The sequence below is a fragment of the Euprymna scolopes genome, chromosome 9 (genome assembly GCF_053919585.1).
Source record: "Euprymna scolopes isolate OS-2025 chromosome 9, ASM5391958v1, whole genome shotgun sequence".
NCBI classification, from domain to species: domain Eukaryota; kingdom Metazoa; phylum Mollusca; class Cephalopoda; order Sepiida; family Sepiolidae; genus Euprymna; species Euprymna scolopes.
Genome location: NC_136490.1, coordinates 20,902,821 through 20,963,768, shown reverse-complemented (window position 1 = coordinate 20,963,768; position 60,948 = coordinate 20,902,821). Strand labels below are relative to the sequence as shown.

The 60,948-nt window shown below is 32.9% G+C and overlaps 1 protein-coding gene across 1 annotated transcript; it reads left to right on the top strand.

The window, feature by feature from the left end:
• Positions 1 to 980: 980 nt before the first annotated feature.
• On the top strand, positions 981 to 47,984 carry LOC145284461 (proteasome assembly chaperone 2-like). The gene is made up of 7 exons (XM_080133288.1): positions 981 to 1,137; positions 18,894 to 19,065; positions 22,716 to 22,774; positions 30,414 to 30,532; positions 36,958 to 37,158; positions 40,043 to 40,166; positions 47,835 to 47,984. Exons 1-7 carry the CDS (start codon positions 1,063 to 1,065, stop codon positions 47,928 to 47,930), a joined length of 846 nt encoding a protein of 281 aa, XP_079989414.1. The 5' UTR covers positions 981 to 1,062; the 3' UTR covers positions 47,931 to 47,984.
• Positions 47,985 to 60,948: the final 12,964 nt, after the last annotated feature.

The window sequence follows — 60,948 nt, the reverse complement described above, 5'->3', positions numbered from 1 at the left end:
AGTCAAAGGATCCTTACATTGCTTTACTTAATTACCGTACTACTCCACTACAGCATGGCCAAAGTCCCGCAGAATTGTTGATGAATAGGAAACTCAGGACTCGAATTCCAGCACTTCCTCACCAAAATGAAGATTATCAACAAAGTGTCGAAAAATTCAAAGAAGCAGACGCTCGGGTCAAAATGAAACAAAAGTTGTATTTTGATAAACGTCATAGAACTAGAGAACAAACCCCTGTTACCCAAGGACAGGCAGTTTGGGTGAAAACACCCAAAATGAGCCCAGCCAAAGTGGTAGATACTGTTACTCCAAGATCAGTCCTGGTTGAAACGGACTCAGGATTGTTTCGTAGAAACAGAAACCATCGTCGAAAAAGAAATGAGCACATCGATTTTCCTCAAATAGCTGCACCGACAGAATTGTCTGCCTTCCCAAATGCATCCAGAGACATTCCTGAGTGCAGCTACAATAATTTAACGGAACAAACTAACCAGACAGATGTGCAATCAACTGTACACGAGGATATCCAATCCTTTAACTCCGAAAGTCCCAAAGTAAAATATACAAAGAGTGGTAGAAAAGTTCAATCACCAGAGAAACTTTCACTATGAATTTGGGACTTGAAAGGGGGATGTGGAATAATCGGAATTACCTCCCCTGGACTGTTAACCCTCTTTCCTCTTATTGAACTCTTTTGGAACGAGAGACAAAAAAAAAATGTAATGTAATCGAGCCCCACGCGGGCTGTAAGAGTGAGTCAATAAATCCTATCGTATTTCATATTTCTCTTTTTGTTCTGTTCTTATACTAAACCCTTCAAAACCTAACAATAAGAACAATAATACAAATAATACAAAAAAAAAATAAATAAAATACGTTTTCAAATTTTTATAAAATACAAAATCGTATTTATATTAAAAAGAAGAAGAAAAGATAGAAGTAAACTGGTTGTTGTTCAAATAAAGCCCTTTCCTGTGCGTGGTCTCCTAATATTCAGCAGTTAAATTATATAAAATGGAAACCCTCTGAAAAAGAAAACTTTGAGTCTCATAAAACACCGAAATGTTTTATATTCCATGTAACAAAACCAAAGTAAAAGACCATTCCAAAGAATGGAATGGCTATTCTTTGGTAGTGGTAAGTGTAATGAATTAAATTGTAAATTATGATTATTTTATCCTTCGTCTTTTTTGTATTTTTTAATGTTTCTTGTTTTTATTTTTGCAAAGTCACGTACGAAAAATAGTGTTTTTCATTTGTTGTTCAAAACTGAAAAAAAAATGCAATGAATGAAATTGAAAAAAAATACGAAGAAATACGAAACTTCGTGAAATGTTTTGTTTTTATTTGGAAAATATTTTCTTTAGTTTGATTTTTTTTTTTTTTAATAAAAATTAAATTTGTTGCAAACCAGCGTAACATTATTATATATTTATGTTTTAGTCATGGCGGAGTTTCTAAAAAACATTAAAAAAAAAAAAATCGGTTATTTCCTAGTTGAGTCATGTAAATTGGCACTTGTGCAATTGTGCATTATTGTTTGTGTGTGTGTTTTTTTTTTTTTTTTTACAATTTTTGTTCTCATTTTAAAAAAAAAACTCCTTTGAGGCGGAAACGATTAAAAAAAAAAACCCTAATCAAAAAATGTCAACGTTTCACGTAACTTTTAGTTGACAAAACAAATACGCTAAAATAATTTGGTGGACCTGAAAAAACTTGCCCCCCACCCTTTTTCTTATTTTCATCTTTTTTAATTTTTTTTTTTTTTCGGATTATTATCAAATAAACACTAGTCTATCAGATTTAAAGAAAAAAAAAAAAAAGAAAAATATCAATCTGTAAATATTTGTAAGGGATAATGCAACGTTATCCCCCATTTTGGAACTACTCGACGTTTTTTAGGCCAAATTTCGAACTTAATCTTTTTTAAGCAGTTTAGCCTTTTTATCGGAGATTATTTTGAAAAGGAAAATTAAAAGAATCATCACGTTTATATTTTCATTTGCGCCACTTTTACCTAAATTCGTCATTATGATATTTGTTTTTTTTTTTTTTTTTTTTTTTTTTTTTTTTTTTTTAAAATTACATTTTCACCCCAAAAGGCACATTGCCAATTTGATGTAGGGAACTACTATCAGGGGCATAATCTACAGGGTACTATGTGGGGAGTTGGGCAGCAAGATGTTGGTTCACGTTACACTTGAACTTCTGCAGTGCATGTCAGCACAGTTGGGGAAGCAGGGACCCAGAAGGGAATTCCAAAAGTCTAGCTGTCTTGGGGAAGAAACTACTGGAGTAGAAGTCTCTCTTACCTCTATGGATCTCTACTGTGAAGGGGTGTGATTTAGCTGCTTGTCGGGTTTGTCGGGGGTATTTACCTCGAGGGGGCACAAGTGCTTGCAGTTCGTCAGATCATTCACCGTTAAAGTACTTATTTCGTCGATGGGACAGAGGCTGAAGTTTAGATGACAGTTCAGGACCTATCAGATTGGGGACTCTCTGTTGAACCTTGTCTAGGAGTGAGAGAGTAGCAGATGCACCAGCCCAAATATGACGACAATACTCCATACATGGGCGAATGGTGGCCTTATAGAGGTACAGGATACTTTTGGGCGTTAGTAGTTTTCTAGCACGGTAGAGAGAACTTACCTTTTTCACAGCAGTCCTGGCAATGCTCTCAATGTAATTTTTCCAACTCGTGTTTCCTGTGAACGTTAGGCCGAGGAGTTTAAAAGATGTACTTTCAGATAAAGAGTCTTTGGCCATTGCTATTGTTGGTAGAGAAGGTTTCTTGCAGTTATTGAAGGAAACCAGTTTAGTCTTGGCAGCATTTAATATGACCATCCATTTTTGTCCCCATTCCACTACAGATTGGATGTCGTCCTCTAGTGTTTCTGCCATTTCTCTAGATATGTGTTCATTTGTTTTCCTGTTGTGTCTGTTATAGAGCATGGTGTCATCAGCATATATTCCGATCTCACAGACAATTTTGTCAGGGACGTCATTTATGAATATCAGGAATAATAGAAGTCCAAGGATAGACCTCTGGGGCACTCCCGCATTTATACCATATTGTTTGGATGTACGACCATCGATGACAACTTGGATTTTTCTCTTATCTAAGAAGGATTTAATTGTGTTAAGTATTCTTCCAGTGATACCATATGACCTGATTTTCCTGAGAAGACCTTCGTGCCATACCCTGTCAAAAGCCTTAGATATATCTAGAGCTACTGATCTACCCTCCCCTGCTTTGTCAATATGCTTTGTATATATGCTCAGAGATTACAGTTAGGATGTCTGCCGTGGAATGGGCTTGCCTAAATCCATATTGTTGGTCAGTCAGAAGTTTAGCATCTGTAAGGTGATGGACTAGAGCTTGGTTAATTATGGATCCAAATATTTTGGCGAAAAGTGGGAAGAAGCTAATGGGGTGGTAATTTACTGGGTCAGTTATTTCGCCAGAATTCTTGAAAACTGGTGCCACAGAAGCAGATTTCCAGCAGGCAGGAAAGCAAGCTTCATTAAGGCATTTGTTGTAAAGTTTGGAGAGAACTGGAGCTACTTTGGCAGAACACAGCCGGGATGAGATCAAGTCCACATGCTTTTGAAGTGTCAAGATTTTTTATGATAGCATGCACCTGAGAAGGGGTGATTTTCAGATCGTCTAGTGTGGCGTCTGTCCGCAAAGGAAAGTCAGGGAGGGAGTGGCTAGCAGTGTGGAGTTTGAGGCAAACCGACTGGCAAGCATGTTAGCCTTCTCAGTTGCTGAGCATGATTGTTGGATAGTGGGTGAATTATTGATTGCTCATTATTTACTACACTGTTGTAGATTTTCCAGAAGTCACGGGTTCCTAATTTCTGTACTTCGATGCGTTTTTTGATTGTTTCAGTAAATTCTCTCTTAGCTGTTGCTATTTCTTTCTTACAGTTATTTCTGGCTTCTATATACTTCTGTCTGTTTGAACTGGGCTTATGTCGATTAAATCTGCGGTACACATGCTGCCTTTGCGCGATGGCAGCTGCACAAGTAGAAGTAAACCATTGGGGAGAGTGGGGCTTGCTATAAAACTTCTGTGTGGGAACATCTGCTTCAATTGCTGTTTTGAACCACTTAGTGGTCTCATGTGCGCACTGTTCAGCAGGAAGTGAAAAGATATTTCACCATGGGGTGTCTCTGAGATCCCTGATGGCTTCCCAGTTAGCCTTTTTATAATATCTCGTTGTTTTGAGCAATGGCTCTTCCATTTTGGCTCTAGAGTTTAGGGCAATTTCAACTATTATCACTACATGATCAGCATTCCCAAGTGGGCTGTGGGCATTCGTAACACAATCATCGGGAACTGTGGTCAGAAACAGATCTAAAAGTGATGCATGTTGTTCTTGCTGGTGAGGGAAACGGGTTGGAAATGTAACTGTCTGTAATAGGGAATGAGATATAGAGAAGCTATGTGTTGTGCTACCAGCTGCGTTTGTGCAAGTAGAAAATCCAAGCCAGTTGTTGTGGTGGACATTGAAGTCACTAAATACATGCACTTGTGCACTAGTGTCGAGAGAGAGTGCTGTATCTATGCTGTCAGACACACCTTTTATCCATTAAACAATGCTTCAAGCAAACCACGACATATTTCTCATATATATATTCTTTTCTTGGAATTCCTTGGAATTCTTTTTCCCCTAAACGAACGCACCAGGTTTATCATGTACAAAATTAACTTTTTGTTGGTAACATCGGATGGAAATCACATCTGAGGAGTTTGTGAGAAAGAACATTTTTATGAAAACATAAAATCATCATCCCATTAACGCAGCAGCTGTAATGAAGAGATCCAAGATGATATAAACAAGAGTTATATAAAAGAAAAAATGTAAGTCTTTGAATTTCAACAAAGTTTTGTACTACATATGCTCTGTACCTATACAATAGATACATTGAGCTTTACTCGAAATTTACGTGAACACATAAAATCATAAAATTGCCATCCCATTAACGAAACGGCTGTAATAAAGAAATCCAAGATGAAATAAACAAAAGTTACAAAAAATGTAAGTCTTTGAATTTCAACAAAGTTTTATACTATATATATATATATATATATATATATTCTTTGTGTGTGTGTGTGTGTGTGTATATATATATATATATATATATATATATATTACTTGTTTATTGTTATATAAACATACTCACATCCCGCTGCTACAAATAGCCACTTGTTTCAATCAAACAACAGATATCATCAGGCAGCGACTTGACTATTCAAAAGTTCAATGAATAATCTATTTATTGGTTATTCATTGAACTTTTGAATAGTCAAGTCGCTGCCTGATGATATCTATTGTTTGATTGAAACAAGTGGCTATTTGTAGCAGCGGGATGTGAGCATGTTTATATAACAATAAACAAGTATTATCAGCTCTTTTTATTGAGCACTATCTAACAACCTCGTTGAATTCATTAGTCCATTACTTTTGAATATAAAAAAACCCGCGTGTATATATATATATATATATATATATATATATACGAGGTGTCCAATATTTACTGTTACATATTTGTATTAACATCTTAAGAATAAACAAACGTTTCAAACATAGGTGATGAAAATAAATAAATAAAACCATATATAGTTGATTTTAATTTAAGTCTTTCTCTTTCTGGTCTCATATCACTGACCAGGCTCAATGTCACAAAATTTCTGTAATCTAACGGGAACTGGTGTGTCGATGTGATTTTGGTTTGTCCGATGAGCTGGATGTTTGGACAACAAACACTAGAAAAGAAGAGTTCTCAAAGGAGCAAGTGAGTTCCATGGGAGCCGTATTGATAGAGAGTAGCTTTGTTTTTTAGTCCTCATATTCCATGAATGATTTTTCTGACAATGGGGGAAGAATTGCTTGTTTCAGGGTTGGCTGTTATTTTAGTGAGTGATATGTGGAGATTTTCATTCTTTTTCATTCAGCTGTCAATCTGTCCATCACAGCAAGCCTTATCCTTGTGTGGCTTTTGATCTTGATAAGTGGTGACTCATTAATAAAAATGAAAGGCTCTCTGTAATGTGAATGTTACACTTGAAATGTGTCATTACATTACACTTGGACCCACACATTGTCTGGTACCGTCGCAAAGAAACAAACAAAAAATGAAAAAATAAAAATCTGACTCAGCATTTTTTTTAAAAGTGCAAATGAAATGCGTTTATTTGTGGTTCTTCCAACAATAACGCATTTCATTATCTTTAAAAAAGTCTTTTCGCATGTCCATGTGTTTTAAAATGCTCTGCCATTTAACATGTGCTTTTTAAAAGTCTCTCGCTCCACCACCTGACACTAGTCATAGCTAGCATTTTCTCGCATTCAACTTCACACATCCATCTTCCCTGGTGTGCACTTTCCTTCTCCTGCTTGACCACGTAATGTCCTTTTTTTTCTTTTTTCCTTGTCATTTTTTTGCTGGTAAAAACCAGTGGTTTCGCCTGAAGTCTGATTTTTTAGAATTCTCTGATTCTTTACATAATCATTAAAATTCATTATGTATTATCGCACCAGCCGTTTACCAGTGCGATAACACCCATGAAAATTGAGTGAAAATAAGCCCCCTCTTCCTTTAGATTTTAATCTTATCCATAACCCTTTCAGTAAAGGCTTGGATACTTCTATCCTCCCAGACACTTTGTGGCTACTGTCTGTGGCATGAACCAATGTTGTCAACTCTAGATTTTTTTTTTTTAGAGTGAGGGTGCCAGGTTATAGTATTTTCTCACATATCCATCAGACTCGTGGAATTTTGGTAAATTATCATATTTTTTTTTTGCTTTTTTTTTTTTTCTCACATTCACCCCTAACGAGATATATCGCCACTTGGAAGTAAGGGGCTACTATTTGGGACCATGCCTAGGAAAGATTAACAAGATGTTGGTTTACATTACATTTAAACTTCTGCATATCAATATAGTCAGGAAACGGGTAGCAGGATGAAAATTCCAAAGTCTAGCTGTTCGAGGGAAGAAACTATTAGAGTAGAAAGCTTTCTGGCATAGTGACCTCAGCAGTAAAGCGTGTGATTTTGTTGCTAGGCAGGTTTGTCAGGGATATATATATACGTTGAGGGGGCACAAGTACGACAAGTTCATCAGAACACATTCCATTAAAATATTTTCAAAACATGCACAAAGATGCAACATTGCAGCTATGGGACAGGGGTTGGAGCTTAGTTGATAAAGTGGGATATATTAGATTGAGGATTCCTTTTTGGACTCTATCCAAGATGGAGAGACTAGTGGTAGATTAACCATTATCTTCGAATGGCCTTCGGCCTTGATAAGTAGTAAGTTCCATGTAAAAAAAAAAAAAACCTTTCGTGATCTAACACGATTATGCCACATAAGAAGGCATAAAAATATTGCAAAACTGTTCTATTAGAGATTCTTTTTATGGAAATTTCTCTAGACTTGATGTAAGGAGCTAAAAAAATAGTATTTTAAGGTCAGAAACTTGTCAACGCTAAGTGTTCGATGAAATAAATTCTGACCCAGAAATCAGCAATTCTTCTTTTTTTTTTTTGTTAGAAACTTTGCTCATGGAATATGAGAACTAAAGGATAAGATAAAGAAAGTGAAAGTTAGAAAACTGCTGAAAGTAAAACCAAAATCCGCTTTCTTTATTTTATTTATCATCGGACGGATATTCTTCGAGTTCTGTATGCAGCCTATCATTGAATGAAAATTTTATTATTTAAGGCTTGCAGGGTCATAAAATACAAGTAAATATATTTTGATTCGTGCAGATTTCGTATTTATTATTACAGAGCTAGTTCTCTATTGAATATTATATTGTACCTTATATATAGTACTGATTTAAAAAAAAAAAAAATGAGTTCGTGCCATCAGCTAGAATCCAAATCAAAACATTTAGCGCTTCAGTCATGTTTCCTACCGATAATGATATCAAGAAATAAGATATTAAACGACTTGAAGAAATGAATTGAATTTATATCTGTGCAAAAGTAATATAAATATGTTGGTAAGTTGAAATGAACATTTTTGCCTTTCAATTTGCCGACATATTTCTGTACACATCATCCATCCAAACAAAGATTTTACTTATTATAAACCATCCTTGGTGTATGATTACTATTTCCTGTTAATTTCACTGTTATGTGACGAGTAATTTAATAGTTTATTGGTTAAATATTTTTACGTAGACACATATTCATCTATTGTTTTCTTTATGTAGATTAGATAATTTTCTGAATGTTGTGATTTTATGTATTTACTTAATTTTTGTGATTCCAAAAATTTCTTACAAAGATAATATATATTATAATTTGTTTGAGGGGATCCTGTACCATAGATTTGAATTGAGGGAGAGGGAGACGTGAGTCCCTAGCACCTGCACTGTGTAGAATTAACAATGAATGAAACACAGTTTGGTTGTCTTAGCTTGATCAAAGGTTGAATCAAATAATTTGTCATCTCAAACTGCAATCTTCAAACAATGTAAAGGATTTAAATATATGTTTGGAATTGCAAACGCATGTAACGCATGATTGGCACGAAATCATCAAGAAAAGATGATTCATATGATGGCCTCGTTAGATTCAGTTGACTATCAATAGTGTTAAGTAGTTAATAATGGATTCAATGCCCCATTGTTTTTTCTTTTATTATTATTTTGAGGTTCTACAAATAGCCCTCCATAATAGAGCAGTGCATATTTATTTGTACTGTACCATCACAAAAGTCTGCCCCATAAATAAGGAAAGGGAGAATGCCAATTTATTTCTATAATGAGATGCTTTATTTCTCTTTGTTTTTTCTTTTCTTTTTCTTTTTTGTACTGAATGATGCATATTTTTTATTTTTTAACTTCCCTGTTTGAAACGTTTTCTTTCTTAAACTTAGCTGTTAAAAAGTTTAGCTAACTTTTTTTTTTATACTTATTTAGGATTTCACCAACGTTAAAAAAATTATAATTGCACAAAAATTTTATTCATATCATTTGAATTATTCGGACTACTGTTCTCATCTTGAGAATAACATTTTAGACTTCCAAACAAGAGTGCATTCTCTCATTGACTAGAATAAGTCAAAGAAGATAATCTTATATAATTTAGGGGAGATAACTCAGATTAAAGTTCTGAATTTTTTAGATGAGGGCTGATTGTTTATATTACTTGTATTGATCGGACTTTTGTTCTCATCTTGAGTGTTATTTGTGCAATGTTTTGGTCGGATTGGGTTTCGACCATCTTCAGACGTGTTGATTATTGTTTGGAAAAGAAAGAGAAAAGTTAATGGCTCTATAGCGATTTTTGTATTCTTTTAGTTAGTCTCTATTTTATAGCTATAGTTTCGTATTTGTGAACAAAGGGGGGGGGCAACTCTAATAGATCAACAAAGGATTATCTTCTTTCCATTGCCAAAATTTTAAGGGTGTACAATGTTTGTTTTTTCTACAATTAGAGACTCCCAAATGCTACTAATCTCTAAGCTTGGTTTGCTTAGTACTTTTTTTTTATGATCAGCTAGTCCCAACTTTTTGATTTCTCCCTGAAACATTGCACAAATAAGATGAGAACAATAGTTTGATTAATACAAATAATATAGATTAGCGAGCCCTGTGAAAATTCCACAGTGAACTCATTCATATGTAATATATTGATGTTGACATTCTGTGGATGTTCAGTTTGAATGGAGACACCCTGATATTATTGTAGCCGTTTTGTTAAAACTGCAAAAGTATTTATCTAAGCTAGCAGGGATGCCCAACGTAGCCCGGCTGTAAAATATGCTTCTATATGATATTTTAATTCATGCAGATATCATATATATTATTATAGAGTTAATGGTCTATCGATTCTTATATATTATAAAATTGTGATTTTAAAAATAAAAAATATATCCATATGGTTTGGGTGCATTAGCTTGAATCAAAACCGAAACCAAAACTTATGAAGAATTCTTGGTAAAATTATTTATAATAAAATAGATTACTTGAGTGCAATCAGCTATAACCGAAATCCAAACTTATGAAGAATTCTTGGTAAAATTATTTATTACAAGAAATGGAAGGTCATAACAATTAAACAAGTCACTCGGAAGAAAAAAGATGTGAGTGTGACACACAAAATAACACGCGCTATCGTATTAATATATAGATAACTCAGATTATTCTGAACATTTTTTTCTTTTTTTTTTTTGTCTTTGGGGTTTTAGTAAATTCTAAACAGTCCGCAGTGCAATGGTTTATAATTAATATGGGTTTTAGGTCTGTATTGAGTGGAGATAGAACCTTTTTTAATTATTATTTTTTTTTTTTTTAGACAACAGTAGAACCCTGGGATATGGCATTAAAAATCAGTAACAAATTTCAGAACAGTATATAATACATATGTATATAACTAAATAACATTATAACGGACACCATAAAGCAGGCCAAATATCATAACAGGGTCCAGAAAAACATTGTATTCCACATCGTAACCGAAAAAAAAAAGCATATCCTAAGGCCACCGTGTCCCGGGGTTCTACGGTAATTAAAAAAAAAAAAATAAACATTCAATTAGAGGCTCCCAAATGCTACTAAACATTCAAAGAACATTAAGAAATTTTCATATTATTTGCATTATTTAAATTACTGTTCTTATTTGGGATATTAATCTCGAGATATTTTAGTTAATGTAACCTTTGACCTTCATGTGCATCTTGTGGACCTAGTAGAATTTTTATAGAATTTCAAATGGAACCCTTTATTTATTCCCGGGAGGGGGGGGGTAGCATGTTCTTGTTCCATCAGCCATGACCAGAAATCTTAAGTAATTTGTCATTGTTTGTTTAGTATTGCCCATGCAGATGATTGAACCATCAACATCCAAAAGACTTACTTATAACTTAATTTACTTAGGACTTTTATCCGTTGTGTCACAGCCCTTGTGGAAATTTTACCATTATTGTATGGCTCGCCAAACTTTCACGAGAAACAGCTAAAAACACTAGCAATAATTTCCCCCGACTCTTTATCCATGCCTAAACCTAAATGTAGATTCCATGAACAAAGTTTCTTTCTTAGAACTGCACGCCTGTGGAACTCTCTTCCATTTGCCTGCTTTCTAGCTGACTACAATATGGTCGTCTTCAAGTTCTTGATGAGCCGTTCCCCTTAAGTAATCCAATTTATCAAATTTCCACTAACAATTATTACGACATTGTCCCATTGACCACTGTATGCTTATTAGCCCTTATCCTTGGGTGGCTTTTGGGCCTTGATAAGTGGTAACTCCTTTGTAAAAAAAAAAAAAATCTGCATTTTCTTTTTTTGTTTTTGTACTATTAGTCGCATACATGCCTATAGAAGAATCAACATATCTTTAAAAGTGTGTCTGTGTGAGGACACTTCTCAACTTATATACTTATCAAATTTTGATCTATAGACTTAAAATTTGGTATATAAGGTATTCAGACATGTGGAAAACTTTTTAACAAGTTTTCATCTGGAAAAAAGGTCCACTAAGGGGTTAAAATTGAAAAATGGGTACATGTGGGTCATTAGATTTTTATCTGTTTGCTAATTGTTTCATGTATACGCATGCGTGAATGATTCATGTAACAGATTCCTTATGTTAAGAATTATTACATTTGAAAACATATTTTAAAGATCATGTCAAACTGGCCTAATGGTTATTGTACTTGATTCGCTGTCTTTAGATTTTGGTTTTGATCTCAACTTGAGTATTTTTTTTATTTGCAAAAAGTGAACTGTTTGGAAAAACATAATATGGGGAAAAAACATAATACTCACATGCACATGTCTCGGTTTCTTTCCATTTTTTCTTACTTCATTTTTTAAAAGGAATTTAACGTTACATTTAATACCTATGGTATTTCTGTTTATAATAAATTAGCATTTCAGCCCGGCGTTGCCCGGGTGTTTGGAGGTGTATGTTGAGCATTAAAAAAAAAATGGTCAGTTTTTTTAACTTTGACTCCTATTATGACCCCTTAACATTTATTGTTTTGGACTCAAAATTGGTGGAGGAGTTTGGTAGAGTTCTCAAAGGTCAAATCGTTGAACTTTGACCCCTTAACAGCCAATTTTCTGGCTGAAAACGGATTACAAAGATTTTCCCAAATCTCAGTACCTTATATATCAAATTTCGAATCTGTAGACTGAAAATTGACAAAGTTATTGCATAGGAAAATGTACACAGATACACAAACAGACACACAGACACGTTCACTTTTATAGATATACTAGCATTTCAGTCCGGCGTTGCCCGGGTGTTTGGAGGTGTATGGTGAGCAAAAAAAAAAAAAAAAGTCAATTTTTTTAAACTTTGACCCCTATTATGACCCCTTAACATTTATTGTTTTGGGCTCAAATCAAGTTATTAAGTTAGATCCATGTCCAAGGAACCTATATCTAAAATTTCAAGTGTTTAGACCCAAAATTGTCGGAGGAGTTTGGTAGAGTTCTCAAAGGTCAAATCGTTGAACTTTGACCCCTTAACAGCCAAATTTCTGGCCGAAAACGGATTACAAAGATTTTCCCAAATCTCAGTACCCTGTATATCAAATTTCGAGTCTGTAGACTAAAAATTGACAGAGTTATTGCGTTGGAAAATGTACACACACACACACTCAGACACGTTCACTTTTATAAATATATAGATATATAACAATTTTATATTAATTAAAATATAATCGTCTGCTAGTATTAAATAAATTAATAATGTAATTATTAATTGTATACATTTGTTTACAAACATCTGAAGGTAATGATTACGGCTAGGACAACAGCATATTCTTTTCATTGTTTTAACTCGAGTGTGTATCCGTTGGTATCTTAGATGCTTTTATATAGAGTGATGTGGTTCTCCGTTGATTAACTGTGTCTAACTGTCGGATATATACTCGAGAGTCAAAACAATGAAAAGAATATTCTGTTGTCGTAGCCCTAGTAATAATATAGAGGATTTAAAAGATTGTACTATGATAGTTGTCTAGAAGTGTAAGCCCTTTTGAATTTCAGATGGTTCACTGTTACACACAAGTCCTGGTAGGTGACTTGTTTGTAGTAGACAGTTCCACAGAACAAAATATTCTTACCGTGTCGAAACCCGGGAAAGAATATGTGAAATTGCTCCATAAAAGGTTTATGAAGCAATTCTGGTTTCTGATTGGTTGGTAGCAGAACGTGAATTAATTTGATTCGTCAGTTCTTAGCAGCATCGTTTATAAATAGAATCGTCCGACTGTGTGGGATCATACCCCATTAAAAGGGCAAAAATATTGCAACATCCTCCCTATTTTTATAATGGGGAAGTCCCTTGTGTTTGTTCTGCTCAAAAATAAATATATATTTTTATATCTACTTAGATATATCAAAAATTAGAAATCATTTGGATCTTAGAATTTTAGCATTTAAAAAGACGCCATTTTTAATTGTGTTCAAACGTCAAAAAGGAAAATTACAAAGATTTTTTTTTTTTTTTTTTTTTTCTCTCTAAGCAAAAGTATTAGTAGGTTAAAGTGTTAATACAAAATAAAATGGATACAGTTTAACGTCTTGTCCAGGACCATTTTTTTTTCTTTTTATATATAGAAAAATCTATATACTGAGCATTATCCCTAGGGTTTTCCGCTGATATTCATGCAAAAAAGTAATAGCCTTCTCATAAGTGGATCTTCGCTGGTCTTTATTTTTAATATATAGAAATCTATATACATACAGGGCAGTGAAAAAAAAAATATTCAGTCGAATTCACCAACAAGTTTTGAGAAAAAACGTTGTAGCTTTATCTCGTTTTCTACAAAATGGCATTTTATATCCATATGCCTAGATCTCTCGCTTTCTACGAAATGGCATTTTATATCCATATGCCTAGATCTTTGATTGATCATCCGTGCTCTGTGCTTAGACTATACTGGCTTGATTATCACAATTAATTACCACGGGGCTTGTAATCAATTCTGGCTCTAAAATAGTCTTCAGGATATTTTTAAGGTAGAGTGCTTCCTGGGTCGTGTGTGTGATCGCGATAAATTCTGCTTCACACGTAGAGAGAGATACAATCTGTTGCTTTTTAGATTTCCATGAAATAATAGGCCCATTTTCTGAGAGTCTGAAACAATATCCAGATACACTCTTGCGGTCCTCGTCGCTTGCCCAGTCTGAATCCGAAAAACCTTCTAATTTTAGGGGATTTCTTGATTTTCTAAATACTAACTCCTGCTCCTTAGTTCCTTTTAAATAACGTAGGACTTGTTTAGCTCTGTCCAAATCCTTCATTGTCGGTCGTGACAATTTTTGTGACAGTTTTGTTACTGTATAGCATATGTCGGGCCTGGTTGCAGTCATTAAATATATAAGACTACCTATAATCTCGCGATATTGTGTGTCATCTATTATTTCAGATTCTGTGTGTATATTTTTATTAATATCATTTTCGACCGGTGTAGAGCGTTTCTTGCACTCTCCCATTCCAAATTTTAATAGTATTTTGTCGATGTATCTCGATTGAGCCATCGTAACAAGTCCTTTGCTTTGAGTAAATTCTATCCCCAGAAACCAGGATATTTTGCCTAGATCGGTCATTTTGAATCTTTTACTTAATTTGTTCTTAACATCAGTTAACATTATGTCACAATTTGATGCGATTAAAATATCATCGACCCATAAAACCAAAATCAGTAGTTTATCGTCTTTGTGTTGGGTATATAAACAGGTGTCTACAGCGCATTGTCCAAATTGTTGTTTAATAATATAATCATGGAATACTGTGTTCCAACACTGAGCACTCTGCTTTAGACCATATAATGACTTGTTAAGTCGCCACACGCTATTTTTATTTTTCATTATAAATCCCTCTGAAGGGGTAATATAAATTTCACAGTCTATTGGGGCATTCAAATAAGCATTTTTTACGTCCATTTGATGGATGTTTAGGTCATATTGTGATGCGACTTGCATTAAAATTCTGATTGTCGTTAGGTTTGTGGTCGGCGAAAACGTAGAAAAGTATTCTTTACTGTAAATCTGAGAGCACCTCTTAGCAACAAATCTTGCTTTGTACTTCTCTATGCCTGACGCTGTACTCTTTTTTGTAAAGACCCATCTGGTAGAAATAACATGTTTGTCTCTTGGGAGAGGCATTACCGTATAGGTATCATTTTTGGTTAAGGCATCTATTTCTTTTTTCATGGCAATTTTCCATTCTTCACAATGTTCTGAATTAATTGCTTCGTTGAAGCTTTTTGGCGCATTTTCCATTGAATAGCAATAGTCGATTTGATAATCTTTTCTATTGTCGACCACAAAAAAATCGGGTCATCTTCTATTTCTTTTGGGATATCTCTCGACTTTATCATCATCATCATCATCATCATCATGGACACTCTCGTCTCCGTCATTTTTATTGTTTTCGTTTGTTCTAATTATTTGAGGTAATATAATTTAATCCTCTTCATATGGCAGGTTTTCGTCTGTAAAATTAAACGTGTCCGTGAATTTTACACACCGGATTCTTTTTATTTTATTTTTTTCGGGAAAAAATATTAAATTGGCTGGACTGTTTTTATTGTATCCAAGAAATATACCTCTGTCGGCTTTAATATTCAATTTACTCTTTTTCTCTATATATGCGAAGCAAGTTGAACCAAATATATGCATTCTGCTTAAATTTGGTTTTTTACCGTAGAAAGATTCATATGGAGTCTTAGATAGTGTTTTTTTAAAGCACCTGTTGCGTATATAGGCTGCTGCCATAAGTGCATACGTCCAGAGGTCTTTAGCGAGTTTTGATTCAATGAGTAGGCATCTTGCCATTTCAAAAAGTGTCCACCACGCACGTTCAGCAGTCCCGTTTTGGTGTGGCGATCTAGGAGCTGATGTCTCATGCCTGATATGATGGTTAATTAGTAAAAGTTCAAAGTCTTTATTGGTGAATTCCGTACCGTTGTCAGAGCGAATACACTTGATTTCACCGTAGGGGGCCATGTCGGCTAGATATTTCTTAGTTGCTAGCAGGGTATCAGATTTGTTCTTTAAAAAGTAAACCATTATTAAACCTGAATGGTCATCTACGAAATTCAACACATATCTATAATGTTCTCTGGCCATCGGTTCTACGGGACCGTTCAAGTCACAATGCACCATTGATAGGATTTTTTTGGCCTTTTTGTCTGGTATCTTGTTTTGATAGTTTGTCATTTTCCCTTGCGTACAGACGTCGCAGTTGAAGGTTTTTGATGTTTGTATTCGCATTCCATCAACTACAGTCGGCAACTTTTTGATATCAGGAATATTGCAGTGTCCAAGAATTTTATGCCATGTCTGTAGATCATGGCAGGCGGTTTTTGATGGGACTACGCTATTTAAATAATATAGTTTTCCATTTTCTTTAATGTCGAATACAGTTCCATTCGGGTATACCAGTTTTGATTTATTGGGGCTAAAGTTTATATTTGCACCTTGTTTTGTGGCAGCTTGTACAGAAAATATATTTTGCTTAAATTTGGGGATTAGAAGAGCGTTTTCTAGAATACAGAAACACTGTTCACCTTTATTGTTCTTTAGCGAGATTTTCGCATTGCCTCTTTTCAAAATGATATCATTGACTCGACTCCCGTCAGCTAGTTCTACAAAATGATTTTGTGGCTTAAAGTTGGGATCAAAATTGATAAAATCAGATTCCTTTGTAATCACATGTGCCGTGGCCCCACAATCGACAAGAAAATTATCATTGTTTGTTGAAGCCTCAAATGTACACGAAAATAAAAATGTATGTTTGCTAACAGAGCTCTCTATATTTTTAATGTAGTCGCCATTTTGAGTCCTGTATCTACATTGGAAACTCTTGTGATTAGGCCGTCCACAATTATAACAAATAACTTTTGTACTTTTCTTAGGAAAAAACCTGCTTCTGGCAAAGTTGCGTTTTTTATTCCTGGTATGGGTATAATTCGATTTTGGTGTTTTTATGTGTGTATTTTTAAATTTCATGATATTTGTGGATTCGTTTTTTTCTGTGATCATTTTTTCAGTTTCTTCGTAACTTCTGAGTGCCACCTTGAATTGGCTAAAAGTCATGGGTTTTTCTTTCTGGGTTATCACGGTGGTAAATGGTTTGAAATCACTCGGTAATCCCTTAAGGACCATGGAAATTAACAGACTGTCACTTATAACTTCACCAGACATTTTTAAAGAATTTGCAGTTGTCTCGGCTCTTATAATATAATCAGTAATAGTTTCGGCATCCATTCGTTTTAGAGAGGTCAGTCAGTGTATAAAGAAATAATTTTGGGTTTTCCTTTTGATAAATAATGCTCTCTCAATATGTTTAATGCTTTGCAGCCGTCGTCCAGGGCTTCCCTCATTACCAGTGATGGACTTCGGTCATCTAAACACTGTATTAATTCCGCAAAGACAGTTGCGTTCTTTTCAATGAAGTCGGGGTCGTTTCTGTTTTCAGGTTGTGTTTCTAGTACTTTGTGTAGCTTTTGGATTCGTAGATATCCCAGAAATTTAACTTGCCACAATTCGAATTTTGATTTGGATCCATCGAAATAAAGACGCACGCTGGGCGCATAACCTCTAGAAGTGTAAGCCATTTTGAATTTCAGATGGTTCGCTGTTACACACAAGTCCTGGTAGGTGACTTGTTTGTAGTAGACAGTTCCACAGAACAAAATATTCTTACCGTGTCGAAACCCGGGAAAGAATATGTGAAATTGCTCCAGAAAAGGTTTAATATTTATGAAGCAATTCTGGTTTCTGATTGGTTGGTAGCAGAACGTGAATTAATTTGATTCGTCAGTTCTTAGCAGCATCGTTTATAAATAGAATCGTCCGACTGTGTGGGATCATACCCCATTAAAAGGGCAAAAATATTGCAACAAGTTGTTTGAGATATTTCGGTTGAAATAAATTCAGCAAGTGTCAGGCTGCTGCTGATTATGAGCTGTTCAACTTGTGAATATTCTCCCACAAGTTGTTGTAAGTAGTGATTATCTGATGTGCGCAGTGTATCTGTTGTTCAAACTGGTAAATGTGAAAATGAAGATTAACATCAAGTGAAATGGATTGCAGTGATAGGGCACTAGTCTGTTGCGAGTTATAATTCCCAGCAATCTTGGTACCTTTTTATATACCTGGGTGGAGTTCTCCTACAGCACTTGGTATTCCCACCCATTGAGTTATCTCCCTTGAATTATTCTAGTCAACATTAGAGAAAATACACTCTCTTTTTCGGAAGTCTGAAATCTTATTCTACTTATATGAGGAATTTAGAACAATGTATTATTCTCTTTTTGGCTTATTTTGCATGAACCTTTACTAAATCTCACACTCAACTTGGTGATAATACATTTCAAATAATGGTAAGTTTGAAAAATATTTAATTTGCTATTGTTAAAGTAAAGTTCTTGTCAAAAATTTCCCTTATATTAAAAAAAAAAAAAACTAAAGAAAAATCTATATGATGTACATAAACTTGACTAAATGAAAGTATCATATTCTAAAAATCACGTAAATTGATCAAGTAGTTTATTTTTAAATAAGAAAATCAAATTTTATGAGTAACCAAAGAACAGATGTCTTGGCTGTCATTTTGAAAACTATCCAAAAAAACAGATAAGTCAACATAATTCAAACTTGTGAGATTCATGTTGTAATGCTTACAAATTCCCATTAATTGCTTAAAAATTATTTTCTTTGTAAAAATAAAATTATGTGATCAATTTCGTGATTTTTGGAATATGATAATTTTGTTTGTCACAGATATGTACATCATCTAGATTTTTATGTATTTTTTTTCTTTTAATATAGGTGGAATTCTGGACAAGAACCTAAAGTAAATAAATTCTAAAAGTTTCTTTTTTGTCTTTCTTGAATAGGCTGCTGTTTCTGTAGGCAATGTTGGTCAATTAGCCGCAGACCTAATCGTGTCCACTTTGGAGATGACCAATGTTGGTTATATTTACGATGAAAGTATTCTGCCTGTGGTTGGAAATAATCCTTACTCTGCTGTTTCCCATTCTTCTTGTTCGCTAGTCACAGGATGCGAAGGTTTCTATTTTATTTGTTTCTCTTGTTTCCACTCCAAAATGCTTTTTTGATCTTCCTTACATTAATATTATTGGCAGACGATAGTTATCTCCTTTTAGTAGAAACAGGCCAGAGTTATGCCCCTTGATTAAAACAAAAAAAAAACGGAAGATAGACTTCAAAATCTTATGGTGGTCAAAATTTCATGTTGTTGGGAATTAAATCTTGTTAGCTGATTTTCTATTGAAAAGCAAAAATCAAGAAAACTTTGTATGATGTATACACCAATGATAAAACAAAAATATTGTATTTGAAAAATCACATACATTAGTCAAGTAGTTCTATTTTTATAAAGAAAATCATGTTTAAGCAATTAATGTGAATTTGTAGGCATTACAACAAAAATCTAGTATGAATTATTGTTATCTCCCTTCTTTCTTTTTTTTTTTTGGGGGGGGGGTCAAAATGCCTAGCATCACAATCCTTAGTGACTCATAATATTGGATGTTCGTATTTAAAAATAAACAACAGGCTCCTTCAGTCTTTGACAGCCTATGGATATCCACTTAGGGGTGTCTGCGCATGAAATTTTTGTGACAGGAGGTGCGCAATCTCCAACCATACCTTTCCTGAGTAGACATTGTTAAATACCAGTGGCAAGTGAAGTGTACGTTCAGGACAACTGGAAACAGATGCCGAGATAAGCGGAGAGCATATGCAGCACCTAGAATTCCCAAATGGTCACCCATCTGTTACTAACCAGGTTCAACGTTGCTTAACTTCGGTGATCTGATGAGAACCGGTGTGTCAACGCGATTATGTCGTACAAAAAGAAAATGTTTTTTAAATAATTAAAAAAAATTTTAAATAAAACTACTTGATCAATTTATATGATTTTTGGAATATGATTTTTTTTTTATTTTGTCACAGGTATGTACATCATACAAGTGTTCTTTTATTTTTGTTTTTTAATATAGGGAGAATTCTGAACAGGAACCAAACTGTTGTATCCATCTTTCTAGAACTTTGAATATTTCATTCTGGAATCTTATACAGCATATCCATTTATAATGTAAAATGGATATGCTGCATAAGATTCCAGAGTGAAATATCCAAAGTTCTAGAAAAAAATTTTTTTGAGAGAGGAAGAAAGATATAAAGTTAATATTAAATATTATGCTTGAATATATTGATTCCTATTGTCGGGCGATGATTTAACGAATACATAATGAGTTCACAAAGAAACTTTGAAAAGGAAAACTAAATGAAGGGAGCAATTATCCCCATTACAATACGAAAACACGCATGTTGCAGAGATAAGAAAATAGAGCAATTTGCGAATGTACTGAATATGTAAAGTTTGCTTACGTAGAATTTTGATGCGACACACCACTCAAAGAATAGTTTACAGCAATGTCACATGGTTCATTGATCATAATCCTCAACCAGAAAAAAAAATGATCCAACAAATAAAGCCATCTAGGTTTTTAAAAGTTATGCTCACAAGGAAAGCTAATCAGATGCCAAACAGCTTTGGAAATTTTGCTGAAAAGAGAAGACCACCGTGTGGGTAGAATGAGTTTGCACACTCTTATACAGAACAATATATATAATATACTAGCAGATGTATCTGGCATTGCCCTGTATTAAATGTAATGTTGAATTCCTTTAAAAAAATAAAGAAAAAAACTGAGATATGTGCATGCTAGTATTATGTTTTTTCTAAACAGTTTACTTTTTATAAGTAAAAAATAAAATACTTGAGCTGAGATCGAAACCAAAACCTAAAGACAGTGAGTTAGATTGCTATGATCTTTTAAGTGTTTTCAAACCTACTTTTTCTCAATATAAGGAAACTGCCATATGAATGGTACCTGCATGTGCAGTCATGAAACAGTTGATAAACAGATAAAAATCCAATGACCCCCAAATACCAATTTTTCAATTTTGACTCCTTAGCAGCCCTTTTTTCTGAATGAAAATGGATTAAAAAGTTTTCAACATGTCTGAATACCCTATATACCAAATTTCAAGTCTAGATCAAAAATTCATTGAGTATATAGGTTGAGAGCTCTCCTCACACACACACACACACACATTCTCACTTTTTATATATATATCTTCTATATATATAAAAGCGAAAATGTGTGTATGTATGTATGTTCGCTTTTTGTGTATGTCCGAGAAAGGTTTTTTTCTGAGAAGCGATCGGTCGACTCACTTCTTCTTAAAACTTTTTATATCACGTCTAAATGATAATATCTACGAGTTGACAACGGGGGTTGCCTGTCTATTTAATTTGCCCGATTTTCAAAAGATAAATATTTCACATATTCGGATCGCTGCATGTTGGTTTCACTTTTCAGTATAAAAACAGCGAAACTGGATTCGAACCGGATGTAAACGTCACTGTCAACTATCCCGCAGTAAAACGATTTGACCTCATTAAAAACTGGGGAATATCGTGATGTTTGACATTCACTTTTTAATTGCTCTTACATTGACTGTCGCTGTAGCGCAGGCGTTCAGGCTTAGCCTATGAGCCTCAAGTCACTAGGTTTGAGCCGACCTGTCATCAAGCCCCCTTCCTTATTTTTTTTTTCCATTTTTAAAATCGCTGTTTTTTATCGTTTTTTTTTTATATTTAAACAGGGTTAAGTTTCCTTTTTGTTCTTCTTTACCCCCCCCCCCCCAACACACACCTACAAGCACCCGGGCAACGCTCTCTTGTGTTGATACCAAAAATATACACTCAAGGAAGATAACTTTGGCTTACTGTATGTGCAGTTCACAAGCTAAAAAAATGTTTTTTGGATAGATTGTAAAGCTGCCACGATGTTCCATCTTTTAAAATGACACTTTTGTGTAATCTTTCCCAACACATAACTTATCTCTATATAAAATTCAGATGCATCCAATTTAATTAAGTAATTAATGTCTAATCAATGTTTTTATCACATAGACTTCCTACCATGACGGCTTAATTTTTTAACTTAATCTTCTAATGGAAAATTCCTCTTTAATCTAACTTTCATGTGGAAAATTCCATTTTTAACCCTAATCCACATTAAAATATTGCTACATTATGTTAGGTTGGATATATCTATTGAATCATTTGCATTATTTGGACTAGTTCTCATTTTGAGTACATTATCTAGTGTTTTATTTGCATACTCGATAAAATAGTAGTTAAAATTCACTTGTGATAATCCTCGGTGTGGGTGATACTTAGAATACAATTTCAAATTGCTTAAAACTTCTACCCTGTCTTCATTAATGGAACTAAAGCATGCTACTTCTGTGGATTAAATAAATGGTTTGAAATTCTGTGCAGATTCCTGAGTTCAACAAGATAAACCTGAAGAAGGTTGGAAGTTGCATCGAATGAAATGTTATGTGAATAACACCCAAGATGAAAACTGTCGTCTGAATAATGCAAATAATTTGAAGAATCAATTTTTATCTCAAAAATTCAAAAACATAAAATATCGAGTTATAACATCACATCCTACGTAGACTGATATTTAGCTAACATCATCAAAATTAAGAGTTTTTCTTTAAATCTATGGCAATTACCAAGATCACATCTATTTTGAAACCTTTAAATCCATTTTGTCTTTTTACATTAAGTTTTGTAAGTGTTTTTTTTTTCTTTCTTTCTTTTTTTCCAGTATATGAATGTACAGAAAAACAATTGGTGGTTGTATTACAGCGAACTCCATTTGTGAAGGTATCATTTTTCCCTATTTTTGTACAGCAGTATTTTAGCATTCAGGATTATTTCATGGAAAAAGATATTTTTAGAAAGACTTTAAAGAATACCGGTCCCAGGATAGATAAAATGAATTTTCTGAACATAAAATTTTGCACCACTTTAATGTCGCCTTACCATACAATGATTTAGATTATTATGACTACTGATTTTACTCTGTTATTCCCACAATGTCTCAGACCATCTAATCTCCAACCTTCTTCAGGTGTATCTGTCAAACTCGGAAATCTACATAAAATATTGAAGGAAACCTTTTAATCCACAGAGGTAGCATGCTTTTGTTCTGTCAGCCATGACGCAACTCTATTCTTCATATCATTGGGATTAAACCATCAGCCTCCAGAAGAGTGTCATTTACAACTGAATTTTACATAGTAATTTATCCATTATGCCAAGATTCCTGAGTTTGATGAGATAGATACATTTGAAGAAGGTTGGAGGTTACATCAGTTGAAATGATGTGCAAATAACACTCAATAGAGAACAATAGTTGGAATAATCCAAATTATCAGTCCTTATCTCCGAAGTTCAGAAACATTAGATGTAATTCAACTGAACCTTATGTTTAGAATTCTTATTCCAATTTTGATTAAAATCCATTCATGAGTTTTATTCTAGAAAATGTCTTAAATTTAAGGCGTGAGCTTAAAGTGGTCTGTAGCATGATAAAGAATGTTCGTTGGGTCCTGCACATGGAAATAAATGGTAGTTAAGAGAGCCATTGTTAGCTTGTTGTACTCTCGTTCGGCCAGGGGCCGAAGCCCCTCAGCGATGTGTGCTGCTGGCAAAGCAGCAAGAAAAAAAGGAAGAGGGTTTCAGATTTCGCCTTTTATGTATTCGGTCACATGATTGAGAGCTGGCTTGTGATTGGGCAAGCCAGGTGGAAATGGATTTCAAATCTCGAATCGTGAGAATTAGCTCCTGCTTGTGTTTGTAGCGAGTGCCGGCTGCTACAGGTCTTAAAAAGAAATTAAAATTTAGAGATTCTTGATTATTTAGTGCCTAATGACTATCAATTAATTTTAATGCAAATCTGAAATATTTGAATTTTCAATGTTATGTCTCTTAAAAACTCTTTAAAGTACTTAAAAAATTGAGATTTGGGGAATTTAAAAAAAAATTTTTTATTGCATTTTCATCCCAGACAAGGGACAGTGCCACTGTAGGGGCTACTATTTGGGACATAATTGCAGGGATACTATGTAGGGAGTTGAGCAGCAAGGTATCTGTTTACATTTGAACTTCCGAATATCAATACAGTTGGGGAAGCAGGTAGGGAATTCCAAAATCTAGCAATTCTGGGGAAGAAACTATTAGAGTAGAAGACTTTCTGGCATCTGGGGATCTCTACTGTATAGGGGTGGGATTTTGCTGCTTGTCGGGTTTGTCAGAGGTATTTACATTTAGGGGAGTACAAGGTCTTGTTTGTTGGAGTATCTACCATTAAAATACTTGTAAATCAAACAGAGGGATGCAACATTTTATTGATGGGAGAAAGGCTGAAGCCAGGCTGACAGTTCTAGACCTATTAGGTTGGTGACTCCCTTTTGGACCCTGTCCAAGAGCGAGAGACTGGCAGCAGATGCACTAGCCCAAATGTGACAACAATCCTCCATACATGGGCGAATTTCATTGTTTTGGCTCTCAAGTGTGTATCCGGTGATATACTCCATACATGGGTGAATTGTAGCCAGATAAAGGTATAGGATACTTTCAGGCATAAGTAACTTTCTAGTACGGTAGAGAGAACCCACTTTCCTTGCAGCATCCATGGCAATGCCCTCGATGTATCTGTTCCAATTCATGTTCCCTGTGAACGTTAAGCTGAAGAGTAGCCATAGCTATTGGTGGTTGATTAAAGGAAACAATATTTAATTTATATTTAATATCTATTGTTAAAATTTCATAAAAAATCAGAGGTATCTAAATTTACATGAAGGGCTGTGCCTCATTTGTATAAAACACAACTAAATATAGTTCATATTAACCACGCTTATGCCCAACAGCTGTGTTCTAAAATCTATAATGATCAGTTAGTTTATGAGTGAATTGTATACATAGAAATATATAAACATAGAAATATACCTAGCTTTAGATACATTCATCCCCTAATTTTCCCATCTTACTCACCATGTTACCAAGAATATTCCAGAATTCATAATGATCAGTTCATTAGTTTAGGATTTTGTCCTGTACAATTATATAAATGAAATTAAAAAGATAAGGAGTAAAGTTATTTTCACATTCTCTTTCCTTCCTTACCATGTAATATTGCCCCCTGATTCATTATGACTACTTATTCTTGTGAAAACGTTTATTAAATTTTGTGCCATAAAATTATATATATATATATATATATAATTTTATGGCACAAAATTTAATAAAGATTACTAATTGTAAATTATGAATAAATTTCAAAAGGAATAACAAAACAAAATCAAACTGAGTGTACGATCGTTTCGGAAATGTTTCAATTTGATTTTGTCTTGTTATTCCTTTCAAAACTGATTAATAATTTACAATTATTAATCTTTATCCTCAATATTACAATAGCTCTAGGATGAATATACTTATTGAGCTTATTATATATCTACAGTACTATGAGCAATGTTCCTTTAAAATATTATTACATTAAATTAAACTTTGCTCTTCTGAACTTCCGGTCTAATTCCCTATATATATATATAATGTGTGTATGTATGTGTGTGTATGTGTGTGATAAATGAACCTGAAAAAATATTTTTTCAATAATAAAACAAACATATATATATATATATATATATATATATATATATATATATATATCATGGCATTTCAAAGCAAAATGCTCCTCATCAGAAGAGGAGAAAAGCTGGCATTTACAAAGGTGAGAGTAAAAAGATAAACCTGAATGTTTTCAGATTGAATACCAACACATGATATTCTGAATATTACTTGTATTGGTCGGATGATTGTTCTCATATTGAGTGTTATTTGTGCAATGTTTTAGTCAGATTGGCCTTTGACCATTCTCAAGCATGTTGATTGTTCTTTGGAAAAGTAAGAGAAAAGTTACTGACTCCATAGATATTTTTGTATTTTTGAGTTAGTTTCTATTTTATGGCTATAGTTTCATATTTGTGAAAAAGTTGCTTGACAAACGGGAGGCAACTCTAATAAAGATCGACAGGGGATTATCTCCCTTTTTAAGGGTGTACAATGTTTGTGTTTTCTACAATTAAAGGCTCCCAAGTGCTACTAAACTTGGTTTTCTTAGTAATTTTTTTTTTTTAGCATATGTGCTGCCTCCTTGAGTCGCCTGACCCTCCACCTTGCATCTCTGTCAATTATTTTGACCTCGTTCCACAAAGGAAGTGTGTTCCTTTTTTTTTCCATATGTGATCAGCTAGTCCTGACTTTTCACCCCCCCCCCCATGTCATGTGTTCTTGTAGCCTTACCTTTAGGGGATGACCAATCTCACTTTTGTATAGTTTTCCACATTTGCATGAAATCTCATATACATAGTTTTTTGTGATGAGACTTTCAGTTGGGGACTTGACTCCTACTAGGTGCCTTTTGAGAGTTGAATCACTCTGATGTCATATGGACTGCATATTTTTTATATTTTTCTGACAGGCCCTTTGTAGAAAAAACAAACATTGTACACCTTTAAAATTCTGGCGATGGAAGGAAGATAATCCCTCGTCAATCTTTATTAGAATTGCCTCCTCTTTCTCAACCAATTTTTTCACAAATACGAAACCATAACCATAAAAAAAAGACTAACTCAAAGAATACGAAAATTTTACGAAGTCACTAACTTTTCTCTTTTCTTTTCCAAACAACAACCTACAAGCCTGAGAACGGTTGAAGGCCAATCCGACTGAAACGTTTCACTAACACTCAAGATGAGAACCATAGTTCAATCAATATAAGTAATATAAACAATCAGCCCTCATCTAAAAAATTCAGAACTTTAATATTGTATTCTTGTTAGGATTTTTTTTTTTTAACCAAGAATCTAAAAGTGGATTTCATTTGTGGGACGTTTTCAAAACGATCACCAGCATATGAAGTTCTTTTGAGTATTATTTTATCTTTGAATTTTGTATCAGATTTCAATCTTGAGATATTCTAGATTGGATTACTGCCATGTTACCAGTTTACTTTTACAAAGACTTCAGTTGGACTACATATAAAATTTCAAACTTTTTTTCTTTTTTTTTTTCTTTATTGTTTTCCTTACATATATTTTTCTGTTCTACTCTGTCTTATATGTTTCTTCTCCAGTTAATTATACTCCTCCCCCTTCTTCTACTTTTTGATTTTTCTTTTCATGCTCTTCATTAATCACCATTATTTTATCCTCTATTTTTTTCATTTTTAATCCAAATGTCCTTAAGTCAGTTTTATCTTTTTACACTTATCTTTGTATAATGCTAGCTTTTCTTCTTTTCTGATGAGAAGCATTTAGCTTCGAAATGCCATGTCCTAAAGAGTTTTTTTTCTATTTCCCTCACAGTCGTCCTTATTAACATAATATCATAAAGTTCTATATAACTTCACTTATTATTTTTTAATTTAATTTATGATAGGTTTGTTTTATTATTTAAAATATATTTTTTCAGATTCATATATATATATAAAAATTTTTGTGGTACAAAAGTCCATCAAATTTTTTAAAAGAATAGAGTTATGAGTCGGGGGACAATATTACATGGTAAGGAGGAAAAGAGAATATGAAAACAGAAATTATTTTCCTATATTGAATAGTCAAAAGATCATTTGACTAAAAGCTTCAACCTCCAGAAAAGTGTAACTTACAACTGAATTTTATCAAGTACTTTATCCACTATGCCACAAGTCCTTGCAGACTTCCATTCAGGAAAGTAAGCAAAACAATTACATTATTTGGATTCTTTGGACTACTGTTCTAATCTTGAGTGTTATTTTCACAACGTTTCGGTCAATGTAACCTCCAACCTTCTTCAGGAATATTTTCTCTTGAATCTGTATGGAATTTTTTTATTGAAGTCTGCAAGGACCAATGGCATAGTGAATAAAGTAGTTGGTAAAATGTAGTTTTAAAGTTATGCTCTTTTAGAGGTTCAAAGTTCAATCCTCAGTGTAGGTAATACTCAAACTGCAATCGCAAATTACTTAGGACTTCCACTTAGTCGTGGCAGGATGAGAGCATGTTACTCCCATGGAATAAAGAGTTCTATTCAAAATTCTGTGCAGATTTCCAAGTTCAACAGAAAATTCCAAAATTCAACAAGATACACTAAAAGAAAATCAGAGGTTACAGCAATTGAAACGTTGTGCCTGCTATGCTAAAAGGAAATCGTTGAAAGGATAAATCATTAATAATAGGGGAATTTTGGATAAGAACCTAAATCTCTATTTTGAATATATCCTCTCTTTCCTACCAAATGACTTGGCTCAAACAATTAAAGTTTTTAGGATCTGATGAATTTTTTTTTTCCATATCTCTACTTAAATATTAAAAAGCACTGTCTGTAGGTGTGTGTGAGTTCGTTTCTTATGGACCCTGAAACAGCTGGACCGATTTTTTTTTTTTTTTTTTTTTTAATTTCACACACATGTGCCTGAGAGTGTTCTTAGATAGGTTTTGTATCAGAATACTCTGATAAGTATCAGAAAATTAATCAATAATCAAAAAATCCCATTAAAAAAGAAACCATCCAATTTTAACCTAAGTTAACACTTTTATACAGCCTAACATCACAAGTGCATTTGAGAAGTTTTATCACCACACAAGCAGAAAGGCCTGATATAAAAATCAACAGTATTTAAACTTCTAACAATTGCTATGATATTGTCCTTTTGACCACTGTACACTCTTTAACCCTTATACTCGAGTGGCCTCTGGGCCTTGATAAGTGTTGATTCCTTTGTAAAAAAAAAAAGAAAAGGTTCTTTGATAAGACAGGAATGCGTTCAAAATAAATGTTTTAACTTAGAGCACAATTGAACTATCCTTCTATCGATCCAGTAGATATCTCACTGCTGATGCAATTCTCCATCTATATAAGAGCCAGATACGTCCAAGGATGGAATACTGTTGCCACATATGGGCAGGAGCTGCTAGAAAAGACTTGTCCTGCCTTAATAGGGTTCAAAATAGACTTCGTGGCCTGGTGGGAGATGTCCTTTTCTCTTCGCTGCAACTTCTATCTCACAGAAGAGATGTTGCGAGTTTGTCTCTGCTTTATCGTTATTTTCATGAAAAGTGTTCGACTGAGCTTCAATCTATGGTCTCCCCTCGCCAAACTTTTGCAAGAAACACTCAACTAGCTGAAAACACTATCAATAATTCCCCCCACTCTTTATCTGTGCCTAAACCTAAACATAGATTCCATGATCAAAGCTTCTTTCTTAGAACTGCATGCGTGTGGAATTGTTTTCTGTTTTCCAGCTGTCTATAATATGGTTGTCTTCAAGTCCAACGTGAACAAGTTTCTGATGAGCTGTTCCACTTAACAAATTTACTGAACTTCCATTACTATCGATTACTATATTGTCCTTTTGACTACTGTACACTCTTTAACCCTTATCCTTGAGTGGCCTATCGGCCTTGATAAGTGGTGCCGCCTATGTAAAAAAAAAAACTCCTTGAATTTTGCATTTTAAACTATAATTCAAGTCATTATATAAAAATAATTTCATAAAATTAGCAGTAGATTCTCTACAGTGCAATGTAGACTACAATGAACTGTGGATTAAGTGACGGCAGGGAGGCATGTGAAGCTTCCTCCCGGTGCACCATGGTGGGTTTCTGATGATTTCACCGATTTCAATGAAAAAAGTATTGAGAATGTCGAACATTTGTTGATTCTCATTCAATCCCGGGCAACGTTGGGTCTTCCTGCTAGTATCATATATTCAGGGGATATTTACTTTGATTACATTGTGTATGAAAGTAACTCTTGTTATACGATGAGTGTTGTGTATATTTTTTTGTATCTGAAAAGACAATGCGGAGATTCTGATGACTAACAGAGAAATGCATGCTAAAAACTTAACACAAACATTGACTTTATTTCATCTTATTCTATCAAGTAACCTGTTACAACTGTCAAATATTGGCGACTGAGAGACGCTACATGCTTTCTTGAATTGAAGGTACTTGTCCAGAATTTGCCTTACATAAAAAAAACAAAAAATAACATATTCCAAAAATGATGTAAATTAGTCAAGTAGTTTTATTTTTGTAAGGAAAATAATTTTTAAGCAATTAATGAATGTAGAGGCATTACAACAAAAATCTTGCAAGTTTTAATTATTGTTGAATTATCTCTCTTTTTTTTTTTTTTTTTTTTTTCTTAGATTGTTATTGGTTACTCATAAAATTGGATTTTCTTATTTAAAAATAAAACTACCTGATCAATTTACATGCTTTTTTGAATATGATATCTTTGTTTTGTCACAAGTACATACATTATTCAGAGTTTTCTTTATTTTTGTTTTTTAATATAGGGTGAATTCTTGACAAGAATCGAACTGAATTTTTCTTAGAAATTAAACTTTAAAATTTATTATGGTCCATAAATTTTTTTTTCTATAAGGTATTTTTTTAATTTCTTTTCAATTTAGGGAAAACGTTCTGGATTTCGCAAACGCCTTGTAAAATGGATCAAAGAACACAACTTTAATCAAGTTGTCATTCTTACAAGCAGTTTTTCTCATGAACGTCTTGATTCCCAATTGGATGGGTGAGTATGTGTGGATTCTGCAAGACTATCACTTATAATATTATTAGCAGCGATTTATTTTACAATAGTTAACAGAAAAAAAAGAATGTGCTGATGCATTTTTGATACTGCATTATTTTTAAATAGTTTTTTCAGGTTAAATTCAAGTTTCACAATACCTTTTTTTTATTAAATTGTTAGGTGGAAGGACAGAATAGCTACAAAACACCCTTTCCTCCCCATGTTAAGAATAGCTTTCAAAATAATGTTATGATTTCAGTACAGTACAAGAAATGCACAAGCACCAAAAAGAAATAGGCAGCAAATAAATGTTACTCGAGGTGAGAAAAATGACTTTTATATCTACTTAGATAAATTTTTCTGCCTGTAAGTACAAGGACCATTCCAAAAGTAAAGCCCCCCCCTTTTTTACCCCCCCCCCCAAAAAAAAACTGAGAATATGGGAATGGTATCATTAAAATGAATAACCTTTAGTAAATCAGAATTTATTCTTTCACATTGTGACTACTATTCTCACTTTTGCCAGAGATTCAATAACCCATTTCTGCTTCTGACACACGTCCATGACAGGGGTTGATTTCTCAAACCGTCAATATCTACAACAAAGAGATGAAACTATCAGGTCATGAATCTATAAATTCATTTGTCAAAATTATGCAATTTGCAATCCCCTCTGATCCATTCGGCTAGAATAAAATGGAGGTCATTACTTTTGGAATGGCCTTGTATTTTAAAGCATTTTTATTTGATAAAAAGTCTAGTCAAATATGTCTTGTTGTTGGCTTACATTAGTTTGGGGACTGTCTACGAACTTTGATAATTCTATTTGATGTTTTTATTTTTAAGGGAAATGTAGTTTGCTTGAAGCATTGCTGGTAAACGAAAATGTAATTGCATAAAAAGACTGAGCATCAGGATGTTGTAGTGACGTATGAACAAACACAAATGGACAAAGGTCGCATTTAGATTATAAATCTTTTATTTATTTTTCAAAATCATTCACATATATAAATCATTAAACATGTACTACTGTTGAATATAACTGGGATGGTAAAATGTCTTTGATGATTTCAAGAGGTACACCTTTGTCAAAAAGAAAATAAACTGAGAGTATGATGTAAAAACAGAACTAGGAATGTGAAATCAGACCAGATCTGAGCACAAAATAACAGAACAGTAAATTTATTAAAATGTATTTGTTTCCATATTAGAACTTTATTTTTGACATTTAAATATTAATTTATTATAATTTCTATTATTATCATTATTTTTTTTCGTTATCTCATCTATGTATATATATATATGTTATTTGAGAAGAAAAACCGAGAATTAATAAAATAGTAATCAACATTTCGTCCCTATTTCAGGGGACATCATCAGGATTTCGTAGGAAAAATGTAGAAAACGATTACAGACCACATGCAAGTGAAAACAGAAAAAAATCCTAAAGTCCTTCCCATTCTGAACCGAAACTATAAATGTGCATGCGGAAAGGTTGGATTATTCTATGCTTATATATACACATTAAAATGTTATTCAAATACATATGTACATGCACATTTTTTTCTCCTCATATAATTTAAACAAAATAAGATTTTAAAAAATTAAATGTGCATGTACATATGTGGTTGAATAACATTTTAATGTGTATATATAAGCATAGAATAATCCAACCTTTCCGCATGCACATTTATAGTTTCGGCCCAGAATGGGAAGGACTTTAGGATTTTTTCCTTTTTCACTCACATGTGGTCTGTAATCGTTTTCTTCAACATTTTTCCTACGAAATCCTAATAATGTCCCCTGAAATAGGGACGAAACGTTGATTACTATTTTATTAATTCTCGGTTTTCCTTCTCAAATAACATAACATCAACCATCGTTTGTATTTTGATTTTATTTTTACGCATATATATATATATATATATATATACACACACACACACACTATATATATATATATGTGTGTGTGTGTGTGTGAAATAATGAATATGAAACCAAACAGTCATCGTGCAAACCAACATTTGAATATTTTATTATTAATATTATTATTCCTATCATTATTATTTTTATTTTTTATTTGTATCAATGTTTTTTTTTTGTTTGTTTTTCATTTAAACTTTAAACATTAAAATTGGTTTTGGGGGGCAGTAAACACATTTCAGGAGCGAGAGGCAGGTGGAGAATGTATATGAAAAGAGTTCTGGTTAATAAAAAGTTGTCTCTCTAAACATGGAGATAGAATTAGAGAGAGAGATGCAGATTTTGTATTTTTTCAGTTGAAAAACAAAAATCTACCAATGAATGTTTATTAGCTTCACATCTTATGCTTTTTTATGCAATATGTCACCCCTTACCAAGGTAAAAAGCTACTTGAGGATAAGAGTTAATTAGATTGTCATTAGAACTTCTATCTTTGGAACACATATAGCAGACACTTCTCAGACTGATACGCGAATAGGTATCTCACGCATACACCCACAAACATTACTTCAATACACATCGTTTTTTTGCACTTGTGGTTTCCGATTGATCCGACCAGTAGTGTCTCTACTTCTCTATCCACTTCATTCTGTAGTTATCTATGTTCTTTTTCATCTGAATCGTCAATGTAGACATACACACTTTCCCATTCGCTTCAACAGGCGATATCTTTGTCTTAAGATGAAACGAAGGTACATCCTTTCTTACGGTAAGACAACTCGTGTCTCTATTAACGAACTTGTGAACACTAGACACACACATCCATAATGAACTCGCCTACACTTTTCCTGTTCACATACACAACGAACAGCAACAAACATTACAAGTCAAAAAGCATTCTTATGCATGTACGCCCACACACACGTGTGTAAATCTACACACACACACACTCTCTTATTGTTTTATCTTGTTCGTTAAATAAATTTATTCTTTGTACATTTTGTATCTCGTTATTTTGGTTGTATTATTTCAATGTCGACATTAAAATAATACAACCAAAATACCAAGGGACAATATGTACAAAGAATGAATTTATTTAAGGAACAAGATAAAACAATAATAGAACATGCTTATGCGTGTATACCCACATACACACACAAGTAATGCTTATGCGTGTACACCCACACACACACACACACACATACACAAGTAATAGGATTACTTGGTTCTTCTTTGTTTTAAGAGTAAAATTCGAAAATCGAAATATTGAGTTTTAAGTTACATTAAGTAAGAACAATGGTATCTACTTAACTGCAGTAATGAATATATCCAAAAATTACAAAAAACGATGAGATAGAAAATTAATTATTAAAGAAAATAGTTGTCAAATATATTTACATATTTTGTTTACATAATAAATAATAAACTGAATAGCATGCATAGTAGCAAGGGAGATAATTAAGTTCTAAAAACTTTCAAAAACTTTGGCCAATTCGGGAATAATGAGTTATTTCCCTTGTGTTTTATCTTGTGTGTTACAAACGAACCAGGTGAAATCCATTTTTTCATTGAATCATGGAAATACTTGTTTTATGTAATAATATTCCAATAATATTTAACTAATCGGAGCATGATAATTAGGTAAATAACATTGTTTTTATTTCAAATCGACATAATAAGTAAGTAGTTATTGTTTTTTTAATAAAACTCAACTTTTTGAATTTTTTGGATTTCGCTATTATAATGAAGAACCAATTACTTTCTGGCAGTCTACAACATGGTTGTCTTCAAATCCAATGTAAATAAATACTTGTTATAAGCCATCCTCATAATTAATCAATTTTTTGTCCATTATATTCATCATTTTCAACCCTCTCATAATATTCTTCATCTTTTAACTGACAATCATTCCATCTCATTTAATCCTTATTCTTGAGTGACCTTTGGTCTTGATAAATGCTGACTCCTCTATTTCCAACATTTAATTCAGTTTTATTTCTATCCGGTCAAGAGTTATCTCCTCTAAATTAAGTGAATTATTTTGATTTTTGAGATGTGGATTGATAATGTACATTATCTAGATTGTTCAGACTACTGTTCTCATCTTGGTTGTTATTCTCACAACGTTTTGACTATTATATAATCTGATTGTTGATTCAAATAATACGTAATATCAGTCTTCATCTCAAAATTTCAGAAATATTATATCAAATCGATACGGACCTGAATTAATACAAAATGATTAAAAACATTCTTTTCCTATTCACCAATAAGAGCCATTGTAAAATACACCCAAAGAGTGTCAAAGGTTGTATTGTACGAAACAGTACGAAAATAACACTCAAGATGAGAACGATAGTCTGAACAATCCAAACAATATAAGATTTGTTTTGTTATAATATGAGGTGGTTTAGTCAACTCCGACCTATTTTTCATAATTTTGCAAAAATATAGTAATTCAAACAGCGTTTTCAGATGTTTTTCCTTTTATTATTTTTTTGTGGGGTGGGGCACTTTTTTATTGATCCACAGAGAAATCATTAATTTCAATTATTAGGTTTTGTTTTGTTTGTTTTAGATGAAGAAAGCTTCTCTTAGGAGTTAGAATGAGAAATTATTCTTTACGACATAATCACATTGGCACATCAGTTCTTGTTAGATCACTGAAGTTAAGCAACATTGAGTATCGTCAGTACCAGTTGAGTGTCATTTGGCAATACCAGGTGCTGTATATTTATACTGGTCTTGGCATTCATCCTGGATAATTTGCCGTGTCTTAAATGAATGCTCATCTGGTGTAACCCTATAGAGTTCAGGATTCACTCAGAACATGACAAAAAAGCAAAGATGTCTGGAGAGGAGAGCTTGCTGTAGAGAGGATGTGTTGCAACAAGAACAGGGTTCACACAGGCTTGAAAAGGCCTTAAATTTTGAGCTTTGTCTTCAGATGGTCTTATTTTTATTATGACATTGAAAATGCCTTGGAAATATGGAGAATGTCTTGAAAAGGGCTTGAAAATCGTATTTATATGCAGTAAAAAATTTGTGTCAGAAGTAAAATCGAAATAAATACTAATAAAATATTTTTTAAATATAAAAAAAAAATACTATTAAAATATTTTTTAAATATGAAAACAAATACTATTAAAATATTTTTTAAATATTAAAAACATACTATTAAAATATTTTTTAAATATTAATTAAAGTACTAATAAAATATTTTTTGAATATAAAAAATACTATTAAAATATTTTTTAAATATTAAAAAAATACTATTAAAATATTTTTTTAAATATTAATTAAAATACTAATAAAATAGTTTTTAAATATTAATTAAAATACTAATAAAATAGTTTTTAAATATTAATTAAAATACTAATAAAATAGTTTTTAAATATTAATTAAAATACTAATAAAATAGTTTTTAAATATTAAAAACATACTATTAAAATATTTTTTAAATATTAAAAAAATACTATTAAAATATTTTTTAAATATTAATTAAAATACTAATAAAATATTTTTTAAATATTAAAATACAAATAAAATATTTTTTAAATATTTAAAACATACTATAAAATATTTTTTAAATATTAAAAAAATACTAATAAAATATTGTTAAATATTAAAAAAATACTATTAAAATATTTTTAAATATTAAAAACATACTAATAAAATATTTTTTCAATATTAAAAACATACTATTAAATATTTTTTAAATATTAAAAAAATACTATTAAAATATTTTTAAATATTAAAAACATACTAATAAAATATTTTTTAAATATTAAAAACATACTAATAAAATATTTTTTAAATATTAAAAACATACTAATAAAATATTTTTAAATATTAAAAACATACTAATAAAATATTTTTTAAATATCAAAAATAAAATTGAAATAAATTCTTCTGAAATTGCATCATATTATTTCCGATATTGTCCACACAAGAGTTATGCCTTTCTGTCACGAAACTACCCATATACTTTACGGATGTAGCCAAAGTGAAATTCAAAATCGAAATACTTTGAAGATATTTTTGAAATATTTTTAAATATTAGATTTTTACTTTATTATATCACTCTTTATAAAATTTTGTTTTTAAAACTTAACTTTTATCTGGAAAAAAACCTTGTAAATGGATATTAAAAATTTGTATAAACCCTGGAGAATGAACAATAGCATTTGAGATGAACTACTGCCATGAACGCAAAGCAACACAAACAATAGTGATCAAGCACCTCAAGCTTTCACAAATTGTTTGCTCGCATTGGTCATGTTTCACAGTCGTACAATATAATGGTGCAGATTTTAGTACCAACACAACCACCTGTCTATTTTATGTCCCTCTTTGACTCTGTTTAACTGACGGTGTCAAAAAGTTCCTCTAATTTTACACATGATCTTGTCTGATCAATCAAATGTTACAGTAAACCCCCTCCCATCCCCACACCTCTTTTTTTCTAGTTAACAAATTTTCTTTTTTTTCTTTTCATTTAGTTCCCAATTCCGTTTCCTGACTTCTCCCAGTATGGAGTCAACAATTGGAGATCTTTTCCGAAACAAATTAAAATGGAAGCAGTTGGAAAGAAGGCCTTCATTTCCTGCTGCTCCTTCCGGAGTTGAAAATAACAACAATGATCAAACTGGCGTCGTCTACATTCCTGGAGGCGGAATTGCAAAGACATTATTTACAGATTGGTAAGTCTTCCAAAAGTTTTTCAGGTTGTTTTGTTAACTAACATTACTCTTAACCTCTGACCATTTTGATTTGGGAGTATATACCCATAAGATGCTGAAGAAGTTCCTAAGAAACATGTTTTTTTTTCTACATAAAAATAGTTTATTACTAATTTTAATGAGATTGTGTGATATTAGTGATGCCCCCCCCCCCATAAGTGTGAGGAAGTGAAAAAAAGAGGAAATAGTCGATCAACAAAGATTATAGGAAGTAAGATTAGTAGAAAGACAATGGAGAGGAAATTGTTTACTAAGGCACACAAAAGAAAGCTGAAATAGGATTGTTAATCAAGATGTGGCAGTGTCCCCCACAACGTAAATACCCTCAACAAACCCGACAAGCAGCTAAATCCCATCCCTACACTGTGGAGATCCTTAGATGTAGGAGAGCTTTCTACTCCAGTATTTTCTTCCCCAGAATCACTAGACTTTGGAATTCCATTCTTGCTCCCTACTTCCCCAACTGTACTGACATGCATATGAACTGACATCTTACTGCCCAACTCTCTACATAGTACCCCAGTAGCTTCTGTCCCTGATAGTAGCCCCCTACACCAAAGTGGCAATGGGCCTTGTTTAGGGTGAAAATGTAATAAAAAAAAATTTTTTTAAAAGAGTTAGTTTACAAACAGTATTAGATGTGATGGTGAAATTTGCAACAGTTTATAACCATTAGGAATAGTTTACGGACAGTCTTGAGTTTGGGACAGTTGAGGACAGTTTTCTGTTCGGAGATAGTTGCGGCTTGGATCAGATTGAGAGAGCTTTAGGAGGCTAAGATAATGAAATGATTAACCAACTGATGAACATCGCCTTGATAGGAAACTAAGATGTGGATTAGCGTTTAAAGCAACATTTCTCAACTGGGACCTCCAATCTGGGAGCCATAAGAGGAAGCCGGAAAAATATAATTTAAAATGCAGAAACTTACAATGTATAAATACTCCAGCAATGAAAATGAAATGAACCAATCATTGCAAGACCGTGATGTGACAGTCAGTGACGTTCAAGATATGCTTACCGGACTGTCTGCTCAAATTGAAATCTGGAAGGCATGAATCAAGGCTAAGTTCACAGTTTTGTTTCATTTCTTGGATGAGCATTTGCAAACGCAGAGGATTGAACTTTTTATCAGCATCAAAAGTTGCATCATTGGACAATCTTGAAATTATCTCAGCTGAGTTCAAATCTTATTTTGATGAAACACCACTGACGATAAAGCAAAAGAGTTCACAAAGTTCAAGGTTTATCTTTTAACTATATTTTCTTATAAGGATCTAAAAAAAAAAAAGGGTGAATTTTTGGTCATAAAGTTGAAAATTAATTTAATTTTTTTTTTCAGCTTTTAAAACTATTAAACAAATATTTTTTTTCAGAACATTGTTTCCAGTTTGTTTTCTTAATAATAAATAAAACTTGTATTATCTATATATTCTGAAGAGATTTTTAGTTTCCGATGCTGGGAGTCAATAGAAGTAACAAACTTTTAGTCTCAAGTTTGTTCATTTGTTTCTTTTAAATTTATTAAATTTCATTAAAACTTTTTTTGGTTTATTATTTCTGTGAAGAAGTTATTTTTGTATAATAATATTGTAAACAAGTAATCTTAATCCTTGTTCTAAAGTATAAGTCAAACAAACATATTTCCATAAAAAAATGTATGAACTAAAACTGTTTCTATATTTATTCCAAAATAGTTTTGAAATTTTTTGCATCAACAAGTTTTATAACACTTACAAAATTCGGTTCTTATTTAGAATTCGGCTTAAAAAAAAAAATATATGGAAAAATTGCTGGTCATAAAATTTGATTTTCTTATTCAATTAAAACACACTTGTGTGATGGGGTTTATCTATAGATTTTAGTTTTACTGGAAGTTTAAAACAATAAATATTTTATTGGATTATTACTACCAGCAGTGAAAGCTTTTTTTAAAAAACAAATTCAAATAAAAATAAAATAATTAAAGGAATCGTTTTTGGCATCAGAAAATAGGAACAAATTTTTCCGATTCAAATACTGATTCTGATATCCCAAAAAGTTCTGATCTTTCCAGTTAATGGTCCCAACACTAATATGTGTGTGTGTGTGTGTGCGCATACACACACACACACACATATATATATATATATATATATATATATATATATGTCTGTTTACAAGGAAAGCTAGAATGGGTAACTTATATATTTCCGATTAAGAAATACGTTTTAGATGGCTGCAGTTTCTGTTTTCAATTTAAGTGTTTTTTTTTCTAAGTTTATCTGGTCACTGGTTGGTTTGTTTTCAAGCCCCGGTAAGTTATGTTTCACACTAGCATGGATTCCTCAGGCACTGTATAAAGAGTCTTTGATTTTCTGAAACTGTTTTTATTGAGCTTGGTTCTGCCCCCTCTCTCATTACATCTAGTATATCTACTTTAATAACTTTTTCTTTCTTTCTTTTTCTCCTCTTTGAAACAGAGAAAGAGTATAAACCCATTTCCAATATCTTAATACTCATGTGATATCTCTTTCTCTTGCTTTCTTTTCTTTAACAAAGCAACCTTCCCATGTACAGAAGCTTTCTGCCTTTCGATAATTTGTCAATCACATCTCCAGTTAACCCTTTTTGTTTTACCAACATGTTTGTTTTATTTTTCAACTTATTTCTGGGAATTAAAATTCTGTATGTTTCCTCTTATTAGTGTCAAAGGAATTGTGAGGATTTACCAGCAAGGTTATTTGACTTTTCCCGGGATGCATCATATTGCCACACACTAATATATATATATATATATATATATATATATATATATATATATATATATATATATATATATATATTTTTTTTTATCTTCCCACAGTTGCAGTTTGGACATGAATGTAATTGTATTACTCTTATTTTGTGCTGAAGGAGACAATGCCTGGCATGCTAAACACTTGGTCACTTTACTCAACCAATGGCTTGCACTCGTACCTATTTCTTCAGTGAGTTTTTTTTATCCATATTTTACTTGTTTTTTTTTTTTTTTAATCTTGTTTTTTTTTATTCATGGCAATCTTTTTAGTTGTGGTTTAAATAAATTTAAAGAAGTCAAACTCAAATTCACCTCATGAACAAAAGTGTCATGATAAAAATAGTTTCCTTTTATGAAAACTATTTTTTTTTTTTTTTTTTCATGTTTCAGTAAGGATTGAAGATTTGTGTGGAGAGAAGTGATATGAGAATGACACAATGGATGTGTCATGCGACAACAAGCTTAGATCTGATGACCTCACAAGAAAATTAATTCTGGTCCAGAATTCCCCCATATTTAATAAAAATAAAGAAAAATCTGTAGGATATACCTGTGGTAAAACGAAAAATCATATTCCAAAAATTATATACATTGATCAAGTAGTTTTATTTTTAAATAAGAAAATTTACATTTTTCGAGTATATAAAGAGTGACTGTGATGCTAGTCATTTTGAAAAAATGAGAATAACTCAACACTAATTCATATTTACTAGATTTATATTGTAATGCCTACGAATTCCCATTAATCACTTAAAAATTATTTTCTTTATAAAAATAAAATTACTTAATCAGTTTACATAATTTTTGGAATAGGATATTTTCATTTTATCACAGGCAAGTACGAGGTGCCGTCAATAAGTATCTGAACTTTTTTCATATGGACACTTTTATTGATAGTACATGCATGAAACTCTCGTCCCCTTCAAACTAATCTCCTTTGGCTGCAATGCATTTGTTGTACCATTCCAACAACTTCTGGAAGGCCTCGTGGAATCTTGTGTGAGCGTGTCAATGAGCCTCGTTACAGCATCTTTCATTTCCTCAGTTGTCTCATAACGACAGCCTCTAAGGTTTTCCTTGAGGAAATAACCAAAAGTCAAGGGAGCAAAGTCTGGACTGTATGGATGGTGAGGATCTGTCTTGATGCCCATCTTCGTCAAATAGTCTGTGACAAAGAAGGAGTTGTGAACTGGTGCATTGTCCTGATAGAAATGCTACTGATTCAATTTAAAGTGTGCTGGCCTTTTCTGACGGAATCATTTCTTGAACTTCCTTTAACGTCGGTTCTGGATATGACCTTAAACTATATCCGATGGTGAGGCCCCAGCTTACGGGCTCTGGAGAGTGTGGAGCCACTCTTTAATTGCCATTGCTCCCAGGTCCACTCTGACCCGGAGTGGTAGTACCTGTTAGGGTCCCAACTATGGGTTAAATAGAAACTGACCTGCAAAAAACAAATATATTCTATTAAAAAAATTTTCTTCAAAATCACTGGATTCGGCATTAAATAACTTGAAAAGGGTTGATATGCCGTAAAACAACCAACCAACCAACCAACCAACCCTTTAACGTCAACATAATATTCCTTGTTGACTGCCTGTCCAGTAGAAACCCAGTGCATGTAGATCACACCTGTGCCTTCAAAAAAAGGGATCATAGTAAGTTTCTGGGTGAATTTGCTTCGTCTGGCCTTCATGAGTCTGGGAGAGCCAGCATGCTTCCACTGGGCACTCTGTGTCTTGGTCTCTGGGTCATAGCAATAGATCCAGCTTTCCTTGCAGGTCACCAGAGCATCAAGAACTGCGGGATCTGAATTGATCATCTTTACCATCTCCCTGCTGTTATGACAACGTCTTTCTTTCGGATCTTCTTTGAGCACCTTTCGGACAAACTTCACACAAATCTTCCACATCTCGTGAATAATTGTGTTTAGTTCCAACAAACTGTGCACTTATTATCTCCATAAACACACGCTGGTCCTTATCTATGAAATTCTTTGTTTGGTCAATCAACTCTAGTGTTCTGACTTATTTCTCATCATCCCTCACAGATTCCATGCCTTCCTTGAATCTCTTATGCCACTCAAAAGCTGATGCTTGATTCATGCAAGAGGGTCCGAAAGTAGTCTGAAGCATTCTATACGTTTCTGTGGCATTTTTTCAAGTTTAAAACAGAATTTTATTGCATATCGTTTTTCTAAAATATCCTCACATCCAGATTGCATTTTTGAAATTCACCAACTGTGACAATCAGGCTTTAGTAGGGTGTATTCCGATTCCTGCTGTAGCTGTTCATTTGAATGTGAAATCATAAAAATTGATCAGTCATCTCATAAGATGTCTAGCGATAACATATTGAATTATCAAGAGTGGTAGAGAGCCTCATCTATTTGATGACCGCAACTAGGCCTGACATATGTTACACTGTAACAAAGCTATCTCAAAACTTATCGAAACCGACAATTAAGGACCTTAATCGTGCAAAGCAAGTCCTTCGTTACCTAAAATGAACCAAGGAACAATCTTTAATATTTAAAAAGTCTACATATCCTCTAAATTTAGAAGGATTTTCAGATTCAGATTGGGGTAACTCTGAGGATAGAAAAAGTATAACGAGGTATTGTTTCGGACTGTCAAAGACTGGACCTTGATCTCTTGGAAAACTAAAAAGCAACAAATTGTTGCCCTTTCTACTTGTGAAGCAGAATATGTGGCCCTAATCCATTCCGCGCAGGAGGCAATTTTTCTGAACACCCTTCTAAAATCTATTTTAAAACCAAATCTAAGAAAAAAACCTATAGTAATTCATTGTGATAATCAGAGCAGTATCTTATTAGCAAATAATTCTATGATTCATCAAAGGTCGAAACATATTGATATCAGATATCATTTTATAAGGGATGAAATAAGTAAAAAATCTATTACTCTTACTTATATGACGTCCGAAAATAATATAGCTAACATTTTCACTAAACCTATAAAAAGAATAAATTAAGACATTTTATAACCAAACTTTTGGGAATCTAATTATGAATAAATCTCTTTTCAAAAACCCAAAAAGAGAAGCATTAACCGTCAAAATCACCCCCCCCCCAAAAAAATTGTACATTGTCCCGTGCACGACGTTAAACTACGACCATTTCTACCCTACTAAACAAATTAACCAACTAATACCTAACATAATGTTTCCAGTTTTTGTTAAAAAAAAAAAAGTCACTTGTTAAAACCTTTTCTTTGTAAATTTCCTTTTTGTTAAATAATTCTTTTTTTGTATCTTTTTTTTTTTTTTTGGCAAACATTTGTTAAAAAACACAAAAAAATGTATATTTGTGAATTTTTGTGCATATGTTTATATGTATTTGAAAAGTATTCTATTTGTATGTTTATATATATATTTGAAAAGTGTTTATTTTTATATATATCAAAAAAAAAACTCAATGTGATTTTTTTTTTTAAAAAAATGGCTTCTTTTTGCACACATTATACCAATATAATAATAATTCTTTTTGACCAATGAGAATAAAGACAAATTCCCCCAAAACCAGAAAAAAAAAAAGAAAAAAAAAACAATTATTTTATTGGCTTATTTTTATTTGTTCATTTTTATTTTTATTTATTTATTTATTTTTCTTTCCTTTTCTCAAGTCAAACCAAAATTGAATCCGAAAGGATTTTTCCATTATATCAAAAACAGTGGGTGTGTAAAATGTTTTTGACTCCTAATGGGGGTATGTGACGGATGGATTCGCCAATCCTTTTTATAACCACCGGCTGTGCTAAACAATCAATGAAAACCTTTCAAAGTTACTATAAAAATTGTCAAATTTTGGATTCAACAGTTCGCCGTTAACTACGCCACGGACCGCATTTGATTCTTGGCTATCATCTTGATTACTGCCAATTACAATCAGGGTTTGATCTGAACTACGCCGCTATCTTTGTTCAACATAATGTCTCAAAACTTAACAACGACAATTTTAAATGCCTGTTTCAAAATGTCTGGAAACTTATTTAATGTACCTCGTATATCATACAGATTTTTACTTTATATTTATATTTTAATGTAGGGGTGATTTTGGACAAAAACAGTATAAAGAGATGTGTGCAGATCTGGAGATTCCGGTAGTCTCGTTGAAAAACTGAATGAAAGCTCTTGAGTCAGATGTAGAACAAGTTGAGGGAGTAGGGTCAGTTGGCAGAGGAATGCCAAGGAAAACATGGGTGGGAGTGATAAGGATTGATTTGGGAGAAAGAATGATAAAGAATTGGCCAAAGATTGGTTAGTTTTGAAGTCAAATTTCTAAAAGCTATGCCAACATGTTTAAACATTAAACCAAATATTCTATGTTTTCGAAGTGTTTTAGATATTTGTATGTATGCTTGAAAATGTTTGGTAGAATTTGAAGGTAAACAATCTTTCACCTCACCTTACCTTGAATGTTTCTAAGGACAAGGAAATAACATTTGACACCAGCTATGAAAATGTAAGGTTGACTCAAAATATTTGCCATGAGATTTTGATTATTTAAGGGGATGGCTCAGCTCAGAATTTGTTTACATTGACTTGAAGATAATCATATTGTAGAAAGCAGACCCATGTTACAGAGTTCCACAAGTGGACAGTTCCAGGAAAGAAGCTTTGTTCATGGAAACCATGTTTTAGATTTTGGCACAGATAGAGAGAGGGCGAAAATTGCTGATAGTGGGAAAGTGTTCTCCAGGATTTCTGTTCTTATCAATGACAGATCCATAAAATATGAAAACTAGTTTTTCTATTTTTAATCAAACTTCTACTCAACAATTTTTCCTAATTTTTTTGTGAGGATACTTATTTTTGTTTGATATCTAAGAATATTGAAGAATTTTTACTTGGAATTCGATTTTCATAGGTGCCTTATACTGTACAAGCACCTAAATCTTCCACTGAAAATGAAGAGTGTAGTTTTTGTTTACATATGTTTTGTTAAATTTATTTTTACTGTTATTTCACCCTAAATGAGGCAAAGTGCCAGTTGGGTGTAAGAGACTACTATTTGAAACCAATCTGACATGCATACTATCTAGGGAGTTTAGTAGCGAGGTGTCTGTTCACAACATACTTGCACTTTTCCATGTCAGTACAGCAAGGGAAGCAGTGACTTGGTAGGGAATTCCAAAGTCTAGCATTTTCAAGGAAGAAATTATTAGAATAGAAGGCTTTCCGGCATCTAAGGATATCTACAGTGTAGAGGTGGGATTTTGCAACTTGTTGGGTAAGTCGGGTGTATTTACATCGAGTGGGGGGGGGTACAAGTGCTTTAATTATTTCAAGGATGTGAAACTACCACTAATGCATAAAAAGCAGAATTCTGCTTTTGTTTTTTAAACTTGGAAGCAGGATTTCCGCTTAAATCTGCTTTTTTTATTTTATTTATTTTATTTTTTTTAAAGTCTGATTTTTGCTTGATTTTATTTCTCTTCCTCATCTTCATTTTGCCTTATTACCCCCCCCCTCTTTTCTCTGGAAATGTTACTTTCGTCAAAATTTAAACAATTAATGATGGGGAGGTAGAAGACTTTTGATTCATCAAAAACTTCATGTCTCCCTCCCACCCTCGCATATGTACTTGTTGGCTTTTCTTTTGCTAACAGCCATTCGGACGTTCAAAGTCCTCAGCCTAACATTCACGGACAACGTGAATTGGAATAAATAGATAGAAGATACTGTCAAGTCTGCTGCAAAGACAGACCTTATTGCAGTCATATCCCCTGCAATACTGCGTAACGTCCTACTAGCAGTGAAATCCAACCCTTTTACTGTAAAGGTTTCTACATGATGGAAAAACTTTTTATAATAGCTTCTTTGCTCACAGCCACTTGCCTTTGGAATTCCTTCCCTGATTTCTGTTTCCCAACTGTACCAACATGTAAAAATTTAAATGTAATGTGAATAAACATCTTGGATGTCCCTTATAAATCTGACTCCTTATTACAGTAGCTCTTTATATTTCAGTGATTATTTCTGCTGTAAAAGATTTTAAATCAATTCATTTTGCTAAAAAATAACGAAATTTAGGGAAAAAAAAATGATGTAAACATAAGTTATGTAAAAAAAAAAAACAATGTTATCTGCTGACTTTTTTGTGTCAATTTCAACTAAAAGCTATGATATCTACTTAATTGGCATGTCAGAAGTATTTAAATATTACCGCATTTAAAAAAAACAAGTTTTCAATCTTTATTGTAAAAAACCCTTGCCATATTTCTTTGGGAACATGTGACATAACAAGGGAAATAACTCAGTTAGTCGGAAGTATTGAAATATTACCACATTATGAAAAAAAATAGGAGTTTTTGATCTTTATCATAAAACATAGGTACGGGCAAAATGAATGCTGATGCTCAAAATGTATAAACATTTTGACCCCTCCCTTTACTTAAAAATTCACCAAAAATCAGGAAATGAACCAATTTTAATGAAATTTTCATTATTTATCAAATTATGATTGTAGAATATAATGAACTAATTATTTTTATTTAAATCTTAGTGAAAATGTATTATTTTGTTTAAACAAAAAATACCTTTACTAAAGTCATGGTTTTCAGTAGTAAATAAAAAACACAAGAATTTATTTTTGCTTTTTTTATATAAATAAAGCATCGTAATTTGTAGCAATAAAAAAAATAATTTTTACAGGAACATTATGAAAAAAGCCCCTAAAGTCTGTATTAATGAATTCGATATAACTCAAAGAAAAATGGATTTCTCGAACTACCGATATTACCATTGAATTAAGCATTGTATATTTAATAAATTCACACCAAAAAAATTATAATAGCAAAAATATTTCTACTTTTTTTTTTTTTTTTTTTTTAAATTAGAGGTTTTGCATAATTTTTATATGCAAGATTTTAATAATTTCCTTGCTCGCAAGAACGTGAAACTTTCGGCGTAACATAATTTTTATATAATCATGAACAATAATTAAAAAAATAATTAATTTAAAAACAGGAACATAAAAGATAATTAAATTATAAAATGATAAAAATTGAATAGGAATGCACGTCTGGGGGGAAAAAAAAGAAATCTGACACCCCTACCTCCTTTTACTATCATAACTTCATTTTGAAACAGCGTTTCGATTGGCTGAAATTTTGGGCCTCCTTATAATTGTGTTTACAAAATTTTAGTTTGCTGCATTTTTGGCGAACGGTAAATTACTTGCTTTTTTAATTAATTTAATTAAGTTATTTTTGCACAAACAAGGTGTTTTTATTTTAAATTTAATTCAATATCTTAGGACTTTACTAATTATCTTTGAAATAGACCCAGAAAACTAATATTAATCTTTTAAAGGATTTTTACAATAAATTTATTTAACTTAAAAATTTAGCTGAATTGGTTAGCTCGCCTTGAAAACATTTTTCATAACTTTTTTTTTTTACGTGTACAAATATTTTTTTCCTTTAGAAAATTAACTTTAGTCTCTAATCTTTCAAATACAATCCAAAAGTATTCGGAAATCTACAAAAAAATTGATAAATCGGCTTTCAAAACTAGGTCCCCCTATTTTTGTCCGCCCATTTTTGCTCGTACCTATAAAAACCACCTATTTCTTTGGGTATACATGACATAATAACAAGGGAACTAACTTAGGTATGCTAAAAATAAAAACATTTATGATTGTTAATGTACAATTTATTAAAACATTGGCAATAGTCACACGATATTTACCTCCCCTTGGAACTCTCCTGTGTTTTTTATCCAAAGATTTTATTTTCACTAATTTTTGTCAAAAAATGTTTTCTTTAATAATTTTTTTCTACCTTAGTGTTTTTCGTAATTCATAACTGTTGATGAATTTTTTTTTTTTTTCCAGAATTCTGAATACCAGCAAACAACTGGAAACTGGAAAATACCTCCATCTTGGAGATTGACTTTTGGAAGCGCTTTTGATCCCACACTTTATCACTGATGTTCGCAAACATATCTTAAATTAATATTAAAAAAAATGGATTTATTTCATGGATATTTTTTCTTTTTTTTTTTGTTTCTTATTCAGAATTCAATTTCATTAAAAAAATAAAAATACAGAAAAATCTTTGATATACATACTCGTCATGAAACAAAAATGTCATATTCCAAAAATCACATAAATTGATCAAGTAGTTTTTTTTATATAGACAATCATTTTTTTAATGATTTTTAGCGATTTTATAGTATCAGGTTGACAAGAAAGTTCTTGCTATTTTTAACTTTTAAATTCAGATGAACATATTTCAGCTGAAACAAAAATTTATTGATGAAAGTAAACACCATCAGAATCAACACACTTTTGCCAACACAAAACAAGTGTATTTATGCCAGTGACGTAAAAATCTTGCGTTCTGGTGTCGATGAAATCGCTGAAGGCGTTTTTAATATCGCTAAAGTTTTTTAAGCATTTCTCATGCAAAAGTTGAGATGTTTGAAGAAGTGGTAGTTTGTAGGTGAGAAAATCTGGAGAGTATGGCGGATGAAGCAGACTTTTATAGCCCAATTCGTTCAACTTCTGCAGAGTCGGTTTAGCAACGTGTGGTTGGGCATTGTCATGGAGAAGAATTGGGCTTTTCTGTTGACTAATGCCGGGTGTTGTTGTTGAAGTTTCTGATGCATTTCCTCCATTTGTTGACAGTACTTATCTGCCCTAATGGTTTCACCTGCATTCAAAAAAAAATAATAGATGAGAAGATTGTTCGCAGACTACTGAACAGTCAGCATAACCTTTTGGTGCAACTCTGGCAACATCAAGAAGTGTTGTGGAGCTTCGTCAGGATTTAACTCCTGAGCTGAGCATTACTGATTGTCATAAAGAATCTAATTTTCATCGCACGTCACAACCCGGTCGAAAAATGGGTCCTTCTTGTTGCGTAAAAGAAGGGAAGATGACGCTTCATAACAGCGTTTCTTTTGTTGGTTGTTCAATTCGTGAGGCACCCATTTATCAAGTTATTTTGTCTTTCCAATCTCTCAAGTGCTTGAAAATTGTATACATTACATCTAATTCAGAAGCAAGTTCTTGAACAGTTGTGCATGGATTGGCTTCGACTAAGGCTCTTAATTGAACAATAAGAAAATCGTGCAAATTTGCTTTTTTCCATCTTGTATTCAACATTCTGAAAAAAAGTTATACTTGTTTTAAAGCGATTGTAATTTAAACGATTAGATAGAGCCAAAAACACTCTTTAAAATGATAAAGTAAAGGTATTATCGTCACAACGTTTCGGACGTTTTGCCCTCCAGCCATTATCACCAGTGATGGCGAACATATACATGGAATACTTCGAAGACATGGCCTTAGGTTCAGCTCCCTTAAAGCCAATCATGTGGCTAAGATACGTTGATGACACCTTCATACTCTGGCCCCATCAGGAAGACATCCAGGCTTTCCTAGACCATGTGAACTCTTTAAGACCATCGATACAGTTCACAATGGAGAAAGAAAAAGATAACCAACTGGCCTTCCTTGATATACTTATATCTAGCACAGAGCATGGGTTTAAGACATCCGTATATCGCAAGCCTACCTTCACCAGACAATACCTTAACTTCAACTCGCATCACCCATACAGTATCAAACATGGAATCACACGCTGCTTACAACATCGAGCAGAGACAATAAGTAGCGATACCATTACATACGACCAAGAAATGGTCAGGTTGAAGAATACCCTCTGTTGTAACAACTACCCCGATAGCATACTATCCACCAGACGTGTTAATAGTATAAGAGAGGAGAATGAAACCCAAAAACCTCCAACAGTCTGCCTACCATACATATGAGGCATCTCCGAAAAGATTCAGAGAATATGTGCCCCCTACAACATCAGGGCGCTATTCAAGAGCGAGTCAACACTCAGACGACACCTGGTATGAGTGAAGCCCCGCATGGAGGAGAACATGACCAAAAACTGCATATACTCCATCCCATGCAGTTGCAGAAAGGTTTACAAGAGCGAAACACGCCGCCCCCTTAAAGTAAGGGTGGAAGAACACCGAAAAGTGGTAACTAAAGGGGAGACGGAAAAATCGGGTATAGCCAACCATGTCTGGATGGAGAGGGGGGACCATCGCCCCCTATGGGATGAAGTAAAAATAATAAACAGAGAGACCCACTGGAAAGTGAGAAAACTTAAAAAAAACAGCTCACATGCTCGGACATAACAACCTACTGAGCAAACCAAGCATAGAGCTGAATGCAATTTGGACACCTCTGATAGAGAGAGAAAACCTTGAATAACAACATAGGTTTAACATTAACAAAAACCAACTAAAAATTGTCCTAGTGACATATGGCCGAGTAGTTCTAGACGTTTACAGTTTCCCAAAGGTGCTGCGTTCAATCCTGAACGAAGACAGTAAAAAAGTAACATTCAAAACAGAGAATCAGCAACTATGTCCCAGAGCCTAGCTGGAGTCCGAACACGGTACCCCCGTAATAATAATAAAGGGTTGGGTTCGAGACTCTTAACAAACGTTTCCTCAGTTAGATACAAAACAACGATAACAACCAAGATGAGGAAGTCAGTCTGACAATCTCAATCAATGAAAACACCTCATCTCAAAAATACAGACAATTACTAAAGGTATTATAACAAAAAATTATTTAAAAATACATCATTTGAAATAAAAAAATTTAAATTCTGCAAGAACTTTCTTCTCAACTTAATATATTGTGGTCAATATAAGGCTAATTTTAAAATCTTCATAGTTCAAATTGAGTTGCCCCCCCCCCCACCTTATTAAATATGATGGATCAAGCAACACTGTTTTCGCTGCGTCACAAAAACTGATTTTTTTAGTTATAATAAAACTACTAAATAAATTTACGTAATTTTTGGAATATGAAATTTTTGTTCCGTGATGGGTATGTACATCATTAAAATTTATCTGTATTTTTTTTTTTTTTCTATTAAAACTTCTTGATTTTGAAGCCATGTTTACTTTCAGACGAGTTTCCGATGGATAGTTATTCTATACAAATCCTGGCGATGAAAACTTTGATAATCTTTCAAATTGTCAACCACAAAAAAATCTGGTCATCTTCTACTTCTTTTTGGATAACATTCTGCCAAATTTTCAACTTAAACATAAGCATCATCGCTGTCATCATTATTAATACTCTTGTCCTCATCAACGACTTCATTGTCGTCATTTGTTTTATGAATTTGAGGAAATATTAATTCATCCTCTTCATATGATGGCTTTTCATCTTTGAAATTAAACGTGTCTGTGAATTTTACAGATCGGATTCTTATTTTATTTTTCTCTGGAAAAAACTAAGGAGGATGGATTGTTTTTATCGTATCCAAGGAATATATCTCAATAAGTTTTGATTTTCTTACCTATAAATGCAAAGCAAGTTGAACCAAATGCATGCATTCTGTTTAAATTTGCTTTTCTACCGCAGAAAGCTTCATATGGGCTTTTAGATAGTCTTTTGTGAAAGGACCAATTGCGGATATATGCAGCAGTCATTAGTGCATACGTTTAGAGGGTTTGGGGAGTTTTGAGTCAATGAGGATGTGAATTAATTTGATTCGTCAGTTCCTATCAGCAGTGTTTATAAATAGAATCTCCCAACTTTCAGAGATCATACCCCCATTTTAAATGGTGGGGATGAGTCTCCTTGCTGCTTCAGTTGCTTGGAGATTAGGTAGAATCCATTCTTGACAATCCGCCCAACAGGTGTGGGGCCAGGAACTGGCTTAGTACCTGTCGGAATAAGGTACACCATCTAGTTATTACCCAGGAGGTTCACTCTCCCAGGCCTTACCACCCAGATTTCGGATGGAGTAAGTTCATTGCTTGCTACCTGATACGCCCCCACTGGGGAATGCCAACGAGGATGCTCAGGGGAGCTTGCTTGACACCCCACTTTCTAGACATTGTGTCACATAATGCTGTTGTAGGCAGCATTTAAATATCTAACCCCATTATACATCAAAAAATTTTTTTTTTTGCATTGTTATCAGTTAAACATAACATTTTGTGGGTATAAAAACGTCTATAAAAAATTACAGATTTACAAAATAGATTCATATTTGAATTGTTCAAACTAATATCTCCATCTTAATTCTTATTTCCACGTTTTGGCCAACATAACCTCAAAACTTCTTCAGATGGACATTTTTAAACTCTGGAACCTCTGAAGAATTTCAAATTGAATCCTTTATTTAATCCACAGGGATGAATTTGTTTTTATTCTGTCAGCCATGAGCAGGTGACATTCACTCATTTCATATGAATCAGATGATTCTATTGTTGGCATTAGTTTCCCCAATATCTTTCTAGTTGGAATTCTTTCTAGAAAGATATTGGATATTTAACAGGATGGATCGCGTGAAGATTGCCAACATCCTAAGTGAAATTGTTTCTGTGGAACAAACTGTATTTGAACTTGGCACACCCAGGTTATGAATCCGTGTTGTTATCCACTTAGCCACCGTCACTTCCTCATGAGCATGTAGAAGCGTTAAGTAGTATATTATTCTCAGTTATTATCGCCTCTAGTAAGTATTGAACCTACAACCTCTAGAACATTCACTTCCGAGATGAGAATAGTAGTCCGAATAAAACAAATATTCCATCCTCGTCTCAAACATTTTTTAATTTAATTTGCTATTTTAAATTTATCAAAAATCAATCCACCCTATCGCAACTAGTTTTCTGATGTGTTGATTTATCATTTGTGTTTGGGGTGTCAAAATAGAGAATGAATTATTTTCATTTTATTCTTGTTGAAGAAAACTATGACAATGGTATGAATAGTAAGTAAAGTTATTTTTCTCAATTTACAAGGATCTAAGGTTTGATTCTTATCCCTAGTTTTATAGCGTTAAGTTGGACGTGTGGTAGGACGCTAGTCTGTTGCCAGTTATACATTCCAGAAAGGTTTTAGTCATTTGTATGCCTGCTTAGTGTGTTTTATCAACTAGTATTCCTAAATTGCCATCCATTTTTTTTTTTTATTACATTTTCATCCCAAACAAGGCACATTGCCACGTTGATGTAGAGAGTTACTATTAGGGAGACAGGCTACAGGGGTACTAGGTGGGGAGTTGGGCAGCAGCAAGATTTCGGTTTACGTTACACTTGAACTTCTGCATGTCAGTACAGTTGGGGAAGCAGGAACCTGGCAGGGAGTTCCAAAGTCTAGCGGTTATGGGGAAGAAACTACTGGAGTAGAAGGCTCTCTTACATCTAGGGATCTCTACTGTGAAGGGGTGGGATTGTACTGCTTGTCAGGTTTGTCGGGGGCATTTACGTAGAGGGGGTACAAGTGTTTGCAGCTCATCGGAACATACACCATTAAAGTACTTGTAGAACAGGCAGAGGGATGCTACATTGCGTCGATGATCAAGCTCAACGTTATTTTATAACATTTTCATGCCTTAAAATTATTTGTATGTAAGTGTACGTTTGCTGTGAATGTTTTACAAGACAGAACCAATGATTGGAGCTTATTTGAGAAGCAACCGTGAAAAATCATAGAGTATAGAAAGACTAGCAATGTTTCTTTTATGAGAAAGGGGCTATAAGGACATCTCCCGCTAGATTTCGAAGTTGATTTTGTATTCTGTCGTGTGGCAATAATACTCTATTCATGTTAACAAATTGAACAATATTCTTAAATAATCAAATTCTGCTTAGTTTCAACCGTTGTTATCTCAGAAACCCTTATCCTCAAGTGGCTTTTGGGCCTTTTTAAGCAGTGACTCATTAATATATAGAAAAACATCTTAGAATGTTTCTGACTCTTCTGCAGGAAGAAGATTTTGTCATTTGTGAGATACTTTTAAGAGTGATAGAATGATCCGTCCATTTCCCAGTGATTTTAGCAACAGATTTCATGTAAGCCTTCTATTTCAGGTGAGGAGTGAAAGTCAGTCCTAGAAGCTTATCAAAGAAATGGTCTTTCTCAAGAAGGAAGACTATTTCAATACTCTATGTTTATGCATTTAACTCTTATACAAGTGTAGCGCGGAATGGTAAATGCCTGCAAAATGACGTCACCTGCAAAATGACGTCACCAGTGGGGAAAAATAGACTTAAAAAGGGAGATCACATTGGAGACAGTGATAATGTTTGAGATAACGTAAGAAACGTGAATAACATTCAAGATCACATGAGAGACATGGATAACGTCTGAGATCATGTGAGAAACATGGATTACATTGAAGGTATGGAGAACATTCAAGAAGAGATCACGAGGGTGACGTCACGGTCGTAACCATGACAAAATAAATGTCATTGTTACAAAGAAAAAGTTCTTTTTTATTCTTTGCGACTGAGATTACATTATGTTGGTTCCCACACAACATTATACAAGGAGACGATTGCATCAGAAGTGAGATACTTTCTGAAACAGTAGCAAACGCCAACCATTTTGCTAGAAACCTTAGCAGCAGATGCAATATAAGTCTTCCATTTGAGGTCTTGAGCAAAAGTCAGTCCTAGGAGCATATCAAGAAGAGAGCCATTCATTTCAATTAGGGCAAAGTGAGGATCCGAGCATTGGTGATGAAAGGACAGAAGTTCAGTTTTAAACGCATTAAAAGTATTCCCCCCTCCTCGATATTATGTGCTTCAGGTCGGAAGAGAGGGAATCAGAAAGGTTTTGATCATTTATGCATTTTGAAGTGTTACCATGGTAATTTCATCTACATAAAGGTCAAGAAATGAACTTGGAATGTGATTTGGGAGATCATTGATAAAGATCAGGAAAAGGGTTGCGACAAGAATTGATCCTTTAGGCACGCCAGCATTGATACTATGTGCTACAGACTTCTGGCCATCAATGACTACAGTAGAACCTTAGGATATGGTGGCCCTAGGATACAAGTTTTTCAGATTACGATGTGGAATACAATGTTTTGCCGGCCCCTGGTTACAGTATTTGCCCCGCCTTACAGTGTTATTTCTAATGTTGTTTGATTATTATATACTGTACTGTATTTTGTCACTAATTTCTAATGCTGTATCCCGGGGTTCTACTATACTTTTATAAATCTATCAGAGAGAAAGGATTTGATGGTTGAGAAGACATTTTCAAATTTTAGAAAATATTGGCTGAAATAAAATAAATAAAACGACAAATACATCAGTTCTTTTATTTTCAATTCTTTTATTCCATTTTGGTCAGCATTTCATAAAATGAAATCAATGAAAAAGAAAAAAAATCAGGCAAGAACAGATGCCAAGAATCCAGGCACCATTTTGAGGCATTTTCTTTTCGTCCATCTAAGTTACAATACAAAGAACACCAATGCCAGGTTTCACAGCCGAGCCCAGATAATAGGCCACAAATCAATTTAATTAGCTTTTGCAGTGTGAGTATCCAAAATAAATTTTTTTTTTTTTTTAAACTTTGGAAATTTTTGAAGTTGAAATATTTGGAATTATAGGTTCCATTTGGATTTGAAATTGATGGTACCAATGTTGTTTTGATCTTGTGTAATACATCTATATAAATAAAATAGTAGCTGTATGTGTGTTTGTCTATCTGTAAATATTTAACCGATAAATTCTTAAACTACTGATCACATGACACTGAAATTAACAGGAAATAGTAATCATACACCAAGTTGGTTTGTAACGAGTAAAATCTTTGTTTGGATGGATGAATAATGGGTACAAAAATGTCAGCAAGTTGAAATGAACAGTTTGCATTTCAACTTGCTGACAAATTTTTACTTCTTTCTGCGCATGCACAAATTCAATTTCTTCAAGTTGTTTAATATTAAACCTTTTTTTTCGTATCTCTCAACCGCTACATTAGTAGGAAATGCAGCTGGAGCACTAAATGTTTGGGTTTCAATTCTAGCTGATGGCACCCAAGTCAGTTTTTTCTTTCCAACTTTTGATATCAGTACTATATATTAGGTACAATATAATATTGAATAGAGAATTGGCTCTATAATAATAAGTACAAAATCTGTATGAATTAAAATGTCTTTTAAAAATATATTAAATATATATTTTACAACCTGGCAAGACCAGCCCCCCCCCACCACCATCCTAGCATATATATATATATAGAGAGAGAGAGAGATATACACTCTTATTTTTGAATTTTTCTTGATAAAGTGGAGTTCTCTCCCACTAACCTTTACACCCGCACACACACACGTGTGTGTATATGTGTAATAATGTTAAGATATATATATATTATTCCACGTATTGTTGTAGAATAGTAATTTCAAGATTATGAGAGGTTTATATAGCATAAAAACGATGTTTTTGATATTTAATTTTGATATTTTACTTTTTGATATTTAATATTTTATTTTATATTTCAGACGGTCTACAGCTCTTGATCATAAAATGTAGCGATCAAGAGGACCAATTGAAATATCAACAACATCGTTTTTATGCTTCATAAACCCCTCATAACCTTGAAATGTGTGTGTGTGTGTGTGTGTGTGTGTGTGTGTGTGTGTATATATATACACACACACACACAAACGACTTAATGATACATTTGATTACTAAATGCTGAAGCTGTTCTAAATTATTTAGTGATTGTCTGTTTTTCTATGGCATATCACAGCATTAAAAAATGGTCAAAAGATCTATCAATCTGTTGTCTGGTTGATCCTCTTCTTTGGATGTGAGATTTTGAGGGTGGTTGATCATTGAAAGCTGACTGTATTCCAACAGCTGTTTTCCATAAACAACTCCATCTTAAATATCTGCAATATGTCCTGTTGCATGGGTTGAGCATGCAGCTCGTTTCCCAGATGGAGAACTAAATTGCAATGTAATCTTCCCTATTTCTTTGAGTGACACAAACATGTCAGTCAACAGTTTTTTTTTTTTTTTTTTTTTTAAATCTTTTTTCACCTCACATAAGGCATATTGCCTCTTGAAATGTAAAGAGTTACTATTTGGGATCATGTCTAACAGGAGACCATGGAGAGTTGAACGAGATGCCTGTTCACATTACATTTAAACTTCTGCAGGTTAGTACAGTCATGGAAGCAGAAAACAACAAAGGAATTCCAAAGTCTAGCAGTTCGAGGGAATAAACTATTAGAGTAAAAGGCTTTCCAGCATCTAGGGAACTCAACAGTGCTGCTTGTCGAGTTAATCAGAGATATGCACATCGAGGGGGGGGCACAAGTGCTATGAGTTCATCAGAGCACATTCCATTAAAGTACTTGTAAAACACACATTGCGGCAATGGGACAGAGGTTGAAGCTGGGCACCTGAATTGCAATCATCAAGGAGGGCTTGACTAAACTCTTATGTCCATAGGTGGTCGACTTTTGACGGTTAAATCACGATTGATTAGAAATATTTGGTCTGCCATGATTCGAAATGTGGTGTAAACCAGGAAAAAGCTGATTCAATCCGATCAGGGTGAACATTGTTGCAACATTACAAAATGGCTGCCATCCATTTAACTGATGATTAGTTTTAAAACTTTAGACTGAACATTACAATTTTATTTTAACACTAAAAGTACAATTTAATACTGCGTTAGTCACCTGGTTATTCCAAATATAGTTAGTCCAATCTGGTTTTTATACACTCTGATACAAAAATGTTTATAGTGTTATTATTTTGTAAAATATAGTTATCCTGCTGGTTCAGGATATATCTGCAATCCCTGCTGAACAGTTTGAATCATTTGTATCTTGTTGATATTAATATAAAATAATACAATAAAATAAATAAAACTAATGACAAATTAAGATATTGCATTAACTAAGCTCATAGTTACAAGAATGAAAGAGTAATAAATTGTAAATAAAATAATAATCCAATCAAAACTCATGATAAAGAAAATACTAAAACATTAATTCCTTATTAAATATTACAGAGTAGCCTAATGATACATAATATGCGCTTATATCTACAAATTTTCATTCCCACTGGGAAAATACAAAAATGTAGAAATCATAAAATCATACCTACGTTAGTTAGCTCGGGTAACTGGACACCTCAGAAGGACAAAGCGATGTTTACCTCCAAGGAAAACTGAGCTATACTACATGTGCTATACCCTAACTGAGTCAGAAGAGTACTGAGAGGGAGGAAAAGAAATAGGAGTAATGAGCACTTAAGCAACATTGGGATGACAAAACACCCCATGGGACTAACGCAGGGTTAAATTAACAATTAATTTTTTGTAAAATATTCTTGAAAACAATGTGGAACATGTCAAGTGACATTTTTATAAAATTGAACCAAGCTTATACATTCTAATAGTTTTCATGTTTGAGTCGGCTGTGTGTGTGTAATAAATATTTTGCAAAAAAAAAAAAAAATAAATAAATAAAAGTATTTAAAAAGAAAATCTGAATATCACAATGGACCACCTTTTCATTATTTACAATTTTTTCTTTTGTTCATTTACTTTTGGTGTATGATAATATAAAATCTTCGTTTTAATTACAAACGGTAGCATTCACATATGTTCACCGAGTAAGCAATTCTAACAGATTAAAATTTAAAAAAAAAAAAAAAAACGTTTTTTTTTCTCTTATCTTTGATATCATCTCCAACAAAAACCATAACCATCAGCAAGCGTTGGATTTAAATTAACAATGAAGTATCACATTTTCATATCGTTAAAAAACACACCCCATATAAATTGGGATGAAAGTGCAATAAAAAGTCGGTTGAATTTATTTAAACATGATCTCATTTTTTCATGTTTTTCTAAAATTTGAAAAGCAATCGTTTTTGTGTTTTTAGTAAGCAATCGTTTTACTTTATATCGAATAGCAAAATTTTAAAATAACGAAAAATAAATGAACCATAATTGAATGTTAAAAAAATAAATAAATAAATAATACATCAGTCGATTAAAAAATCACAAAGTGTAATATAACCAGAGAAAAAAATATAGTTTTCTTACAAGAGTAATGTTACCATGGTAATTTCATCCAGTTATAACAGGATATGCAATAATATAGTAGAAATTGTACAATACCAAATATACTACATTTGTCTGATGTTCAATGATATTCAGGGCATATATGTTATATTAATTTATTTATATCCACAGCCAAACAACGTCACAGCTCACAAGAACCATGACAGTCAACAAACCGAAAGCCCAAGACTCAAGTTTCACCCTCATTTGGGCTCATCAATTAGACATATCTGAACTTGGGATTCGAAACTCACATTCTGAAAATCATATACAGTCCTGGTCAAAATCATAAGAACACGTAAGAAAGTAAGCATTTACGCATATTATCGAATTTTTAATCAAACATCATATTTTCCCTTTTGGCAATGGTTTCAACCATTTGTTTGATTAAAAATTCTATATTATGTGTAAACGCTTACTTTCTTAAGTGGCCTTATGATTTTGACCAGGACTGTATATAAGGAAATTTAAAAATATGAAATAAAAGTTCAGACAAAATGAAATATTTAGTCTATGGAATTAATCGATAATCATGTAAACAAACTAGTGAAAACAATAACACATCTCCAAAGCCAACCGATTTTTTGTTTGTGAAACCAATCTTAATCTTAAGTTAAGATCAGTTTCATGACTAAAATATTATTTCGTTTGAAAGATATGTTCATGTCATTATTTGTTTATGTTTTTTTTTTTTTTTTTTTTTTTTACACAGTGATCACCACTTATCAAGGCCCGGAAGCCACTCAGGGATAAGGGTTATTGCAAGTACATTACCTTAGTGTGGAGCTTTGATGAAGTGTTTACTTAAGTTTATCTCCTTATTCAAAATGGTAATCAACATTTCATATATATATATATATATATATATATATATGCATACATGTTATTTATTTGTTTTTGAGATTCAAAATCGAGACCCCATGGTAAGAAGCCTAAACTCCTACCACTGGGCCATCTCGCACGATTGTTTGGATATATCGCAATAACATCTACATAAATTGTGATATATCCAAACACTCATGCAAGATGGTCCAGTATTAGGAGTTTAGGCTTCTTACCATGAGGTCCTGATTCCGAATCTTGCTAGATTTAGCCACTCTGATGAGTCGTACATGATGAAACACATTTCAGTGGATGATTATATTTAAAAAAAAAAAAAACAACTATATATATATGTTTTTTTTATATATATGTATATATAAAACAGTGTGAAGAGTTTACATGAATCGACCAGCGTTTCTACATTCTTCATATATCATCAGGGCTTCAAATGGGCTTCATAGAAAAGCAAAAGACAAACCCTTCCCAAAATACCAACTGAGAAGTTAAGAGAACAACCATCTTTCCAGCTATTTTGCTTATTAAATGCCCATTCCTTCCCTCTTCCGTCATCTGGGTCAGCTACATACAGCGAAAGGTCTGCTTTAGAAGATATTAGAGCATCAATGAATATATATATATATATATATATATATATATATATATATATATATATATATATATATATATATATATTCCAAATTTCATAATGTTGGCAATCTTACAATTTATTCCTTTAAGTATGTTGGCATGTACAATTCTTGACAGCACCTGTTTGGCGGCACAAAATCATTAATTTAATTATGATATCAATCGATGAATCTATTCTGCCATTAATTCCTCAGAAGAATCAGCAACTACTAATCCATTAAAAGAATTCTGCATGGCAACATACTTAAAGGAATAAATTGTAAGATGGTCAACATCTTGAAATTTGGAATATAGACTTGTCATTTATTTGTTATATGCTCTGTAATTACATTGAGCTTCATAAATTAAGGATTAATATAAATAAAAGGTGAAATATAATTGAATAAACACATCGATGAATCTATTCTGCCATTAACTCCTCAGAAGAATTAGCAACTACTAATCCATTAAAAGAATTCTGCATGGCAACATACTTAAAGGAATAAATTGTAAGATGGTCAACATCTTGAAATTTGGAATATAGACTTGTCATTTATTTGTTATATGCTCTGTAATTACATTGAGCTTCATAAATTAAGGATTAATATAAATAAAAGGT

Excerpts from the sequence above, each read along its gene's own strand:
- LOC145284461 (XM_080133288.1), top strand. The coding sequence starts at position 1,063 with ATGTTTTATATTCCATGTAACAAAACCAAAGTAAAAGACCATTCCAAA. Across the intron at positions 30,533-36,957 it reads CTTGATTCCCAATTGGATGG|TTCCCAATTCCGTTTCCTGA; the intron begins GTGAGTATGTGT and ends CTTTTCATTTAG. Across the intron at positions 37,159-40,042 it reads AAGACATTATTTACAGATTG|TTGCAGTTTGGACATGAATG; the intron begins GTAAGTCTTCCA and ends ATCTTCCCACAG.